The sequence below is a fragment of the Dipodomys spectabilis genome, unplaced genomic scaffold (genome assembly GCF_019054845.1).
Source record: "Dipodomys spectabilis isolate Male_0828 unplaced genomic scaffold, ASM1905484v1 ptg000039l, whole genome shotgun sequence".
NCBI classification, from domain to species: Eukaryota; Metazoa; Chordata; class Mammalia; order Rodentia; family Heteromyidae; genus Dipodomys; species Dipodomys spectabilis.
This window is the reverse complement of record NW_024870716.1, coordinates 2,889,945-2,962,033: the sequence shown is the minus strand read 5'-3', so window position 1 is coordinate 2,962,033 and position 72,089 is coordinate 2,889,945. Positions and strand designations below refer to the sequence as shown.

At 43.1% G+C, this 72,089-nt stretch overlaps 1 protein-coding gene across 1 annotated transcript; it reads right to left on the bottom strand.

Moving 5' to 3' along the window:
• Positions 1-53,582: 53,582 nt before the first annotated feature.
• On the bottom strand, positions 53,583-56,091 carry Amigo2 (adhesion molecule with Ig like domain 2). Its single transcript, XM_042677672.1, has 2 exons — positions 55,984-56,091; positions 53,583-55,326 (listed from the first exon to the last, which is right to left on the bottom strand). Exon 2 carries the CDS (start codon positions 55,268-55,270, stop codon positions 53,708-53,710), a length of 1,563 nt encoding a protein of 520 aa, XP_042533606.1. The 5' UTR covers positions 55,271-55,326; positions 55,984-56,091; the 3' UTR covers positions 53,583-53,707.
• Positions 56,092-72,089: the final 15,998 nt, after the last annotated feature.

Below are 72,089 nucleotides of genomic sequence, written 5' to 3'. Positions count from 1 at the left end.
TCTCTCACATGAGCCTTATCAGCAGCTGGCTGGAGCTGCTAAGAAAGAATGCCATTCCAGAGCCACAATTCAGATCAAGCAATACCATGTGGTAGAGAACTTGCACCAGTGGCTCACACCTGGTGACTCGGGAGGCTGAGGCCTGAAGATTTCAGCTTGAAGCCAGCCAGAGCAAGAAAGTCCATGAGACTCTTATCTCCAATTAGCCATCAAAAAGCTAGAAGTCGAGCTATGGATCAAGTGGTAGAGAACTAGCTTGGAGTAAAAAAGCTCAGAAACAGTGCCCAGGAAGACCCTGATTTTAAGTCCCAGGACTTGCAACAACAACAATAACAAAAGAGCAGTGGTAGAAGAAAGAAATGCTTAGAAGAAAGACATTGAAAGTTGGTGAGGGCTACGTAAGGATATTTGGCAATCAGGTCTCATGTGCTGTAACTGAATACGTCTATCACTGTTCTTTTCACTCACATCACCTGATACTTCCAAACTAGTGACTTCAAAGTTAAAAATGACCTTGTCAAAATTTGCATTTAGTTCTGTTTCCATATGCCATGAAGTGAAGATGGAGCAATACAAGTGGCGACAAATTCTCCATCAGTGCAATGAAAACACTGGAAACATGCTGACCTTCACAGGTCATGTGGGGTCAAAGATCCCAAACAGTCCCTGTGCATGTCCCTAAGATCTAGCCAGTGTGACTGCCTGGTGCCTTTGAGGGCTAGGTCCATTCCAAGTTCTAGAAATAGAATTTCAATGTGCTCTGCCAGATGCCTTGTGCTGGCAGATTTTCCTCTTCTTATTCCCCTCAACTAACAGGGAAGAAACTTCTCAACACTGAGCAGGTCAGTGGCTAGTCTATCCAGCACATCAATCACAGAGTCAACAATTGGCTTTTAGAAATTGGTTTCAGAGTGAAAGTGTTTTCAAGGGGATGTCATTCAGCCAAAACTACCAAGGGTACATGGAAAGGGATTTAGATCATTCCCAATTCCCATTTCTCCATGACACATTGCATGAGTTATGTTTGGACAAGCCAAAAGGAATTGGGGATATTCTTTAGAAATTCATGGTGAGCATTCCTCAGAGTGATTGTGTCTGCATAGCAAATTTTCTCTGCATTGTGAAAGTGCCCTCCACTGCTCCCAGGCCAGGATGTCCATACCCAGTGCCTCATGGACTCTTTTCCTATTTGTATCCATGACAACTACTAATCATCCAATGTGCATTTATAGCTAAACCCAACTACAGTGTGTTCTCAGCCCAACATTCCAAGAATTCTGCTGGTATTAGTAGTGAAATGAAATTCATTTGCTCACATCAAGGAGCTCCAGCTTGGAGATACTCTGAAATGGTTCCCATAAGAAAGCTATATTTAGGGCAGGATTCCTTTGTTGACCCCTGGCATGCCCTGAGGAAGAAATTATATCTCAGGAGTGACTTATAAACCAGCCCAGAAACCAGGTTAGTGCTGACAGCTCACACCTGTAATTCTAGCTACTCAGGAGGCTGAGATCTGATATCAGATTGTGGTTGGGAGCCAGCCCAGGCAAGAAAATCCATGAGAGTTTTATTTTCAATTAGCTACCAGAAAGCTGGAAGTGGAGCAGAGTGTCAGCCTTTAGTTCAAAAGCTCAGGGACAATACCCAGGCACTGAGTTCAAGCCCAAATACTGGCATACACACACACACACACACACACATGCGTGCACACACGCACATGCACATGCGCGTGCGCACGCACACACACATACACACACACACACACACACACACACACACACACACACACACACACACACACACTCGAAAGCAAACAAAGAAAGATCTAACCGGGCTGGGAAGTTGGTTCAGTGGTAGAGTGCTTGCCTCGCATGCATGAAGCCCTGGGTTCAATTCTTTAAGCACCACATAAGCAGAAAAAAGCCAGAAGCAGTGCTGTGGCTCAAGTGGTAGGGCACTAGCCTTGAGCTGAAGAGCTGAGGGACAGTGCCCAGGCGGAGTTCAGCCCCCACAACCAAAAAAAAAATATCTAACCTAGGTTTTCAGTAGATGACAGGATAAATAATGTGGAAGGTCCTGGTCTTTGTTTGCATCAAACACAGAGATAAATTTATTTTCCAGAAAAGAAAAATGCTAACCTAAGAGCCTGCATTCAGGTTTTACCATCTTGTTTGAGATTATTTTGGAACCAAGTTCATAATTTCTGTTTTAATGAAAAAGATGTTTTTTCTGTGACTAGCTATTGTTCAGTAATTAAGTGAAGAATGCATTAAAAGGTTTCCTCTTCTCTTGCAGTGATTGAGTTTGTGCAAGCAGGCGCGATGAGGAGAAATTTTATGCATAAAATATGGCTGTGAAGATAACAACATTAATTCAACATCTATTTAGTAAGTTCCAGGCACTGTTGTAACCTCTCAAAAGAGAAGAACTGGGCATAGGTCTTGCTTTTCTAGATATGGAAGGTAACAGACAACCAATGTGTAATTCCAAGTAGACAATAAACACCACATGTAAAGCAGTTATTCTGGGAACACAAAGGAAGAAGTACATATAGGTACACTTCACCAAGGAGATAAAGCTATTTAACACACATTACTGCCTTGTACTAGACATTCTCAGACAACTCAAAAAAACCCATCCTATCCCTCACAAAACCAATAGCTGTGTGTGTGTGTGTGTGTGTGTGTGTGTGTGTGTGTGTGTGTGTGTGAGTTGTGTGAGCTCTGAGGCATGAATTCAGATCCTGGACACTGTCCTTGAACATTTTTGCTCAAAGCTAGAGCTCTACAATTTAAGCCACAGCTCCACTTCCAGCTTTTTTGGAGATAAGAATCTCCAGGACTGGGCTGGGAAGGTGGCTCAGTGGTAGAGTGCTTGCCTTGCATGCATGAGGCCCTGGGTTCGATTCCTCAGCACCACATAAGCAAAAAGAAAAAAGCCAGAAGTGGTGCTGTGGCTCAAGTGGTAGAGCGCTAGACTTGAGCTGAAGAACTGAGGGACAGTGCCCAGGCCCAGAGTTCAGACCCCACGACCGGACCCCCCCCCCCAAAAAAAAAATAATCTCCAGGACTTTCCTGGCTAGGCTGGCTTCATACTGCAGTCCTCAGATCTCAGCATCTCGAGTAACTAGAATTGCAGGCAGGAGCCACTGGTGCCCAGCAACTGGTGGCATTTAGAATAAAGTCTGCCATTTGGTTCTATAAAAGCTTATAGCCAAAGACTAGGGGTTGGTTTATGAGCAATGTGACCCTGGTTGGATATTTCCAATGAACCTTGTTGACAGCTTTCGGGGTCAGTTTTATTTTCAGTTTTGTTGTATTCCCTTGCAATATCACATACTCAGGTCATGGAATAGCCTGGTCTAAAAAGGAAGGCGCCACTGGTTTTGGAAAGCACTGAAGGCCTCTTAGGAACCCGTGGGGAATAAATCAGCAAGCTGTCTCCATGGCCTTTGCTCTTGGCATCTCAGTATTGCAGGCTCGAAGAGCTATTCATGGTCAGCTCTGGCAATGGTATCTGGAAAGCCTCAGGAGTCACTGGGTGGGTCGCTCAGAACTTCCATGGGAACAGCCAGAGAGGATCCTGATTTAGTAGTTTCTACTTGGAGGGAAGACACCAGGCCCTGGCCAAGTATTCAGCGTGGCAATGTCGTAAAGCTGTTGTGGGCAGGTGCTCAGACAGGGAGACAGCTGCCAGGGGAGGGGAGCCTGCCCAGCAGTCCAGGGCCTCCAGGGCCAAAAGCAGCTGGCACCTTGTCATGGTAAAGGCTTTTCACAAAAGTAGGTTTTTCAATCTATTTATTTCCCTGTCAGCCCAACAAGTCAAGGGGCTTTGGTCATTGCACAGCCTTGAGGAGCTTCTGTGGCTCATTTTCTCTTGGCTCAAAATCATCTAGCCTCACTGCTCTTCAATCTGCGGTCACAAGATTTATGTGTGCTTTATCACTCAGTAGAGCCCACCTAACATAGGAATTCTTTCCTTGCTTTGTAGTTTGTGCAAGAAAAAAGTTGGTGGGTGGGTGTGTGTGTATATACACGCGTGCACATGCATGCATGCACACATGCACCACTTCTAGGACTTGATCTCTGAGTTTGGACATCCTCCAATAGCTATTATTGCTCAAGGCTGGTGCTCTACCACTTGAGCTGCAGCTCTACTTCTAGAACTTGGTGGCTAACTGGAGATAAGAGTCTCATGGGCTTTCCTGTCTGGGCTGGCTTTGGTCTGGAATCCTTAGATCTCAGCCTCCTGAGTAGCTAGGATTATAGGCATGAGCCACCAGTGCTCTGCTACTAAAGGTTTTGTAATGGGAATCTGAAGACTTAGAACTTAAGCCACGTATTACCTGTATATCTTTGGGCAAGTGATTTTACCTCTCTGAAACTAAGTTTCCTTGAATGTAGAAAGTAGAGAGATTAGGCTGGTAGTTAAGAGGATCTCTGTCTGAGGCTGACCCTGAACAAAATTGTGAGACCTTATCCAAAAAATAACTAAAGGAAAAAAGGGCTGTGGGCATGGCTCAGAATGGTAGAACCACCAGCCTTGAATGAAAAAGCCAAATGAGAGCTTGAAGCCCTGGGTTCAAGCACCAGTACTGGCACAAAAAAAGAAAACTCAGGTGCCAGTGGCTCATGCCTGTAATCCTAGCTACTCAGTAGGATGAAATATGAGGATTGTGGTTCTAACCCAGGCAATAAAATCTGTGAGACTCTTATCTCCACTTAACTGCCCCAAAGATGGGAGTGGAGATGTGGTTTAAGAAGTAGAACACCAGGTATGAGCAAAAAAGCTAAGGGATAGTGCCCAGGCCCTCAGTTTAAGCTCCAGCACACACACACACACACACACACACACACACATTGTTTCTCTCTCTCTCTCTTTCTCTCTCACACACATACCTACACACACAATCCCCAAAGAGCAAAAGCATCTGTACACAACATGGCTAAAATACCAACAACTTCCTGAGAGCAAGATTTTTTTTATTATAGGCAAAGCCCTGAGCATCAGCCCTGCTGGCATTTCCATGCACTCCAGGGAAACAGTGCCCTTCAGAGCCTGGAATGGGTACTGGCATAGGGGGCTGGCTATGCCAACTTCCAGGCAATGTTTGGGAGGAGGAAACAGGATTGTATTGTGTTTAGGATGAGAATTGGTGAAGCAGTAAAGACAATGATCAGCTGCGTTGTTTTAATAATTAAGCAGCACAGAGAGAGGATTAGAGTTACAAGACAACTTGGATCTTAAACAGATTTTTCTCCTAAGACAGAAACAGAGTCTGTAAAAATCATACAAAAAGAAGAGTCAGTAGAGAAACAAGTAATCCAGCAAGAGAAATGATAAGGGGTGAGTGACATCTAGGAAGAGAAGGCAGGAAGGAGTAGAAGAGTTGGGGGTCTTAAAATATTGGCAGGGAGCTGGGTGCTCAAGGCTCATATCTATAATCCTAGCTACTCAGCAGGCTGAGATCTAAAGATGGCAGTTCAAAGCCAGCCCGGGCAGGAAAGTCCACGAGCCTCTAATCTTCAATTAACCACAAGAAAACCAAAAGAGGCACTGTAGCTCAAGTGGTAGAATGCTAGCCTTGAGCAAAAGAGATCAGGGACAGTGCCCAGGCCCCGAGTTCAAGGCCCATGGATCAACAAAAAAATAAAAATAAAAATATTTGCAGGTAGTTAAAATAGCTACAATGGGCTTTACACCAGAATAAGTGAGAATTCTTCTTGGTGAATATCTATTTGATCATATCAGAAACTGACATAACAGTAGCGTTTGCAGGAAATCATTTATGTCAAAGCTCCAGGGCTATGTTGTGCAAATCTTCAGGAGAAGTGCATTGATTTCAGGACAGAGGTGAAGCCGGAAACCAACTGGGCCTGCTTCATCTTGATGAGGTTTCCACAGCATTTCTTTCTCTCTTTAGACTGGCAGGGAGTAAGGCCACTCCATAATTCCCCCAATATGTTAGCACAACACATGTCAAATGAAAGGTCCCCAAATTCCCAGAAGAAACAATTGAATTATATTTGAATTCTAACCAACTATAAGAAGTGAGCAGGAGCAAAAAGCAGGAACAAGTAATGGGAGCCTCACAAATCTAGGTGGAAAGTAAAACAATTATGAGAGAGATTAGAAGCAATTCCAGTAGTAGAGCTTGGCAAAGTGTGTGTGTGTGTGTGTGTGTGTGTGTGTGTGTGTGTGTGTGTGTGTGTATGTGTGTGTGTGTGCTGGTTCTAGGGCTCAAACTCAGTGCTGTCCCTGACCACTCAAGGCTGGTACTCTACCACTTAAGCCCTAGTTCCACTTCTGACTTCTTGGTGGTTAATTGTTGATAAGAGTCTCACCAACTTTCCTGCTCAGGCTGGCTTTGAACTTTGATCCTCTAATCTCAGCCTCCTGAGTAACTAGGATTTCAGGCATGAGTCACCACCACCAGCTAACACTAAGCATTGAAAGGTAAAAATAAATCATAATCACACCGCTCCAGGTGGCTAGAAAAGGAAGAATACTTTAACAACCTCCAAATAATTGTAATAATAACTTCAGTGATACTTTTATACGCATCCCCTAAAGCCAAGTCTTGCATTAAGGACTTCCTAAGCTGTTTTGTATACCACAGTTGATTGTGTTTCTTATTCCCAGGTGTCTATTTTGATTGATGATCAGCATCTTTGACCCAAGGGATCCTGTGATACTCATGACCCCTCTCCCCACCTACCACCTCATACACTGGGATCATTCTAACATTCCCCCATCCCCGGCTCATGTTCTAAAGTCCTTTGCTTCACCTGCATAGTCTTGAGATCACAGGATGTTTCCTGTGGTGATACCCAGGATAAAGAAGACTGGCCTGTTATTGCAAATAGCACGTGTGCTGTATGTCACAGACACAAGTGGTCCTCCTGCTCCATCCATATGCAGGGATTCCTCAGCATCCACAACTCCCAGAAACAGACAGGCAGCTCCAAATGCAAAATGTCTTATGTGCACCTTCCTCGGCTAATCATGGGATGCCTTTGTGGCAGTGGACAGGGGAGGTAGTGCCATCAGTCACAGTTCAAAGGCATTCCTTAACTGTAGGATGGTGATGATAGCTTTGTGTCTCTGTGTCTCTCTCTGTGTCTCTGTCTTTGATCTCTCTCACACATACATATACATCCATTTTCTGGAAGGTCATCTGATTACAGACTTAGAGACCGGTGATTACCCTTGAATGAACTCAGTCTCTGGGAGATATTTTGAGAATCCAGAAGAGGAGAGAGGTCTCTTGTTCTGTCTACTTCCATTCAGTTCCTGAAGAAGGAATGTGTCCACAAATCTTTGTTCATATCATTCATTGGTCTACTTAAACAGACATCCAAGGGCATTATTAATAAATATACAATGTAATCATGTGATTCAAAAGAGATTAGCAAAATAAATTTTACTCAAATAAGTGGCCTCATGTAATTGGTATCCACATCACCTTCAATAACTAAGCAGATGATATATATGATGCTATCATACTCTTCTTTAAAATAAGAGCAATAACTAGGGTTGGAGGCAGGACTAGGTGATAGAGCACTTCGCTGATGAGCAAAAAGCATCAGATATTAAGTTTTGAGTTCCAGTCTCGGGCAAAAAACATTTAATAAAAAATAAAATAAAATAAGAGCAACAAAGCAGCTTTATTTCTCATACCCTACTAAACAAGATTGCTAAACAAGAGCTGATAAAAAAATCATATGGCCACAGGATGTGCAATAACTCATTTCTTACTTTAGATAAATCTATTCTTGTTATAACATTTTCTTGAAACTAAAATGTAACCAACACACTAGGGCAGGAATAACTCAAGGTAGCATTGAAGCGTTCCTGGAAAGTTACTTGCATAAAACCCATGAAATTTCACTTGAGAATAGAATACATTCACAAAGAAGAGAATGCAAATGATAACATAATCATAACCACCATAGGTCCTTTTTTTAAAATGTCTTTAGAAATGTTTTATTTAAAAAAAATAGGCACTAATAGTTCACACATGTAATCTTAGCGACTCAGGAGACTGAGATCTGTAAATCATAGTTTGAAGCCAGCCTGAACAAGAAATTGGTGAGATTAAACACCAAAAAAGCTGGAAGTAGAGCTGTGGCTCAAGTGGTGGAGCACTAGCTTTAAGCAAAAGAAGCTCAGAGACAGCACCCAGGCCCTGAGTTCAAGCTCCAGGACCCCACATAAATAAATTACAAACAAATAAGGGCATGAACACATATAAAACCCTGAAGTGCTAGCAAATAAGATTTTTTATTTTGTGACATTTATATATTTATTGCTGGTGTGAGGCTCTATATTGGTTGAGTGATTAGCACTATCTATATTCTAGGGTGAAAAGTAAGATCTTTCTAGAGCCAATTTGATCCTAGATCTGTAACTTCCTGTTGTTTGGGGGAAGGGAGGAAGTCCCATGGAAAGCCCCTTCCTAGTATAATGCTAGTAAGGCAGATGTTTCCCTGGGAGGTGTTGAACCTGCTGTTGCTGCTGTGGTTTTCAGCCATGTCTCTTAAAGTGAGCTTGTGGTAGGACTAAGCCTTGGCCGACTCAGAATCACCATGGAGAGCATGCAGATCGGGTTCTGATCTAATATGCATGGCCAAAGCCAGAGAAGTCAGCCAGCATACGTCTCCCTAGTCTTTCTGGAGAAAGGATGCCTTGTTATAATCTCACCTGAGTGCCATACAGGGAAGAGGGCCCAAGAGATACTGTGTTTGCCACAAGCCTATGTCAAGAAGGAATTAGAAATCAGATCCAAGCTTCACCTTTTCCCAGATAAAGAAGAGGATATCTACTGAGGTTTATTCAGAAATCCCTGGGCTGATTTGTTACATAGGTATGTTCAGCTGAATGATCTGGACCTGAGGAAGTAGGCCATCACTGTTGAGAGTGTCTTATCTAAGCAACAGGAGAGAAGAAGGCCCATATAGGATAATCTGTGGGAAGACACAGACAATGGACTTCAAAATAGTCATCTTTCATTGGGTGCCGGTGGCTCACGCCTGCAATCCTAGTTACTCAGGAGGCTGAGATCTGAGGATCATGGTTCAAAGCCAGGCTGGGCAGGCAAGTCCATGAGACTCTTATCTCCAATAAACCACCAGAAAACCGGAAGTGGTACTGTGACTCAAAGCAGTAGAGTGCTAACTTTGAGCAAAAGAGCTCAGGTTCAGTGCCCAGGCCCTGAGTCGGCCCCATGACAGGCCAAAAACAACAACAACAACAACAAAACAACAACAACAACAACAAAGCCCTCACCATTGGAGAAAATTTTCTCAAATTATAATCCCTTCAGTATTTTTCAAGTCTCTAATGAGGTGTTTTGTTTGTTAATCTCAAACTCCTAGCCACGCGCTGGTGGCTCACGCCTGTATCCTAGCTCCTCAGGAGAATGAGATCTGAGGATTGTTTGAAGCCAGCTCAGATAGGAAACTCCATGATACTCTCATCTCCAGTGAACCACCAAAAGTCCAAACATGGAGCTGTGGCTCAAGTAACAGAGAACCTGTTCTGAGCAAAAAGACAGAAAGAAAGAAAGGAAGGAAGGAAGGAAGGAAGGAAGGAAGGAAGGAAGGAAGGAAGGAAGGAAGGAAGGAAGGAAGGAAGGAAGGAAAGAAGGAAGGAAGGAAGGAAGGAAGAAAGAAAGAAAGAAAGAAAGGAAGAAAGAAAGAAAGAAAGAAAGAAAGAAAGAAAGAAGGAAAGAAAGAAAGAAAGAAGGAAAGAAAGAGAAAAAAGCTAAGGGACAATGTTCAAGCCCCAGTACTGGCATGCTGTGTGCACATGTGTGTGCGTGCGCGCACACACACACACACACACACACACACACACACACACACACTCAAACTCCTATAGCTATAGTTTGAAGAAATAATGATCGGTAGAATGCAGTTGTAAGGGAGAATGAAGAAGAGAGGATGGAACAGTCTGGAACAAACTGGCTGAAGTGTTGTACAGAGAGGACATATACTTGTAGGGTATTGAAGCATTCCTTGAGGATGCTTGGAAATGTTTCGTGAAGGAAATCAGATAAACTGACCAAAAGCCATTATTCAAGTCAAGATCTTAATTAAAGTTAATTGGTGTTAAAGGAAAAATTGGCCCCAGAGGATCATGGGAGCACATGAGCTATCCAAGGGGGAATGGTTGGTTGGAAGGGAAAGGAATGCCATGTGGGGTAGTTGCACCGTGGTTCCACAGAAACTTTTCTCCTGGCCCTTAACAAGAAATGCTGACAGCTCCATTCTTAGAAAGGGAAAGGCCTGGGCTGGGAAGGTGGCTCAGTGGTAGAGCACTTGCTTTGCATGCATGAGGACCTGGGTTTAATTCCTCAACGCCACATAAGCAGAAAAAGCCAGACGTGGCACTGTGGCTCAAGTGGTAGAGTGCTAGTCTTGAGCTGAACAGCTGAGGGACAGCGCCCAGGTCCAGAGTTCAGGCCCCATGACTGACAAAAGAAAGAAAGAAAGGAAAGGAAAGAAAGGGAAAGGCATTGATTGTTCTGGTGTGACTGAAATAATAATTTTGAACATTTATGAGGAAGAATGTATATTCAGATATTGGACTTAAGAATTAAGTATTTTGCCAGGCACTGGTGGCTCACGCCTGTAATCCTATCTACTTAGGAGGCTGAGATCTGAGGATCTTGGTTCAAAGCCAGCCCAGGCAGGAAAGTCCATTAAATTCTTTTTTGTTTTTGTCAGTCATGGGGCTTGAACTCTGGGCTTGGGCGCTGTCCCTGTGCTCTTCAGCTCAAGGCTAGTGCTCTACCACTTGAGCCACAGCACCACTTCCGGTATTCTAGCTGTTTATTGGAGATAAGAGTCTCACAGACTTTCCTGGCTTTGAACCATGGTCCTCAGATCTCAGCCTCCTGAGTAGCTAGGATTACAGCCACTGGTGCCCAGCTTCCATTAAATTCTTATCTCCAATAAAACTACTCAAAAAAAAAAAAAAAAACTGGAAATGGTGCTGTGGCTCAAGTGGTAGCGTGCTAGCTTTGAGCATAGAGAGGCTCAGGGACAGAGTCCATGCCCTGAGTTCAATCCCCAGGACTGGAAAAAATATTTTAAGAATGTAAATGTAGTCCTCTCACATACATACAAATAAAGAAAACTTAGGTTTTCTGATTTTTTTCTCTATTACCCTTTTTGGAGGCATTGACTGGTTACCTACATGTTTTCCTGTCTTCCAAGGACTTTGTTTCAGTTGCTTACAGAAAAATAAAACACAGCAAAATGTCCTATGCTCTGTGTGTGCATGCACACACACGCGCACGTGCACGCATATGCTGGTACTGGAGCTTGAATTTGACATCTGGGTACTATCCCTTAGCTCTTTTGTTCACCACTTGAGCCATACCTCCATCTTTTTGCTGGCCAATTGGAGATAGGAGTCTCACAGACTTTGCTGCTTCAGCTGGCTTGAATGACAGGCTTTAAATCTGTCTCCTGAGTAGCTAGAATTACAGGTGTGAGCCATCAGTGAACAGCTAAAACTTCCTACACTTTTTGAAGTACATTTTAAAATTTCCCCTCAGAATGTTACACATCAGTTGATTTCAGATAAAAGTATGCACTACTTTCGATAGGATCAGGTCTAATCCAACTAGGAAAAAAAAATTACTAAAAGAATGGCCCAAGGGCTGAGAAAAAGACAAGATAGAAAGCCAAGAGGAATATTTATTCGAGAGAGGTACTGATGCTCAGTTTCCCTGGAATGCTAATAATCTAAAGTAATCTAAGAAGTATTTATTTTGATCTGTTAGCAACTTAATATTGATCTATGTTGATTTGAAGTGTTGAAACTGAGTTAATAAAAGAAACATCAGTAATGAGTTCATACATTTATTATTCCCACAGCAACTGGATAATGTGCAGAGAATGTCATTAAAAAAAAAAAAAAAAAAAGCACTCTCAATGCTAGATGCCGATGGCTCACACCTGTAATCCTAGCTACTCAAGAGGCTGAGATCTGAGGATCACAGATCAAAGCCAGCCAGGACAGGACAGTCTATGAGATTCTTATTCTTCCAGTTAACCACTAAAAAGCTGGAAGTTAAGTATGGCCACATACACATGAAAGAGTAGTAACAGCTAGTTTATATGGGAGGTGGTACCCTTAACTGCTGTGTCCTGGGACAAACCAAAAAGTCCTCAGTAAGGGTTTGGGCTAGCTTATGCCTGAATTCCTTTGACTTTAATAGTCAAAGAGACAATGTACTTGAGATTAGTCCTTGGAGCAGTATTTTGATTCTACTCCGACAAAGATCTAATTATTCTGCTTAATTGATCAATGCAACTTAATCAAATCAACTTGATATACTCTTAAACAGCTCAGATAAACTTTCAGCTTAACAAGGCAGCAAATTATCAATACCTTACAGATTTCCTTTTCATTTCCTCCTAAATATCCATGAAAATAGATTTGAAAGATGGAACTTAGGGGAGAATAAAGGAAGGGATGACATTATCTAAGAAGCATTGAACTCATAACCTGACTTATGGAACTGCCACCTCCTTATACAAACACTCAATAATAACAATTTAAAAAAGAGTCTTAGAAACCCTAAGGTGATCAATAATATAGCAAAAAAACAAACAAACAATAAAAACCCTGGCCACCCAATTGGCAAACTAATGAAAAGACAATGTGTCCAGCCCAGGTGGACATTCTACTGACTTCATCATTAAGAGAAGGACAGGGCACTGCCCTTTAAACAATGCCAGTAGGAACAACCCTGAAGTAGAAGGAAGACATGAATCTACACCACTGCCAGCCTGGAACTTCAGGACAAAGGGGTGGCACCAGTGAGGAAAAAAATGGTTCCATCCCCACTATTGAAACCGAATTATCATTTCTTCCTCAGCAGCACTTCTATTTCTACATTCATTCAGAGGCTCCAGTTACCAGTAAGCAGCAGCCAGGAGTAGACAGGCCTGGATAGCAGTGCAATGAGTTCCAAGCAGGGGTGGGGTCAAGGAAGGTACTACGGTGTCTGTGACAAGGGGTAGAGACAGGGTAAAGCAATGTTGTCCTTCATGCTCTACAATTCTATAAGAATTGCACCTCAATCATTGTCAAAAACACCAACTTCTAGCCAGCACCTGGTTCCGGTGGCGCATGCCTATAATCCTATCTACTCAGAAGGATGAGATCTAAGGATTGAAGTTTGAAGCCAGCCCTGAGCAGAAAAATCCATGAGACTCTTTCTCCCATAAACAGCAAAGAGCTGGAAGTGGAGGTGTGGCTCAAGTGGTAAAGCACCAGTCTTGAGTGAAAAAGTTAAACAAGAATGAAAGGCCCGGAGTTTAAGCCCGAGAACCAGCACAGGAATAAAAAACAAAAAAACTTTTGCCAGCAGACATATGCTGTGGTGTGTGTGTGTGTGTGTGTGTGTGTGTGTGTGTGTGTGTGTGTGTGTGTGTGTGTGTGTGTGTGTGTTCACTTCCTTTAACTTTCATTTTCTAGATCTTGGCAGCGCTCAAGTAGGCAATTAAGTAGTCTATGGCTACATCACTTGCCCAGTCTGTTGATAACTCAATACTGGACCTAGAAAATAATCCTGTAACATTACAGAACAGGATAATCATACTGAAAACTCAAGAAGAGCTTATTTTTAAAATTATCACTAGAAAGACCGTAGTTCAGTTATTTATTTAACAGAAATAATTTTAACATCGTGACTACTTTTAAAAAATTCATAGGGTCTATTAGTGCTCAGTAGACACTTCCTGCTTATTTCTGCTCACATTTTGTGGGGGAGGGATGTTTTGTTTTGTCTTTTGTTTTGTCAGTCATGGGGCTTGAACTCAGGGCCTTGGCACAATCCCTGAGCCATTTTCTCAAGGCCAGTGCTCTACCACTTTGGGCCATAGTGCCATTTCCAGTTTTCTGGTGGTTAATTGGAGATAAGAGTCTCATGGGCTTCCCTGCTGGGAAGTCCATCTGGCTTCAAATCAAAATCCTCGGATCTCAGCCGCTTTAGCTAGGATTTCAGGTGTGACCCACCGGTGCTTGGCTATATAGGTTATTTTACAATTTAATTTTATTGTCAAGGTGATTGTACGGAGGGGTTACAGTTATATACATAGGTAGTGAGTACATTTCTTGTCAAACTTGTTACCCCCTCCCTCATTTAGGTTCTTTTGATCAGAGTTTTTCACCAAAATTTTCCCAGAGGAAGTGGAGGTGTGGCCCACATGGTAGAATGTCAGCCATGAGCAACAAAAAGCTAAACCAGAGCATTTAAGCCCCACTACCGGCCTACTCTGTCTGTCTGTCTGTCTGTCTGTCTCCCTCTCCCCCAGATACTAGATTAACTGCCTTAACTATATTACCTTTAAGAGGTCTGTCAAGTGGAACACAGTAATTTGTCAATGTGTGACTGAATGAATCCTTAGTTTGAAAGTGAAACCAAATAGAATCCCAATCCATGTTCAGCAATGCATTGGGCACTGTGCACATTGTTGCCAGAAGGATTCCTTTTGCTTTCTCTTCCATGTCTGGTGTTGGAAGAATGACTATAATATTCTAATTGTCACACTATAGCAGTCAAAAGCTGGTGCTGCAGAGGCTTAGAGTCACGATGTTTCCTGGCAGAATGACAACCTGTGCCTCTTGCCATGGTTCATGCCTGTCATCCTAGTTAGTTAGGAGGCTGGGGTCTGAGGATTTCATTTGAAGCCGGCTAGGGCAGGAAAAGTCCCTGAGACTCTTATCTCCAATTAGTTGCAGGAAAAGCCAGAAATAGAGCTATGGCTCAAGTGGTAGAGTACTAGTCTTGAGTCAAAAAGCTCAGGGACAGTACCCAGGCCCTAAGTTCAAGTCCCAGCACTGGTGTATGCTCACACACACACATACACACAACCCTGCACATATGAAATGTAATGCAGAACTTGTGCAGTTTTCACTTTACCACTGTGGTAGCAGATAGCTGTATTGTAGATCTTCTAGAGCCTTCATTTCTCTCCTCAACTCTCACACAGAATTTAATACATAGACTGTTTGAGGTGTACAGTGGATGATTGAGAGCTATCCCTCCCACGACCTCTGCCTTTCGTATTTTTCATAATCTCTCTATGGGACATGAGCAGTAGTAGCCACCAGCAGCAGCCCACAGCTCACACCTGCTAGGCACACAGTGCCCTGTGGCACATCATCATCACAGCCCAGCTCAGTGATCTTTCCTGGAAACAGGTGCATGATTACCTTCCATCCTATCATAAAGGGTGCAGATTCCAGACATCCTGGAAATGTTCTTGCAGAGAAATCTGGAAGAGTAAAATGATGCTAATTCATAGAACACTATGCAAAACCAATGTTTTATGTATAGCCCCGAGAGTGTCCCTCAATGCAGTCAGCAAAACAGGTATTCACTGTGTGCCTCCTGTGACAGTTTTTTCTAAGCAACGAAGGCTTTATTTTATCTGAGTCATAAACACATGGTGGAGGCTCTCATCTGATAAGACATTGGCTTGGAAGAAGGAGGAAGAGGAAGAAAAAGAAGAAGCAGGAGGAGGAAGAGGAGGAAGAGGAGGAGGAGGAGGAAGGAGAAGGAAGAGAGGAAGGAGGAGAGGAAGGAGAAACGGAAGTGGAAACGGAAGAAGAAGAAGGAGGGGGGGGGAAGGAGGGAGAAGGAGGAAGGAGAAGGAAAAGGAGAAGGTGAAGGAGAGCAAGGAGGAGAGGAAGGAGAAGAAGAAAGAGAAGGAGGAGGAGGCGGAGGAGGAGGAGGAGGAGGAGGAAGAGGAAGAGGAGGAGGAAAAGAAGAAGAAGAAGAGGATGAGGAGGAGGAGGAGGAGAAATAACAACAACAAGAAGAGGAAGAGGAAGAGGAAGGAAGAGTTTCAACCTTTCTATGCCATCTGAAGGCACAGGTAGAAGGTAGCCACCTGTAATCAAGGGTAAAGGCTCTTACCAGAAATCATCTTGGCTGGCACTTTGATGTTGGACTTTCCAGCCTCCACAACCATGAGAAATAGGCTGAAAGTACTCAGTTATGACTGAGTACAAGCCAAGTGAAATGCCTTAGTTATGACTACCCAATAGACTAATACACCCCTCTACCTCACTGCACCCTCTTGTAGCATATCCTACCATGCATGGTCCTCATAGTTCTGCTCAACACCTCCTAGATCTACTACTGTTCCTTTTCTCCAACAGGTGGTTAGTAACGATGGGGTTAAACAATAGACAACAGGGTATGTTTCAAAGAAACAAGCTCTACCAAGCCCAGCTTGTCAAACATAAATTGAAATCATTATAGATTTCTGTAAGGAAACCATCTGCTTCATAAGATCTCAGACATCACAGTCAACATTTTTCCTTTTTGTTTTTCTGGGAATAAACAAATGCTTGTACTACTTGGGTAGATGGGTTGTCCACATGCAAAGCTTATCTCAGAAGAGTTGGCAAACCTTGTCAATTCCTCATAGCAAAGACTTTCCATGCCTTTGCTTCTTCCTTTCTCAGTGACCTTCCCACCACATCCCAAGGGCACATAGATGCTCTACTGACCCTGATGCTTCTTCCTCTTCTGCACGTTTGCCTCACATGACTGTAGCACAGCCACCGAGTCTCCTAACCACTCCTTACCCGCTCCCTACTTTGCCTCCTGCCCACTCTGGGAAGGTTGGATAGGCCACTCAAGGCAACGACTCAGTACATGATGGCTTTACCCTTGTGGTATCATGTTATCCCAGACTCCTAGACGCTTGGTCAACGTAAATGTTAAATTCCATACATTCCTCTACATAAAGAGCTCTTAAACAGTACTTCCTGTCTGCACGAGCCATTTGAAAGTGAGTCCTGAACCTTCTTGACTATCCAAAAGTGTGTGTGTGTTAGTGTGTGTGTGTTGATGTGTGTGTAGGTACTGGGGCTTGAACTCAGGGTCTAGGAAATAACCCTTAACTGTTTTGCACTCTACCACTTGAGCCATACCTCCACTTTGGGTTTTTTGGCCCAAAGTAAATTGGGGATAATACTCTCACAGACTCTCCTGCTCAGGCTGGCTTCAAATCACAATTTTTAGATTTCAGCTTCCTGTATAGCTAATATTACAGGCATGATCTACGACCACCTGGCTGTACATACTCCTAAGACATGCTGTTTATACTTTCCATGGTGTTTTTCTTTTCTTCTTTAGTGTGAACTAACTAAGAAGCTTCTAGAAGATCTTGTTCTGAAGGTGAGATATAAAACTAGGAAAAAAAGAAGACAGGTTTCAATGAGGATCTCTCCACTTATTCAAATGGTGCATTGAGCAAGTCAAGTTACTTTGCTCAGAATAAAGATCATCTGTTTGTTTGTTTGTTTGGTATTTGTGTGTGTGTGTGTGTGTGTGTGTGTGTGAGAGAGAGAGAGAGAGAGAGAGAGAGAGAGGCAGAAGGAGAAGGAAAGGGAGGAGAGGGAGAGAGTTGGTCCTGGGACTCGAACTCAGGATCTGGGCACTGTCCCTAAGCTTTTTTGCTTAGGTTAGTACTTTACTTCTTGAGCCACAGCTGCACTTCTGACTTTTAATTTTTTTGGTGGTTAATTGGAGATAAGCGTTTAACTGAGCCAGGTGCAGGTGGCTCACGCCTGTAATCCTAGCTACTCAGGAGGCTGAGATCTGAGGATCATGGTTCATAGCCAGCCTGGGCAGGAAAGTCTGTGAGACTCTTATCTCCAATCAACCACTAGAAAACTGGAAGTGGTGCTGTGGTTCAAGTGGTAGAGCACTCACCTTGAGCTGAAGAGCACAAGGACAGTGCCCAGGCCCAGAGTTCAGCCCCACGACTGACCAAAAAAAAAAAAAAAAAAAGAGTTTAACTGACTTTCCTGCCCAGGCTTGCTTCGGATTGTGATCCTCAGATCTCAGCCTCCTGAGCAGCTAAGATTACAGATGTGAGCCTCCAGCACCTGGCTGAGAATGAAGAAGTCCTTTCCTGGGCTGGTGTGAAGATCAGAGGATAAACTACCAATTGCACACATCTGCCTCCTGTTAGTCTTGTATCCTGTTCTTCCCAGCACCTTATGTGAATTAAACCTTTTCATTATTCATTTAAGTGGACCTGTGTATATAAAGAAGATTTAAGTGGCCCTGTAAGGCCTCTCCTAGCCCCAAATGACCCCAGTTATGAATTTCCTTTCCTAGTGCATCCAGATTCCCTGCACGGACAGAAGTGCTGGGTTGGACAATGATGCTCCTCAAAGCCACCGCTGCTGCATTGCTCGCATTTCTTTCATTGTTCAAACGAAATGGCTTGATAGGCCCACTGGATGATTTGGAATTCTCCCAGGTCTTATGAGCCTATTGTTTGCCTTTTTTTTCTGATTGGCATTCTGCAGTTACATGGAACTGAATGAGAAAGTCTGGAAAGTTCCTAGGAGGGATGGAATTTTCCAGTGGCACAGTAGAATCATAACAATTCAGAGAGAGACACCTCAATCCTGTAGATGTCACTGTGCAATCATGGTTACTATTGGGAAAAGATGTTACGGCCAATAATAATAACTGCTGAAATTATATACTTCTTCCCAGTTACCTTGGCTGGATGGGGCTGCATATAGACTCAAATTCATGTTTAATATAGGCGATCTGTACCAAAACAATGGACCCCAAGATTCTTCCCTCTTGATTTGAATTTGAATAGCATAACTGCTCTCTTCCTCTGTGGCCTGTGTTGATTCTACTGACACATGTGGTGGCCATGTTGGAGGCACAGAGGGAGGATAGAGAGATTTCAGGAACATCAAATTTCCTTTTCCTTTCAAATATAATCATTCCTGGCTTTCGTTCAGCCTAGTTTCTATGTTTAGAATCATTCTTACAGAAATATATTTTATACATTGTCTGCTAAAAATGGTGTCTATACACAATGCAAAATTCAAGATAAGCATAGAGGTCTAAAACATCGACAGTGTCCTGAAAAGAAGGAGGACGTGAACATTTAAAATCCTATTTGAAGCTGGGCCATGGTAGCTCGGGCCTGTAATCCTAGCTACTCAAGAAGCTGAGATCTCCGAAGTGGCGCTATGGTAGACCGCTCACCTTGAGCTGAAGACCACAGGGACAGAGCCCAAGCCCAGAGTTCAAGCCCCACGACTGACAAAAAACAAAAAAACAAGAAGCTGAGATCTGAGGATGGCAGTTCAAAGCCAGCCTTGGCAGGAAAGTCTGTGAGATTCTTATCTCCAATACGCTACTCAGAAAAAACCAGAGTGGTGCTGTGGCTCAAGCAGCAGAGGGCTAGCTTTGAGCAAGAAAGAATCTTGGGACATCACTCAAGCCCTGAGTTCAACCCCCAGGACTGGAGAAAAATAAAAAGTAAAACAAACCCTATTTGAAATTTTCATCTGGTGCACCCCTGTATTAAGCACAGAATCTTTTTTGTCAAACATCCTGAAAGCCAAAGTCATGTTTCTATGTTTCAGTTTTGCTCATGCTTTTATCAACAGCCATTGGGTTTTTGTTATTGTTATTGTTGTTTGGGTTTTGGTGGTACTCCTGTCTGAACTCAGGACCTTGCTCTTGCTAGGGAAGGGCAGTACCACTTGAGTCAGACCTCTTGTCCTTTTGGTTTAGTTGTTTTTCAGATAAGGTCTCCTAATGCTTGGGATGACCTGGACAATGATCCTCCTATTTACATTTTTCTACATAGCTAAGACTACAGGTATGCCCCCACTATGCTTAACTTTGTTATGTAATCTCAAAATCTCTTCACTCTAGCTGCTTTTGAACTGTGATCCTCCAAAAATCTGCCTTCTGAATAAATCTGTTCCACATTGTCATTTGGAGTCCTAAGAGGGGAGGCTCTATTACATTCCGCATGTGGCCTCTGAGATCGTGCAACTTGCACATGGAAGGGGGGAGGGAGAACAAAGAAAGAAATATATGTATCCTTATATAGAGACACACACACACACACACACACACGCATAGAGAGAGATTTAGAAAGAGAAAAACAAAAACAGAGAAGAGGACTGAGAAAGACAGAGTCTGAGAGATACGTTGAAAGAGACAACAGAGACAGGTACAGAGATAAGTGAGAAAGACAGAGAGGTAAAGACAAGGAGAGAAGAGAAAGGCAGACTCAGAAAGAGATTAAAGAAAGACAGAAAGAGAGGCTGAGATACAGAGGAAGAGCTTGAAAGAGAAAAAGCCAGAGAGAAGAGAGAGAGGTGTTTACCACTTGGTAATCATCTTGGCCAAGAAACAATACGTGGCTTTGGCTCTTCACCACCGATGCAAGGAAGGGCGGGGCCTGGAACTGTGGATGGAGAGAAGCCTCCAAGCTTCCAGCCACAAGCCTATGCTAAGGAAAGGCAGGCCGCCATCTTGGCTCCAGGAAAGCACAAGGGTAGAAATTAAACACACAGGCAGGACAGTGAGTAGGCTGGCCTGCAAAACCCATGAATTGGAGCTTTGTGATGGATGAGAACAGTTAAGCAAGGACAGATCCCCAGATAACTGGAGACTCGTGATCCCACTATTAGGAAATTCACTTTAAGAGACAGCTAGCTGTAAATCATACTTCTAAGAAGGATCCATGCACAGTGATTGCTGAAAGTAAATGCTGTCATTTCAAAAACTGTTTATTTCTATCTGAAATGACTCTGGGTTTCATTCAGTCATACTTTACTGATAGGGGAAAGCACCGCACACATTTTAAAAAGGAGGAAAAAACAACAACAACATATCCCTCACAAATCCATTTTGACCAGTATAGGTTCTGTTGCTTCCACTGTTCCCACAGGCTAGGTAATCTGCTACTGTGTTTATTCTCTACTCTGTTTTAATCGCTGCCTCTATGGTACTTGCTTCCTCTCCTTCCTTTGTGCCCAGAATCTCTATTGCTAAAAACCATCAACAGCCAGTGAGTTGTGAAGATTCTATTCAGAGAAACTCAAGGAATTACATCTCAATGATTTCTTCAGCTCATATATTTGGTGCAGTGAAAATGGCATAAATTTCTCTCAATTTGTATGGCATTGTAACAAGCTTGAAATGAATCTTACCCACCCAGCATTCAAGTTTTGACATTTTAGCAGCTTTTTCAAAATGTCAAAAAGAGGATTCTTCTTTTAATTATGTCAATACAAAAAAAATTGTTTCCGGGGCTGGAAAAGTGGCTCAGTGGTAGAGCGCTTGCCTTGCATGCCTGAGGCCCTGGGTTCGATTCCTCAGCACCACATAAGCAAAAAGAAAAAAAGCCAGAAGTGGCTCTGTGGCTCAAGTGGTAGAGCGCTAGCCTTGAGCTAAAGAGCTGAGGGACAGTGCCCAGGCCCAGAGTTCAGGCCCCACGACCGGACCCAAAAAAAAAAAAATTTGTTTCCCCCCATGTCATGATTTCTTCCATCTCCCACAACTTTCATTATTTTGGATAAGTAATTATAAACAAAACACATCTTTGACTTTATAGAAGACAATAGGAAAAGGAAACTTCAGCATGGAAATTTCCTGTATAGAAATTCTTATCTAGATGGCTCAGGCCTGTAATCCTGACTGTTCAGGAGGCTAAGATCTGAAGATTGAGGTTCAACCAGTTGGAACAGGAAAATCATGTGACTTGCATCTCCAATTAATCACCAAAAAAGCTGGAAGTGGAGCTGTGATTCAAGTGATAGAGTGCCAGCCTTAAGCACAAAATACTTGGGGACGATGCCCAGGCCCTAGGTTCAAGCACCCAAACAAGCACACACACACACACACACACACACACACACACACACACACACACACACACACGGAAGGAAGAGAAGGAAGGAAGGAAGAGAGGGAAGGAAGGAAGAGAGGGAAGGAAGGAAGGAAGGAAGGAAGGAAGGAAGGGAAGAAGGGAGGGAGGGAGGGAGGGAGGGAAGAGATATCTATAGCCAACTTTTTTTAAATTTTATTTTATTGTAAAGATGCTGTACAGAGGGGCTACAGTTACAATATAGTCAACTTTTTGATGCTTATATTTACTCAATAATAGAAATGTATGCTCCTAGAATGTTTTAACATTCCCAAGTGCTATTGTCTTCATCTAGAATATTGCTGCTTACAAGTTGTTATGTCGAAAACAAACTTTACAACTTTGGTGGGGGGGGGGGGGCGGAAAGAATTGGGGGTGGGGGAGAATGGGAAGGGATGGGAAGGGGAAACAAAGGAGGAGGCTACAATGCTTGATAAGAAATGTACTCATCATCTTGCCCATGTAATTGTAACCCCTCTGTACAGTATTTTCACAATAAAAAAAAAATTTTAAAAAAATAGAATATTGCTGCTGTGACAGTGCCATCTAGTGGCCCATGTGATAATATTTCCTATTCTATTGTGTCAGGGTTCAAAATACAGGCTGGTAGAAGGCAGGACAACAGGTACCACCTCAGAGGAAGTAACTATATGACAGAATGAAGATCCAAAGTCTCTATAGTATAATAAAATAATCTTCAAACAAAAATGACATATGAAAAGGCCATACATCAATTGTAGTGTGACACAGTGAGATTCACTCCTTGATACAATGCAGAGGTCAGATGATTTTGACTGGGCACCAATGGCTCACAGCTATAATCCTAGCTGTTCAGGAGTCTGGAAAGTCCATGAGACTCTTATCTCCAATTAAGCATCAAAAAGCCAGAAGCGGACAGAAGGGGCAGTGGTATAGGAGGGACAGTGCCAAGGCCTGAGTTCAAGCCCTAGGACAACACCCATGGACACCAGCATTCATTAAGTTCTTAATTCGTTCTAAGTGCTTTACTCCCAGAGTGTCGTTTGATCTTCTCCATGTGACAAAGTACACTCAAAGTTTGCTCATAAATGTAACCTCAAGTACCCTAGAACCATGGCCCCTAGCCAAGAGCAGGGCAGCCACGCAGACTCTCCTATTCTCCATAATCAAATCCATGGGAGAGAAATGTAAACAGTAGTTAACTCAGACTAGAATGCTACTCAGATTATAGAGTAGCTGGCCTGCCATTATTGCAGACAATCATTGATCCTTAAATGTCAAGATCGTACAGGTTTTGTCAGGGTTTCTTAGGAAAGTAATCATCACCACAGAAGAGTACATTTACTCCTTTGGGTTTTTTCTAAATGACCTACATTAAGGTCTTTATTCAGAATTTTTCATAGGCCCAGGACCAGCACCAGGAGTTTGTTAGTCCAAGACATCAGGTCAGTGGTTTGATGTAATTTAGGGTCCTCTTAATCCTCTTTAAAAAAATATATATATATGTGTGTGTGTGTATATATATATATATAAATGGACAGCTAGGTGCTGGTGGTTCATGCCTATAATCCTAGCTACTCAAGAGGCTGAGATCTTAGGATCGAAGTTTAAGGTCGGCCTTGGCAAGAAAGTCTGTGAGACTTTTTTCTCCATAAAACAACCAAAAGCCAGAAGTAGAGCTCAAGCGGCAAGGAGAAGACCACTGGCCTTGAGCACAAAAAGTCGGGGTCAGTTCCTAGGCCCAGAGTTCAAGTCCCAGAATTAGAATAGAAAAAAAAATCGAAATAGACCACAACCAATGAAGGCCAAGATTTCAAGGATAAATTTAAATTCAGTGATTATGTAAATCTTACAAAACTCTTATTCATATTTACTGCATGGTAATTGGACATAGTGCTAAGCAACCAGTGTGACAGATTATAAATAACTCATAGAACATCCACACCTTCCACCAAGCTTGTGAGGATTTGTTGAAAGCCTTGAAAGATCATTGTTCAAGGGCTTAGTGACAGGTGTCTTGTGTTATCTTTGATTTTGTACACGTGGTTGTTCAAGTCTCTTAGGGTAGCAGGTGCCAATCTGTAGGCTAGAAATAAATCAGAATTGTTCTAAACATCATGAGTAATTTGTGTGTGTGTGTGTGTGTGTGTGTGTGTGTGTGTGTGTGCATGTGTGTAAGTGTGTGTGTGCGCGCGCACGCGTGCGTGCACATGCCCGCACTAGTCTTGGGACTAGGTCCTGTCTCTGAGCTTTTTCACTCAAGGTTGACACTCTATCACTTGAACCACTTTTGGCTTTTTACTGGTCAACTGGAGTCTTGTGGACTTAGAGATTTGGGCTGGTTTCACACCTGGATCCTCAGATCTCAGCCTCCTGAATAGCTAGGATTACAGGTAGGAGCCACCAGTGCCGGCCTGAAACTTCATCTTTTAATCAGCTAGGTCTGTTTACCATGAACCCTGTCTTCCTGTATCCTCACTTCCATGCACATCCTGACACTACAGTCTCCCCCCCCCCCCGCCCCCAAACTCCTGGAAGTCTCCCAAAGGTTATTATGCACTTCATAGTCATACTTTGCCTTCGGGCCCACCTTGTTCTTTGTGTTTGTTAGTTTGTGGGAGTTTGTTGTGGTTGTTGAAGCAGTGTTTTGCTATGTCGGACAAGTTGGACTTAAACTCATGAGCACTCAGCCTCCCTTGTGCCCAGCACAATGCTTGTGGTGCCTCACTATTCTCAGTCTCTATTCCAACTCCATTTTTTTCCACGTGGATAATTTCTAGTAGTCCTCTAAAACCAAGAAGTTGGGAAGCCCAACATGAGCCACTTGCTCATTGAGCCTGCCCATGCCATGTCTTTAGTTATTTTATAGTCAAGAAACCGTCCATAAAAATGTAGCCACTAGATGGCCCTAAAGCTCACCTTTCTCTATACACACAGATGGGGGGAAGGAAGGGGAGGGCAGACTAGAAGCAGAAGAAGGAAAAATCTGGTTGTTTGGTCATGAGTAAAAAACAGAATGAAATAATCCATACAAAGACATAAGCTCTATCTTATGCTAAAGAGAAGCCAGCCCTATTCCTTTAGTGCAGTAGCATTTTTCTAGGTACCTATTATAATCATTTCAACCTCAATGATCTTTGCAGGGGATAATGTGAAAATGGTTTGTTTTCCAGGGTTCACTGAATTATTAGAGCTAAGCAGGAATCCCAAGGTAGAAGAATACAATTTATTATAAGAAATGATTGAGCAGGTGGGTGCTGGTAGCTCTTGCCTGTAATCCTAGCTACTTAGGAGGCTGAGATCTGAGGATCAAGATTTGAAGCTAGCCTAAGCGGAAAATTCCATGAGAGTCCTATCTCCAATTAACCAGGAAAAAGCCAAAATAGGAGCCGTCGCTCAAGTGTTGCACATGCATTTGATGCTGGAAACCACAATGGGGAATGGGCAGGCAAGATTCAGTGAGAGAAAGGCTCTGGGTAAATTGGCTCTGGGGCTTGGTTATGTTGAAGGAAATGAAAATTTCACTGCAGACAGAGGAGAAGGCAGCTAAGGAGAGACAGATTTGTAAGAATGACCTTTCTCCCAGCACGCCAGCAACCCAAGTCACCCATCCGTACATCCTTGAATAAAGCCAGTAAGGTCAGGATTGAGCATTTCTTCATCAGTCATTGTTCCAGATCCTTGAACCTACAAATGCCTAGATTTCACTGAGATACTAAAGCCCTGTTGTGTGACTGAGCTGCGAGGCTAATAAGGAGAGAACATTTCTTTCGCCCTTTTCTGTTCTGTGGTTGCTCCTACCTTCTCCTATTAAGATGAATTCTATGTCCCAAAGGAGCATCTAATCTCATTATCCAGGAAAAATGTCTATGTTCTATTGATTCAGGAAGTTCCGTTTTTTTCATAATACATTCGTGAATAGTTAAACTGAGGACTCATGTCTATACCCTCAAGCTGGCTGAAGATGGACTGGCTGAAGTACTGTCTTCCTGTTATACAGGGAGTCACTCATGGGAAACAGTGAAGCCACATTTTGAGAGGTCGAGTCGGGAGTCTTTATTGGAGAGCTGGGACTGCAAGTGGACTCCTGTCTCAAAGAGCTGCAGCTCAGAATGGAGCTCACACAAAGCTTTTAAAGACAAAAACTACAAGTTTGGGTGAGGGACTCAAACCCAACAAAAGCAATATAAGGGAATACTCAGAGGGTAGCAAAACCTTCCATATAGGGGAACAGTCAGAGGTGAGCATTCTCTGTAGCAAAGCTCTCCTGGGGCTAAACCCACAATTCAAAGAATGGCTTATCTCTCCTTTTCAAAACTAGGTGGAAAGTCCCCTCTATCCAACAAAGCACCAGGATGGCTGTGAGGACAGGGATTGTTACTTAGACCTCTCCCCCTCCCCCAGTCTTCTTATTTCAGTCCTATGGCTGCCTCTGTCTCATGCCTCCTTGATTGGCCCAGATGGTTGCTGCCTATAATCCAAGCCACACAGGAGGTCATACATAGGCAGATTATAGTCCCAGCCCAGCCCAGGGGGAAATGGAATATCCTAGTCAGAAAATAAAGAAAGCTGTAAGGTATATTAAATAGGTAGGTTTCATTAGGTAGCCAATGAAGAGAACACCACACACCATTCATGCAGGAAAAGAAGTTTATTTACCAAACTGCTGCCTCCATCGTGCATAATGGAGAGGCATGGCTGAAAAAGAAAAGAGGGCGACCCACCCCTGGGCCTGGACTTATCTAGGCCAGGGACAGGAAGAGGTGTGGCCAAGTGGGGAAAAGGTGTGGCCACACTGGATCCAGATATGACCTCAGGGTCTGGGACCCTTCTAAGGTCAGACAGGAGGCCTGTGACCAGAGGTGGCCCAGGATGTGACCTAGCAGGAGGGGAAGGTGACTGCTTCCAGGTCTGCCAGTTACCTAGGTAACAGATACTGGGCAAGATACTTAGCCAAGAGGGAGGGAGGTGTCCCTGTGCAGACTTTACATTCCAGCCTTTTGATAATTATGAAAAAGGATGAAGATTCTCTCTGGCTACTTCCTGCTGGCCAGGGGTGTCGACAGTAGGGATAAAAGGCTGAGATGTGGTCCCCTCTGGGAGAAGGCAGCAGGCAGCAGCTGTCACTTGGGCATTGAGTCCTTAGATGAAGTCTGGAGGAGGCAAGTCTCTTGGATGAGGTCTGGAGAAATCTCATGAGGCAGAGAGGGGTTGAGCAAAAACAAACAAAAAACTAGAGAACAAACAAATAGCAAGAGGAAGGGTTTGGGGCAGAAAATTATCTCCTGCATTCCAGGTTGTCCTGAAGTTGGTAGAAATGTCCCTAGCTACTTCTGACATCTGGCGACTAGGTGAAAATGTTGGTAGAAATGTCCCTTGCTATTTCTGACATCTGGCAACTAGGTAGAGAAGTCAGGTAACAAAGGCAAGAATATAAATTCCTGTCCAGTTAATAGGTAGACAGGTATGGACATTAGAGGGTCAAGGCTTCTCATTTCTATTGACCTCCCGGCTCTGGTTAATTTTGAAAGGGCAGGCACAAAGTGGCTGATGTGACATCATCTCCTCTTACTCCTCTCCATGTTCCCTTGTTCCCCATACTGGCTGAGTCTAGGTGCTCGGTGCTGGGATGGCTGGTCCCAGTTGGTATTCAAGGAGGATTGAACTCAAGGCCTGGGCACTGTCCCTGAGCACTTCTGCTCAAGGCTAGCACTGAACCACTTTGAGTTATAGTACCACTTCCAGTGTTTGCTGGTTAATTAGAGATAAGAGTCTTCAGCCATGCTTCCAGCCTGGCTCTTTGCAGGTTAGTTGGGAGATAGAGTCTTAGGGATTTTTCAGCCCAGGCTGGCTTTCAACTGCAATCTTTGCCACAAAAACCCTTTATTATTTCCAATGAAAGCAACAAGGAGACCAAGTAGAATAAGTAGCGCTTACCTGGTTCAAGAATTGACCAACAAATATTCTGAAATGACAAAACTCGTTAGATGTGATGAGAATTTTAGCACAGATATCGTATTGATTTCTTTCTGGTAACCCTAACAGTGCTTAAGTTAACCAAAGTCACAGAAAGAGCCTTAGCTTTTACAAATCCAAAGCAATCTTTCACCAGGAAATCAGCAGCTTGTGATAGAGCCAAGTGAGACTCCAGTCTACTTTTACCATGGTGGAGGTAGTCAGGATGGTCTAGGCAGGAGTGAGGCCTGTCTTCCAGGTTGGAAGAGATGGACTGGATCTGGACTACATGTAGACTGGCTGGCACTGAACTACGAATCCAAACTGAACAAACTTCAGGAATCTCAGACTATTTAAGCCAAATAACTTGATTACAATGCCAGATAACAAGTTTACACACACACACACTGTACACATTAAGTTTTATAGCACCCCAAAATGAATGGCCATAGACTCTTGAATTCCAGCATGACATATTGAATTCCAGATGATATATTTTGCCCAATATCTAGAACCATGTGGTCAGTAGTAGAATATACACCACCAAACACAAAAGGCAAAACTCAAAACCTAAAATTTTTGACAACAATGTTTAGACATCTTTGCTAACAAAGCACATCAGGTGGTTGGGCCTCAGTTACCAGGGTCTATGAAAAGGCAGCAAAAAAATGGCCAGAGAAGTAGTAAGCTCATGGAAGGTTAAGGGTCAGATGAGATCAAACCCTTAACCCACCATGTGGCCAAGATGGTGAATTTCTGAAAAAGTGCAAAGAAAACCTGAACAAATGGAAACTCTGACAATTTTCAAACCTAGAGTGGCTAGCCTTTGGGGGGAGGGTCCCTGGGACCCAGCCTGTATCGCACTCTTCAGGGCACAAGCCAAAATGTTGTACAAAAGAGAAAGGGAGAGATAGGGAAAGTTGGACATGAGTGGCAGAGAGAGAGCAAAGAGAGCCTGAAAGTAAACAGACTCCTGACCATTTACCATTGCAGTGGCAAAAACTGTCTGCATCTGAGAATGGCATAAAAATGAAGCGCTCTGGCTTTCGAAGGGGGCGCAGGAGGCATTTCAAAGGGGTTTCATGGCTCAGGCGTGACTCACAGCACCCCATTAAATGAGTAGGAGACTCAGTCTGGTGAGTGAAGGAGAGCTGACCAGGCAGAAGCCGGGTCCTGACTGCCCCCAGAGCCCTCTAGAGAGAAGTGGCCAAGCCCCCAAAACTAGAAGTGACCGGCCTTTTGGCTAAAGGCCATAAGAGCTCTCTGGCGCATGTCTGGAGCATGGACAGAGACGGAGCAACAGAGAAGTGTAGAGAGTAATTTCACTCACCAGAGTAGAGAAGTGGTGTGGACGTGGATGTGAAGTTTAGCAATGGTATTGGTGAAAAAAGTCTCGCGTGGTGTCTCAAGGCAGTTCAGTTCACAGTAAAGGGGTGGTTAAGAAATTCTATCATTTCCATTTCAAAAACCCCATCTGAGTCATGGCACCATATGTAAGGTATATTAAATAGGTAGGTTTCATTAGGTAGCTAATGAAGAGAACACCACGCACTATTCAGGCAGGAAAAGAAGTTTATTTACCAAACTACTGCCCCCACCGATCATGGTGGAGAGGCTTGGCTGAAAAAGAAAAGGGAGCAACCCACCCCTGGGCCAGGACTTATCTAGGCCAGGGATAGAAAGAGATGTGGCCAGGTGGGGGAAAGGTGTGGCCACACTGGATCAGGATGTGACCTCAGGATCTGGGACCCTCCTAAGGTCAGATGGGAGGCCCAGGATGTGACCTAGCAGGAGGGGAAGGTGACTGCTTCCAGGTCTGCCAGTTACCTAGGTAACAGATACTGGATGGAAACTTAGCCAAGAGGTAGGGAAGTGTCCCTGTGCAGACCTTACAAAAACAAAAAGAGTTGGACATGTGGCTCAAATAGATGAGCACTTGCTTAAAAAGTGTGAGGGCCCACGTTGAAGTCTCATTAGTCTCAACAAAGTAAAGAGTCCTCAAAAATCAGTAAATGGCTGAGCACCAGTGGCTCAGGTCTATAATCTTAGCTACTCAGGAGGCTGAGGCCTCAGGATAATGGTTCAAAGCCAGCCAAAGCAGGAAAGACTGTAAGACTCTTATTTCCAATTAACCAGCTAAATGCTGGAAATGGAGGCATGAAAACAGCTATGAATGAAAAGACTATGGCTCAAGTGATAGAGCAACAGCCTTGAACAGAAAAGCTAAGTTCAAGTCCCAGTACTGGCATACGAAGGAAGGAAGGAAGGAAGGGAGGAAGGGAGGGAGGGAGGGAGGGAGGGAGGGAGGGAGGGCCGTAAAAGTCTCTAAAAGCCGAGCTGTGAGATCCAGCTCAAGTGGTAGAGTGCTCACCTTGAGCTGATGAGCTGAGAGACAGTGCTTAGGCCCAGAGTTCAAGCCCCAAGACTGACAAAAAAAAAAAAAAAAGAGTTTCATGGGCCAAAAGGAATGGAGATTGGAAGCCATTCTTCAACAAGAACTCAGAATGCTGAAAGTTTCCCTGGAGGCATCAATCTGTTCTGGCAGAACAGAGTTTCAGATTTCTATCTGACCCCAAACTGTCTGGGACCATAAGACAAAGGATTATGCAGATTGCAAGTTGTTTACTGCTTACCTCCACTTCCTAAGATAAGGAAGTCATTTTATCACTTGTATACAAAATTGTATCCCATGTTGGTGTTTGTTACTTCAAAGATATTGATACCTTACTTTCTGCACTACTCAATAAAAAAAAAAAAAAACCTTGTTAATGGGACCTTGAGGATCTGAAGCTGGCAGATTGCTTCAGGTCTCCTAGTGCCCCCAAACCTCATTTCCATGGCTGGTTTCTGTGGCGCTTGGCCACAAGGAAGGCAGGCAGGAAGGCAGGCAGGCAGGAAGAAAAATAGGAAGGAAGGAAAGAAGGAAATAGGGAAGGAAGGGAGGGAGGGAAACAGACAAGAAACGAAAGTGGGCCTTTGGATTTTTATAAAAATTTCCCTATGCCCTACTCAATCTCTGCCCTTCAGTTAAGTCTGGCTAAGTCCTCTATTGATGGCTACATGTGTCAATCATCCTGACAAATCTTCTAGCAGTTTCTTTCCCCATTGCCAGTACCTGTGGGGCAGCACAGAGCTCTGCATCTGACTGGTTACCTGATGGAAAGTGTAAGGTCCATTCCTGGACGGAGAACCTGCCCAGTACCTGCCTTACCTAGGCAACTGGGACACCTGGAAGAGGTCACATCCGCATCCGTTGAGGTCACATCTTAACCTGATGTGGCCACACCTTTCTCCCACCTGATCCCACTTCCCTTTACCTGGACACACCCTTCCCTGCCCCCTACCCTATATAAGGCCTAAGGGGGGGGGGGGGCAGACAGCCTCTTTTGCCAGCCGCATGGTGGGCCAACCTTGCCTGGTCCCAGCAGGTCTACCAAATAAACCTACCCCTTACCTAAATACCACGTGCGTGGTGCAGTTCTTACTAGGCTACCTCTTTTTAAAAAACCTAACAGAAAGGAAGTGTGGAAAACATAGCTTGCAAATTGATTTTTCTTTAAAGGCTAGCTAATGGTTCTCCTCTGCTGATAATCAGATGTGATCATGTTGTCAATTTTTTTTTAAATCACTCACAATAGCTCACAATAGCATCCAACAAAAAAATAGCAAATGTAACCCAGTGCTGGTGACTCATACCTGTAAACCTAGATACTCAAGAGGCTGAGATCTGAGGTATTGAAGTTTGAGGCCAGCCTGGAGAGGAAAGTCCACGAGACTCTAATTTGCCAGCAAGAAGCTGGAAGTGGTGGGGGGCTCAAGTGATAGAGCACTAAGACTTGAGTGAAAAGCTAAGAGAGAGTGTCCAGGTCCTAAGTTAAAGCATCAGGAAGATTGAGGGGGAAGAGGGGGGGAGAGATAAAGAGAGAGAGAGAGAAAGGGAGGGAGGGCAGGGAAGAGAAAATATTGTGGAAAGGTGATGAAGGACAATGAAGGAAGGAGTAACATTGATCAAGATGCATTGTAGTCAAAACCTGACTTGTGGAATTGAAACCCCTTGGTCCAACTACTTAATTACAGATAGATTGATTGAAAGATTATTATGGCCATTTCTATTGATTGATATATTTCAAAGTAGCTTCCATAAAGTAGGTAAGCATTTTTTTTTTAATTACAAGGAGCTATTTTGGGTGTGCTTCAACTGGATTCCATTCTGGAAAATCAAGTTTTATTCATTACCAGATAATTCACATTCATATATCATAAAAGCTTTGGAGATTCATTTATTGATTTTGTTTGGCAATAAAAAGTAAAGTAACCTAAAACAAATCCAGTATTGCCTTGGTGAAATATTCTATTAATAATTCTGTTTTATTGGGAGTTGGTGGCTCATACCTCCTAGCTAACTACTTGGAGTCTGAGATTTGAGGATCACCATCCAATGCCAGCTCAGGCAGAAAGTCCCTTGGATGCTCATCTCCAACTAACCACCAGAAAGCCAGAAGTGGAAATGTGGCTCAAGCAATAGAGCACCAGCCTTAAGCAGAAAAGCCAAGCTTGAGGTTGTAAGTTTAAGCCTCAATAGTGGCACACACACACACACACACACACACACACACACACACACAAGTCAGTTTTGTAAATAAATGCCACGGGAACATACCAGGCAACAAAATATTTATTAGGGTAATGGGAGGGGGAAGTTAAATCAGTCCTCAAGGCCCTCCCAACCAGGCTTTGAAGGAAAACCTTAAGTTGGGTATTGTGTTACAACAGTACATTTCACCTAACAAAAATGGAGACAGTAGACAGCATGCTTGGTTATTCTACAGAACACTAAGCATAGTTGTGAATGAAAACTTCAACATAGTAGTACTTTTTTCTCATTAATAAATACAATTGCATCATTGATAGAAATATGTATGAGACTCACAATAGTTGATTTCCAAGATCTTGCACTTCAATGAGCTGCAGGGTGAGTGGCTGCCTCGTGCATTTACACTGAAACCCAAGCTTGCAAGAACTCTGTGCTTGCTCTCATGTTCTGTTTTCACTGTCTGAAGATCCTATTCCTTCCTTCCTTTCTTCCTTCCTTCTTTCCTTTCTTCCTTCCTTCTTCCCACCCTCCTCTTTCCTTCTCTTTTCCCTCTCTCCTTCCTTCCTGAGACAGTTCTCTGATACAAACTAACACTCTGAAACAATTTTCCTTGAATGCTAACACCACCACAGGACCATGCACTCTTCTACAAATTCTCCCTCTGCCAGGCCTCAGCTTCTTTACAATGATCTCTCAGAACATAACTTGTATGACTAATGTTGTTTCTGTCATGAGCCCTGGTGAAAGTGGCTCCTGATTTTAAATGCTGCTAAAATGCATTTTCATCGGGACACATTAGGCCTCTCAATGTATTAAGTCAAGTGTATTTTGGGTTATAATGACACCTCCAGATTGGCTTTTTTTTTTCTTTTTTCTTTTTTTAATGGCTGCTAAGGCATCTCCACAAAGTAGACCCACAGGTTTGCTTTCAACAACAACAAAAATATTCATTTATTCATTTTTCTTGGCAGGAGCAACACTCTGTACCTACTTTCCTTTGTGTTCACCATTTGTAGGCAGTCAAACCACTTAAGATAACTATCCAGCATGTCTGTCACCAGTGACACAATTATTTTATACCTAATATTTGTTAGTTATATCCTTCTCTTTGATCAAAATTGCCAGAATGTATGGTCTTTTCAAATAAGCTTTTTGGTGTTGGTCATCTCTATAGATTTTATTTTATTAACCTATCAATTTATCATTATTATTTCCTTTGTTTTACTATATTGGGTATTATTTGGAGATTTTTTTTCTGCTAGATACTTGAGTTTGAAACCTAAAGACCATTCATTCTCTATTATAGATTTTTTTTAATTTTATTTTTTATTGTTATTATAAAAGTAAGGTACAGAGGAGTTATAGTTATATAAGTCAGATAATGAGTATATTTCTTTTGGAATAATGTCATCCCTTCCTTCACTTAAGATACCTTACTATATACATACTAATGCCCACATACTGCTTTAGGTATAGTCCATACATTTTCACAGTTGTTTCTGAGCAGCAAGCAAGGACTCTTGATTCAGGGACATGTGTGTGTGTGTGTGTGTGTGTCCGTCTGTCTGTCAGCAAGGTGGGCAGTATGACTGGGACCCCACGCAGGGGATAAAGACACATATTAGTGAGATTAGGTAGGGCCAGGGAGACTATGGCAGAACATTTTTAACTATTATTTTGAGTAAAATGGGAACACAGAGGATTTTGAGCAATGAAAAGGCATCATCTGACTTGCTTTAATAATCACTAGATGAGTCAATCACATACACAAATGTTACAGTAAAAACTAATAAAGAGCTAGGCACTGGTGGCTCATGCCTGTAATCCTAGCTACTCAGGAAATGGAGATATGAAGATCACAGTTCAAAGCCAGCCTGGTCAGAAAAATCCATGGGACTTTTATTTCTAATTAACCAACCAAAAGCCAGAAGTGGATATATGACTCAAGTGGTAGAACTCCAGCCTTGAGCAAAAGAGCTTAGGGACAGTGGCCAGACTCTGAGTTCAAACTTAAAGCCCCAGTACTAGAATCAAAAAAGAAAAAGAAAAAAAGAGAAGGTAAAAGAAGATATAATCTCCGCCACTTTGTCAAACAGGCCCATCAACTCTAGTAGGTCCTTTTAAAAATGGATACCTTAAGGTCTATATGTCAGGTTTTTACATAACATATGTATCGATATTAAAACTTAATGTATAAATTAAGCACAATAAAAGATCAACAATTATGACATAGAAAAATATAATAATATACTATAATAAGCTTTAAGAGTGTCATCTATCATTCTCTTTCTCTCAAAATATCTTACTGTTCTGTGCTTGACTGTCCCCTTCTTGGGGATGTGATACCATGGCAGCCAAGTGGCTCACAAATAGCCCACACAGCACAGACAAGTTGTCCTGAGCAAGAAGGAGCTGGACATAGACTTCATCAAACATTTTAAGCTTGTGAACTGTTCTGGAATGTTCTGTGACAACCTTTCAGCCTGTTGCATGATTGCGGATAACTGAAGGTATGAAGAGCAAAATATTGAATCAAAGGAGAGCAACTGAATTTTCAACATCACCTACTTCACACATGGGCTGTCTCTCAATCTGAGGACCAGTAGTTAATCATTCAAATTGGGACACTTCTGGGAATGAAAGAAGACACTATGGCTAAGTGGGCCAGAAAAACAAGTGTGAGACTCTCATCTCCAAATAAGCATCAGAAAAGCTGGAAATGAAGTTGTGGCTCAAGTGGTAGAGTATTAGCCTTGCACAGAAAAGCTCAGGGAGAGATTGCCCTAGGATTACAGCCTTACCTTCTCAATTGAGCAACCACTGTGGTTGGCCATGCATCACTGGACTGGGCCACAGAGCTCCCACTGAGGAGAGGAAGGGACCCTTAGCTGGGTGCTGGTGGCTCACACCTATAATCCTAGCTAATAGAGGCTGAGATCTGAGGATCATGGTTGGAAGCCAGCTTGGGAAAGACCATGAGTCTCTTTATCTCCAATAAACCACCTCTAAAAAGCCAGAAGTAGAGCTATAGTTCAAGTGGCAGAGCACTAGTCTTGAGCTACAAAGGACAAGGATAGTACCCAGGTCCTGGGTTCATTGGTTTTGCTGCATGTAAAACAATCTGTTTTCTTGCTGTAAAATTTACTGAAACATTATGAAGTCCGTGTTTGATTTTTTTCCCAAGGAGTTCAGTTACCTTTGGCACTTCAGGAGCATAAAAATAGTTTTGCATTCAGTGACTTGCATAGTTGGTTTCCACGAGTTCACATGGATAACTTTCTATGAGCCTCTCAATACTCAGCACATCCAGCAGCCCTTCCTTTTGTGGTAGATTAGCTTTCCAAGGACGTTTGCACAGAGAAAAACCTTGACAAATAGAAGTGATGCTTCCCTCTGAAGCACAGGGCAGGCACGTGTGCAGCAGAGGACAATACACTGACATGATTATAATGTCTCTGTGGAGCCAGCAAGCCTACTGTGCCCATGTGAGGTAAGCATGCCTACCACCCATTTTGAAAGATTAACATCAAATTTTCGGTTTAGCTACCCATTGCATGTTCTAGTATCATCTGCTGGGGGCTTGAAGAACTGAATATTAAATATTAACATGAACTATTTGTTTCTGACCTCCTTTGTTTCTCCTATTAGTATCCATGAGGTCAGGTCAGGTTAAGTAGTTAGCTTAAAGGTAAGTGAAATGTCAGCCCTTCGCTCTGTGTGTGTGTGTGTGTGTGTGTGTGTGTGTGTGTGTGTGTGTGTGTGTGTGTACTGGGACTTGAATTTAGATCCTGGGCACTGTCCCTAAACTTTTTCCATTCAAAGATGATGCTCTCTCACTTGATCCACAGCTCCACTTCCATCTTTTAGTTGTTAATTGGAAATAATAGTCTCACAGACTTTCCTTTCCAGGCTGGCTTCAAACCTCGAACCTAAGATCTCAGCCTTCTGTGTAGCTAGGATTACAGGCACAAGCCACTGGTGCTGAGCAGTTCTTGACACATACATGCAACTTGTATTTGACCACTCCCAGTGGAGCTAAGGAAAGACGTATCACCCTAATAAAATTCATGGGAATCGTGGGATGCTCTTTAATTCATTTAGCTAAATTCACACTGGGAGAAATGTCTCCTATCTATTTCTTTAATGCACAAGACCTTGGTAGAAAGCCAGGAAGAAAGAAACATGTAGCAAAAAAGTCTCTGCACATGGAACTGGAAATTTGGGGACTTAGATTCCAATTCCAGCTCTGCAAGAGGAGCCTTGAATAAGTAATTTAGCCACACAGCAATGGAAAGAACTCGTGTGTGTGTGTGTGTGTGTGTGTGTGCGTGCATGTGTGTGTTGGTCCTGAGGATTGAACCCAGGGTCTGGGTATTGTTCCTGAGCATTTCTGCTCAAGGCTAATGCTCTACCATTGAGCCAAGCTCCATGACAAGCTTTTTGGTGGTTGATTGCATGTAAGAGCCTGATCAGCTTTCCTGCTCAGACTGGCTTTGGACCACAGTTCCCAGGGCCTCAGCCTCCTGAGTAGCTAGGATTACAGGTGTGAGCCATTCACTCCTCACTTGAGTGAGATAACTTTTAAGGTCCCTTACAAGTGCTGAAATCTGTGATGATAACTGTCCATCTCTATGCTCTTGGACCCCTGGCTCCCTCTCATCTCCCAACATGCATGTTCCTTGTCTGTACTGCGGTTGTGCTTGATGCTCTGTGCATCTTTGGTGGCTTATCTTTCCCCACCAGATGATAAGGTCCAAGAGCAAAGTCATGTGGTTGGTTAAACTTCTCCTAAGCAACCTCATACATGGGGCCCAGTGTACCCCCCAAACTCCTTCTTCCTACAGTATGCATTTCAATTTACAGAATGTTTTCACTGATTTATCTCATGGTTGGTTTTGAAACTAGAAGGCCAATATTTCTGACTTTATGATACACAAATGTTTGAATGAGCTGCTGAACACTGAGCAAAGCAAATATTTCCTTTTCTGTAAGTCTTGTCAGATCACAAAGGGAAAACTATTGTCTTTCCTTCCTAAAAAACCCTACAGGGTCCTTTTTTAAAAGCTATTTTTTTAATTTTTTCTAATTTTTAAAAAATTTTAAATTTTATTTCTGTGTTTGCATCACAAGCCTAAGTGCAATGGCATTTCCTTTCATGTGTGTTAGCACTGGGTCTTAAACTCAGAGTCTGGATGCTCTTCCTTAACCTTTTGCTCAAGGCTAGTTCTCTACCACTTAAGCCACACCTCCACTTCTGGCATTTGGGTAGTTAATTGGAGATAAGAGTCTCATAGATGTTCCAACCCAGGCTGGCTTTGACCATGGTCCTCAGATCTCAGCCTCTTGAGTAGCTGGGATTACAGGCGTGAGCCACCAGCACCCAGCTAATTAGCCTAAAGTCTTTTGTTCACTCATCCTTGTATCACAGTGCTTTGGGGAAACTCCAAGCCTGTATGTCTTACTGCTAATGGGTCTCTTTCTCTACTCCTATACCCATACTCCTGGGCACTCCTGGGGGCAGATAGGGGAGGCAGGAAAATTACACAAATGTGTGTGGTGTTGTCTCTACCAGGAAAACCCTTGACACTCATTGCCTTCAATATATCAAAACTTCAGGACCTCCTCCTGCCTCTCCCCATTTTCTTATTGTGTTGAAAAGCTGGGTGCTCAGGGAAAGGTCTTCAACATCCAACCCCATCCTCCAAATCCTGCCATGCCTGCGTGCATCTTCTTTCTCTTAGAAAGGAAAGCTGGTCCTTTTCTTTTCCCATTGGCTCCTGCCCTTCTTCCTTCTGATTGGATAAGGCCTTTGCTTCCTTCCTCAGGCCCTGTATTTGCCAGGCCTCCATATTCTTGTCTATTGGATTGTCAGGCTTAGTGTGAGCGACGCCCAGATCTCCCAAAATCCAACAGCCCTCTCTGTGTTCTGTTTCTCTCCTCATACTTCTGGCTCTAGCCTGTATTTCCTGGCTTCTTTCCTTCTCGTGCATTCCTCAGCCCACTGCCATCTGCCAAGGTCACCTGTTCCTAAATCTAGGGACCATGTTTCTAGGTTTGCTCTTCTTTAATCTCTCTCTGAAGTATTTGGCCCTGGTTGACATGTGATTCTCTTCTCCTGTACTTTTCCTCTTGTCTATTTTGGCTTCTCTGTGTCCAGATCCTGATCTTCCAATTGCTTAAACATTGCTGTCTCTCTCCTCGTCTCCTCCCTTTCCCTTTCCTCCTCTCCCCTCCCCTCCTCTGCTTTGCTCCTGTTCTATGGGCATATATTCTCTGATTTATTTGACCACTCCAAGGGAATTCATTCATACGTACTGATGATCAAAATCTCCATTTCTAGCTCAGCTGTTTCTTTGGAGCCTTGGAGAACTTCCTTTTCCTTGATGCTAGATGTTTCTTCCTTGATGACCTATGATTTGTTCAAACCCAACATGTCCAAAAAATGAAACTCACTTTTTCCTTTCTCTAATATACTCCCCATCTTGGAACATGGTTCCAACCATTGCTGAATTGCCCAAGCAATGAGTCACGTGAGCCCTTTTCTGTGTTCTACCTTAGCCTATCCTGACACACTGAGTGTGTGATTTCCATGTATGATCCACCCTCATCCATCTCCCACATCGCAGCTCCAGCCTTTGTTATTGCTTCTTTGATTACTTTCTCCAATTCCTTCACTTGCTGGCCTCTTTCTTCTCTTCACGGAAACTTTTTCAAGATTATTCATGTAACCCAGGCACCCGTGGCTCACACCTGTAATCTAGCTACTCAGGAGGCTGAGATCTGAGGATCACGATTCAAAGCCAGCCCGGGAAAGTCTATGAGACTCTGATCTCCAATTAGCCACCAAAAAAAAAAAAAAAAAAAAGTCAGAAGCGGTACTGTGGCTCAAATGAGAAAGCCCTAGACCTGAGTACAAAAGCTCAGGGACAGCGCCTAGGCCCTGAGTTCAAGTCCCAAGACCCGCACACATGCACATACACACACACACACACACACACACCTCAGATAATTTGCCCATCTGAAAATAGATCTATCCATGTCTCTCTTACAGGGATGGCACACTTCTTGACAATTATTTAAGCAAAGAGCGTGGCTCTGTGCCAGGCACACAAATGAAATCTCCAGGGCCAAAAGTAATCACTCTTAGTCATTCCACAATACTGCTGCTCAGATACTAAAAAACTGGTTGTGGGTGTCCATAGTGGGACTTGAACTCAGGGGCTTTTATGCTCACTTGGCTCGTAGCTGTGTTCTCCACTCGAGCCACAGCTCCACTTCTGGCTCTTTGGTGGTTCGATGGAGACAAGAGTCTCACAGACTTTTCTGGGCAGGCTAGGTTCAAGCCACAATGTTCAGATCTCAGCCTCCTGTCGCGAGGAGTAGCTTGGAGCCACCAACACTTGGTGGTTGTATTTCTTAATGAAGCTAAAAGCGACAGGATCTCTCCCCAACACAGAGTAGGATCGGGACGCCTGCATCTGGAAATAGTAAATGATAAATTCCCAATGTAGGATATTAATAATGAATCACAAGCCAGTAGGCTTTCCCCAAGAATCGCAGCGAAGCTCTTTGAAGCCAGACACACTGGGGCTCTGATCTTGATGTCCTAGTTCCTCAGCCACGGGGCCTTGAGTGACTAATTAATTTCTTTCCATTCTCTTGGATGCAAATTGGGCAATAGGTCTTACTTGGGTATGTCATTGTTGACAATCTTGAGATTAAAGGAAGCATCTCATGTGAATCCCAGCGCTGTTGTTTCCCAGCTGCGTAACTGTCGACCCATTGCTAAATCTCTCTGGGCTCAGTTTGCTCTAATGTCAGATATCTGCAGAAATTCTTACTCGGTGTTGTTCTGAGACATACAAAGGTTAGCTCGTGGAATACATTTGAAACAGTTGCTAGTATGTAGTAAGTGCTCAATAAATGTTAACCACTCATTGTCACTGTCATGTTATCTGTGGTTTAATTGTTAGTGGTCAGAAACTTAGAAGTCAAGAAGTGGTGGTTCACACCTGTAATCCTAGCTTCTCTAGAGGCTGAGATTTGAGGACCTAGTTCAAAGCCAACCCAGGAAGGAAAATCCATGTGATTCTTATCTCTATTTTCACCAGCAAAAAGCCAGAAATGGAGGTATGACTCAAGTGGTAGAGCACCAGCCTTGTGCAGAAATAACCAAGAGAAAATTGAGACCCTGAGTTAAAACCCAGATACCAGGCATAAAAAAATTAACAATCTGAAATTAATTTGATGAATACAATGATAATAAATGCAATATTGATGATAAATACAACAGTACTTGGATTTGAACTCAGGGCCTTGTTCTTGCCAGGCAAGTAGTCTACAGCATGAAGCACACCTCCAACCCCAAAAGTGCATTTTGTTTCTGTGCTGGTACTAGGACCTGAACTTGGGGCCTAATCACTGTCCCTTAGCTTTTCTGCTCAAAGATGATCCTATGCTACTTGAGCCATAGCTCCACTTCTGGTTTTTTTTTGCTGGTTAATTGAAGATTAAGAATCTCATGAACTTTCCTGCCCAGGCTGACTTTAAACCATGATCTTCAAATCTCATCTTCCTGAGTAGTAAGGATTAAAGGTATGAGCTATCAGGGCCTGAGAAAAATGCATGTTTTAACAATATGGAGCATAGTTTGCTTTAAATTAAAAAAAAAAAAAAAAAAAAGGCCTCTCCTCCCTCTGAACAATCTTCTACATGGACTGTTATGGAAAGCAAAGGGATGTGGAGGTGAGGGCTGGAACAGTAGCAGCTCGGTAGAACCACTTCATAGGGACAGCTACCGCCTGCCACCAAAGCTGACCCCAAACTTAAAGACTGCCTCTCAGTCCTTCTCTCCCATGTTGCCCCAAGGAGATAGCAGTTATGAGAGTCCCCACCCTCCTATCACACACCGCCCTCCACCTGGCTTCCTTCTTTCTCTAGGATAATGTAACTTTCTCCTCCGAGCTGAGAAAACACGTTGCCATGGAAGTTGCTAGAAGTTGCTGGAAGTTTCCACATATTGGCAGGGTGAAGGGTTAATTGGTCTGCCAGACCACACAGCCTCCTCCACAGCGGTGACCTCTGGGGGAGCCATCCCCATGGCGGAGTGAACAGCAAATCTCAGCTGTTGATTCAAAGAAGCAGACAGAATCCAGCTCCTGTCAGAGCTAGATGCCAACAGACCGGCTCCAAAGGATGCAGACGGCTTATTAAATCTGTGTCAGGCCTACTTACGGCCTGACAGCATTTCAAACCCTGTCTGGATCCTTCTCAGGCCCTTGACAGGCGCTAATTGGCATCATTCTGTGGGTAGAGGCTGGCAGGGCCCAGACCCGGGGCTCCCTGCGTCTCCTGCAGCCACGCTGACACTATTTCACAAACACCAAATGGGACGACTTAAACAAGCAGGGGACAGAGGTGCCAGCCAGATACTCAGGTGTGTTGAGAAGGTTTATTCACCCCTCAGAATGGAAGACCTATCCCTCAGCTCTTGGGGGGGGGGGGGGGGGGGGGGGGGGCAGGGGCTGGAGGAGCATGTCACTAATAGGAGAACAGAGCAGAAAACATGTCCCTTGGAAGTCAACCAAGCCTTGGGCCTCGGCGCCTGACCTCACCTCAGCGTTCACACCAGCAGGCAGGCTCACGGCTCCTCTCTAATAACACTCATTCATTCCCTGATAAATAGTTATTGTTCACTGGGCCCATGTTCTACTTTCAACACTGGAAATGAGAAGCAAATAAAATATAGAAAATCCTTGCCCTTGCTGGGCACTGGTGGCTCATGCCTGTAATCCTAGCTACTCAGGAGGCTGAGATTTGAGGATCACAGTTCGAAAGCAGCCCAGGCAGACAGTCTGTGAGACTCTTTATTTCTAATTAACCAGCAAAATGTCAGAAGTGGAGCTTTGACTCAAGTGGTAGCACTCTAGACTTGAATGACAAATGTTAATGGATAGCTCTAGGCCCTGAATTTAAGTTCCATTACCAACACACACACACACACACACACACACACAAAAGAAAGAAAGAGAAAGAAAGAAAGAAAGAGACTACTATTTGGCTGAGATGAGAAAGGTCATGGGAAAGATTGAGAAGGCATTGTGGGATCAACTATAATGAAACAGTTGGCAGGACTCTTGGTGAAGTGCTTAGTTGCTGGCATTTTGAAAAGGCTCACAATGCTTTGAAGAGAGAATGTGGGGTGGGCTGGAGGGCCAGGGTCTGTAGCTGAGCATCATTAAGGTAGTTTCATAACAAACAATAAGCATGAGGCAGGTGTTCCCATCATTTTTCAGAAATAAGCAGAGGAAATGAAGATAAAGCCTGGGAAAACTTCCCAGGAATATCTCTGCCTATATCTCCTCCAAAGCTTATGAACCTGTGGAAAGAGGCTTCATTGCCTGGCAGGAATTATATTCCTAAATTAAAAAAAAAAAATGTATGGAAACAGGAGCCAGTGGCTCACACCTGTAATCCTAGCTACTCAGAAGGCTGAGATCTGAGGATCAAAGCCAAAATGGGCAGGAAAATCTCTTATTTCCAATTAACCATCAATTAACCAGAAGTGGAGCTAAGGCTGAGCAAAAAAGCTGGAGTTCAGAGCCCAGACCCTGAGTTTGTAAACCTCAAGATTGGCACAAACACACACACACAAAAGTATGAGATTCTTGATCAAGTGGGCAGCACTCATACCTCCTCCAGTATGCAATATGTGTGTGTGGTTTTGTGTGTGTGTGTGTGTGTGTGTGTGTGTGTGTGTGTGTGTGTGAGAGAGAGAGGGGGGGGGGGGCGGGGCAGGGAAGAATCAGGGCTTGAACTCAGAGCCAGGACACTGTCCTTTAACGTTTTTGTTCAAGGCTGTCATTCATTCTACCACTTAAGCCACAGCTCTATTTCCAGTTTTGAGGAATGAGTAATTGGAGATGAGAGTCTCGTGGATTTGCCTTTCTGGACTGGCTTTGAATCTCAATCCTCAGATCTGAGTCTCTCAGTAACCAAGGTTACAGTCATGACTACCATTATCCTGCTCCATGTACGATACTTAAAACCAAATACTCTGAGGAACAAATAGCAGAGGTGTTGAGCATCAAGCTCATCATTAATAGTTGAGAATCCATGCTGGGCACTGGTGGCTCATACCTGTAATCCTAGCTACTCAGAAGGCTGAGATCTGAGGATCCCACTTCAAAGCCAATCTGGGCAGGAAAGTCTGTGAGACTAATCTCGTAACTAATCATAGAAAAAAGCCAGAAGTGGCACTGTGTCTCCAATGGTAGAGTACTAACCTTGAGCAAAAATAAGCTCAGGGACAGCACCTAGGCCCTGAGTTAAAGCCCCAGTACTGGGGTGGGTGGGGGTGGGGGGGGAGGGTCATTGAGAATCTCTAGAGAGCAAAGAGTGACTTGGGTCTTTGCATGAAGAATCTGAGACCCTGTACAGGGCTATAAATTATTTCATTTTCAAAAACCTGCCAAATTCTTAACATGCTTAATGTTGGCCAATTAAATAAGAAAAAAGTGACCTATTTGTCACTCAAATCACTGTATACTATAGCCAATTAAGGTCCTATTTACAGGTGATCTAAGATAATTAATGGTAGGCCTTTCCAACCGAATCCTAAAATGAGTAAGATTTATTAACACAAAGACCTCCTGACAAACTTGGCCAAGGACCCAGCTCTCTATTTCCTCTGGGTTTGGGGAAAAGTCAAAGTTATTATAAATGATTGCCAAGGGGAGAAACTTTCTATGTTCTCCACTGAGGATTGAAGTAGGTCAAAATGAAAGCTGAGGGCCTCCCTAAGGTTGTAATTAAATATGAATATTAAAAACTTAGAACAAGTTTTTAAAAAGCCACAAACAATTTCCTTTAGATTTTCACATCACAGATACTTCATTGTGTTTCTGCCCCTGGCAAGGTATTTTCTTTGGCAAAATGGAATTCAGTTTAAAAAATTGATTTTTTTTCAAGTGTGCAATAGCTCTACAAGATGAGACTGAAAAAGATTTGCTCAAGCACAAATTCTTTGGAGAATGTATGTGTGTGCGCATGTATGTGTGTGTGACATGAGTGTGTGTGCTGATACTGGGGTTTGAACTCCTGGCCTTGGCACTGTCCCTTGGCTTTTTTTTCACTCAAGGTTGGTGCTCTACCACTTGAGCCACAGTTCCACCTCTGGCTTTGTCATGGTAAATTGCAGGTGAGAGTCCCACAGACTTTCCTGCTTGGGCTGGCTTTGAACCATGATCCTCATCTCTCATCCTCCTGAGTTGCGAGGATTATAGATGTGAGCCACTGGTGCCCATCTACTTTGGAGACTATTTAGCAAGTTTGGAAAAAATGCATCCAAATCTTTAGTATAATGTCCCATATTGTGATTTAATTTTATCCATCAGTGTGATATTTTTCCCCTTTGGGGGAAAAGAAAATCACACATTTCTCTCTCTTCCCATCCAAATCATTCATTCTTACAAATTGGCCTAGGCAAGTCAATGTCTGGCCTAGTAATATAAATTTAATTATAGTGAGGCTTGAGTATACTTTCACTCTAAGACATTTCTTGGTCCATAGATAAATGAATTAAAGAAGGATTATTTCATCATTACTGGGCTAATAGGCACATTGCCACACAAGATGAGCTAATATTTCTAACTCTTTTTTTTTTAGCCTAACAAAAATATACTGCATTCATTTGTTTATTGAGGCCAATATTTCTTCCTTGAAGAGCCATGAAGTAGGAATAGAAGTCACATTGTCAGGGCCAGAGGAACGAGAAATGGGGGAGTTTTACATTGGAGCACATTCAAAGGGCCCAGTTAATACAAGCCACAGCTGTGGACACCTGCTCCCTGCTGCCAGCCATGGTAGCCTGGATCCTGCTACACAACGACTGACCCATAGCACACCTGCCTGTTGAGCTGTGCAAAGCAACAGAGCTGTTGTCAATGAACCGCACTCCTCTGAGCCTCTGCTGTAGCATTAATTTTTTTTTTTCCAGAGATTTGGGTTTGTTTTGTTTTGGTATGTGTGTCAGTACTTGGGCTTGAACTTAGGACCTGCGTGCTATCCCTTAGTTTTTCTTTTTTTCTACTCAAGCCTGGCACTCTACCACTGAATCCCAAATTCTACTTCTGGCTTTTTTGTTACTTAATTGGAGAAAAGAGTCTCACAGTCTTTCTTCCATAGGCTGGCTCTGAAACATGATCCTAAGATCTCGGCCTCCTGAGTAGCTAGGATTACAAGTGTGAGCCACTGGTACCAGATGCAAGGATATATTTCTTGATCCCCTTATCTGAGCATTTCTATGCTAGGGTATTTTCTTTGTGATGAAACTATATTTCTGTCTCTCTTCAAATCTTGGGATCAGATTAATCATGGAGGATCTTTGGGCCAAGCCACAAGGACTGGCACAATATACTAAGTATTCAATACTGCTGGCTGAAGGAATAAATGAATGAGCGAATGACTACTATGTTCTAGGATCTGGATAAAGAAATAGAAGGCAAGTATTCTCTAGAAGTGGAGGGGCTAGGGAGGGGGACTATAAGGAGAAGCCAAAGATTGGGAGTGTGGCTCAAGTGATAGAATTGCTGCTTAGCAAGTATACGACTCTGAGTTCAAATCCTGGTACTGAAAAACAAAGATAAAAACAAAAATAAAAGCCAGTACTGCTGGGCACTGGTGACTCATGCCTGTAATCCTAGCTACTCAGGAGGCTGAGCTGTGAGGACTGCAGTTCAAAGCCAGCCTGGGCAGGCAAGTCCATGAGGCTCCTATCTCTACTAGACTACCAAAAAACCAGAAGTGGAGTGGTGATTCAAATGGCAGAGCACCAGCTTGAGCAAAAGGAGCTTAGGTACAGTGCTCAGGCCCTGAGTTCAAGCCCCAAGCCTGGCACCAAGACAGACAGACAAGTAGATAGATAGATAGATAGATAGATAGATAGATAGATAGATAGATAGATAGATAGATAGATGATATATGGATGGATAGATAGATAGATATGCCAATGCTGATTGAAAGGGCCAAAGCAGTGAGCTGCCAGGTCTGGGAAACACTATGATGACAAAGCGTAGTGTAATGCTGAAAACAAAGCCAGACTTCTGAAAGAAAGGCAGCCTCAAGCCAGATAAACGGAGAGGAAAGAGTGGACACCTAAGCAGTGCCCTCTTGTGAAAATAAGAGAACTGGGTTCTAGATCCAGACAAAAATGGGGTTCAAATCTTACCTCCTTTGCCACAGGTTCCTTTGGGACACTCATTAACTTTTTTTGTGCGTCTATACTGGTACTGTGAAGTTGAGCTCAGGGCCTGGACACTATGCTTTAGCTTCTTTTGCTCAAGGCTGACACTCTTCCACTTGAGTTACAGCTCCACTTCCAGCTTTTTGGTGATTAATTGGAGATACACATCTCATGGACTTTGCTGCTCAGGCTAGCTTCAAACCACAATCCTCAGATCTTAGCCTCCTGAGTAGCTAGTAATTACAGACGTAAACTTCTAGTGCCCAGAAGCAAATCAACTCTTAATCACAGTTGAATTGTTTTAGGTTTGTTTGACTACTCTTTCAAGTGATCAAACTTAGGTCTATAAAAGATAGACATCATTTATGGTCTCCATAACTGTTCAATAAACTTCTTCTGACCACTTCCAGCCATTTATTACCAAACAGTGGTAGCTCTTCATCCCATCATTCTGTAAATATACTTGAAATTTTGCTAACATATTACTTTATAATTTGAATCAAATAAGCTAGTCAGGCTTCCTTGTAGAATAATTCTAAATTACTCTGAGAAATCAAGTTTTAAATTTATTTGGAAAAATCTCCCACGAGCTTTTAATTCGCAACCAGCCTTCTGGAAATTTAAAACTGTGCTTCTAATCACCCCTAGATAAAACATTTTGCCCTGTAAATTTAGCGAATTTCTTAACTTGAAAAATATAGTAGTTCTAGCTACTCAGGAGGCTAGATCTGAGAACTGAAGTTCAAAGTCTGACTAGACAGGAAAATCTGTAAGATTTTTATCTCCAATGAGCTAACAAAAAGCCAGATGTAGAGGTGTGGCTCAAGTGGTACAGCTATGAGCAAAAAGAGCCCAGGGACAGTGCCCAGGCCTTGGGTTCAGGATCAGCACACACACAAACACAAATAAATTTAATTTAAACTAATCCTCACTACTCAGGAGACTGAGATCTGAGGACCATAGTTTTAAGCCAGCCAGGCAGGAGAGACTGTGAAACTCAAGTGGTAGAGTATCAGTATTGATTTTTTTTAAAAAAAAGGTAAGAGCTCAAGGCCCTGAGTTCAAGCCCCAGCACAAATATCTCCTACCAAAAAAAAAAAAAAAAAATCAAGAAACAGTATTCAAATATATTGAGAAACAAAGAAATTTGGTTCTCTATAGATGGAATCTGCCCTCAAAATCTTTAGAATACTTCCTTATCATACTATGATCTAATCAAATTTGAATATTTCAAAGTTCATTGTCATAAACCTAGCTACCCAGGAGGATGCGATCTGAGGGTTGCCATTTGAAGCCAACCCAGGCAGAAAAGTCCACATGACACTCTTATCTCCAATTAATCACTCAAAAACTAGAAGTGGAGCTACGGCTCAAAGTGGCAGAACACTAGTGTTGAGCTGAGAGAGAGAGAGAGAGAGAACTTCAGGGACAGTACCCAGGCCCTAGGTTCAAGCCCACAATCACCGAAAAACAAAAAAAAATAAAAACTAAATAAACCTGATCTGTTGTAGCCACTTTCAAACTAAAAGACGAAAGAATGAGAGATGCAGTCATCTCAAAGTAACAGATTTCATAATTTAGAAAACTACGAGTCACACATTATAACCAATAATTTTCTCTGGGTTCCTTTTGTGTCAGTATACCATTCTGTTTAAATGAAATAGAAAAAAATGTAGAGAACTAAAATCCTCCTTTTCATTCATAAATCCATAAGCAAGTAAGAATGACGTACATTGACACTGCCTCAAACTATGAAATCCTCCACAGTCCTACTTTTAGCAGGTGCTTCACTGAAACAGAATCCGAAATACATGGTAAAACATCACATCTGAAGTGCATGGCGAATTTTAGGGCTCTGCCAAAACTTCCAGAATTCTAGTCTCTGGTTAGGAGCATATGGGCAGCTGGCTGGTGAAAACCTTGTTTTATCATGCCTTGGTTGTAGGCCTGCTTACTATCAGATCCCCAGGTAAATCAGATTATACTGGAAGGTAACAAATAATCTAGCAGTGGGAATGTACCGAGAAACACCTAGAATATTGGAGGATGTTGGGCTGCATTTTATTTTAGGTGTTTATGGTGGTAGTGTTGGCTTTGGGCCTTGAACTCAGGTCCTCAAGCTTCAGAGAAAGGCAGGCACTAATCACTAAGCCATACATGCCTCCAGCCCTGCATTGTGTTTCAACAGAACTTATCAAGATGATTCCAATGTCTTTTCAGAATTTGGAGTGACAGTGTATCTGACACTTCCTCTTAGGTCTCTACACACACTAAAAAAATTCACCTACATCCCTTTCTGATGAACATTTGGGGGGGGGAATGTTTATTTACAAAAACAGAAATAATTTTTCTGCATAAATAATTCGAACAATTACAGCTGAAACTAAATATATTGGAGTGCACTTTAGCCAGCAGTTAAAGGAGTCAGGGAGAAGTTGAGCAAAAATGTGAAAATCTTGCTGGGCACCATTGGCTCATACCTATAATCAGGCAGCTGAAATCTGAGAAGCATGGTTCAAAGCCAATTCAGACAGGAGCAGTTCATGAAATGCTTATGTCTAATTTATAACCAAAAAGCTGGAAGTGGAGGTGTAGCTCAAGTGCAAAACCTAAGGCACAGTGTCCAAGCCCTGAGTAAAAGCTCCAGTATTGTCCCAGGTAAGAAAGAAGGAAGGAAGGAAGGGAAGAAGGGAGGAAGGGAGGAAGGGAAGAAGGGAGGAAGGGAGGGAAGGAGGGAAGGAGGGAAGGAAGGAAGGAAGGAAGGAAGGAAGGAAGGAAGGAAGGAAGGAAGGGAAGGAGGGAGGAAGGAAGGAAAAAAGGGAGGGAGGGAGGGAAGTTTAGGTCATCCTTTCAGTGTAAATCTTAACTATGTAAGATTAATTCCGACTCAAAATTAATTGGAGAATATGTTATAAACATACAGAAAATAGCAGTCCTGGCTTCTTCCTGATGGTGGAAAAATTCTCTAAGCCTGGGGAAATTTTGTACATGTGATCATTTCTTGATTTCTCCAATGTGACTTCCTCCTCTCACTGCTAGGTAATAAAAAATACAGAGTGGCTTAGAACAACTCAGTTACATAAACCCAGGTTAGTGCATGGAAGGAAAATTATATAAAAGTTTCAAGTGAGAGAAATTTATAAAGCACAAACTAATTGTGGTTCCTCTATTTAAAATACATGCAATCAGGCTCATACTAAAAATCTGATAAGAACTTAAGAATTCCAAACCATAACATTCAGTTCTGGGGGGGACGGAGGGGGAGGGTTTCCACCATTTTTCCTTCCTGCATTTGCTCTACCAGCAAATAAAACAGAAAAGGAGCTGTGTCTTAAGGGGTCAAGCACTGGGCTTCAGCCAAAAAGCTCAAGAGACAGCACGCAGGTCGAGTTTAAGCCCCAGAATTGGCACCAAAAACAAAAGAAAACAAAACAAAAAACCCTCCTTTACTACAACCCTGAATCAACCAGTGCCTGAATTTCCCTAGCAAAGGCCATCATCATTTCCTCAGATCAAGGACTGGGAGGGCTTTTAAGATCCTATCCAGAGAGGAAGCAAACCAGGGACCCCACTTAACCGCTTTTCTAAGACATGGTCTCGGCTCCATCACACTTCCAAAGTCATGGTGAAGGCAGCCATTCTCATTGCCCAAAAGCTTTCCTGATACAAGCTTTTCTTTGAGTCCAGAGATCCTGGGAAAATCACAGCCTCTGAGTCTGTGTATGTGTGGAGAAGAGATAACACTGCCAGAGGAGATACGAACTGCTGAGCTCTACCTCATCATGTCAATGACAGAAGCTAGGATACCATGCTTGTAACACCTTTCTTTGGCTCTCAGGAGGATCCTGTCTAGGGATGAGGGTCCAGGTAGAGGTAGACAATTTTATTTATGTATTTTTGTGTCGATACTGGGGTTTGGACTTGGGGCTTCATTCTTTTTTTTTTTTGGGTCCGGTCGTGGGGCCTGAACTCTGGGCCTGGGCACTGTCCCTCAGCTCTTCAGCTCAAGGCTAGCACTCTAAGCCGGGCGCTGGTGGCTCATGCCTGTAATCCTAGCTACTCAGGAGGCTGAGATCTGAGGATCTTGGTTCAAAGCCAGCCCTGGCAGGAGAGACTGTGAGACTCGTATCTCCAATAAGCCACCAGAAAACCGCAAGTGGCGCTGTAGCTCAAGTGGTAGAGCGCTCGCTTTGAGCTGAAGAGCTGAGGGACAGCGCCCAGGCCCAGAGTTCAAGCCCCATGACCGACAAAAAAAAAAAAAAAAGGCTAGCACTCTACCACTTGAGCCACAATGCCACTTCCAGATTTTTTCTTATGTGGTACTGAGGAATCGAACCCAGGGACTCATGCATGCAAGGCAAGGGCTCTACCACTGAGCCACCTTCCCAGCCTGGGGCTTCATTCATATGTTTGCTTGGCTTTTTTTTCCATTCACAGCCAATGCTCTACTACTTGAGTCACAACTGCCACTTCTGGCGTTTTGCTGGTTAATCCGAAATAGTCTCATGGATTTTTCTGCCCCAGCTAGCTTTGAATTGGGATCTTCAGATCTCAGCCTTCTGAGGAGCTAGGATTGCAGACCTGAGCCACCAGCACCAGATGAGTCACTTTTAACACCATACAATAAGGAAATAATCTAGGACTAGGATAAAGCAATTCTGTAGCCCATTTCTTAAAAGACCATTTCTAATCATTTGGTCCAGAACCCCTTGCTGACCAGAGTCTCCCACAAAGCCCAGGGAACTCTCACCACAGAGCCACAATTTTTATTACTGACAGTGTTCCCAGCATTCAAACCAGCATTGCCAAAGTCAGTGATTTATCCTAACACTTATAATGTGTGTCACTCCTGCCATTCCCATCTTTTAAGCATCTTGCCTTCACCCCATGCAGTGCATCCTTGACTCTCCCTTGCCATTGTTTGATTACTCTTGTCTGATTACTCTTATCTGATTGCTCTGGTTCCTTCTCCATGCTCACCTAGGCTACTGCTAATTCTCCATAGGCCTCTTCTCCAAGGCAAATGTTAAACGTGGGCTTTCCTTCTATCTCTGCCACTGATTATTCTTCTTTAGCCTATCCACAACTCTCTCTGAGCCTCACTCATTGATGAGAAAGGGGAAGACATAGGGATAGGAAACATAGCAATGTCTCTTTGAGCTCTACAATACCTGGCTCTCCTGTCTATCCTTATCCCAACCCAGGGTTGCCTCAGCAAACAGCACCAATGAAGGAGTTGTAACGACTCTCAAAAGACCAGGAAAACATCCATTCCAGCATGGGAAAGAACTTTAAACATTCCTGGATCTGAAACCAAGAACGTCCAGCTATTGTGCAATGACAGAAAGTTCAGTCAGTCCACTGGACTTGATCAACTCCCATCAGAGACGGGAATATCTTAAGGGGTTGAAGGGCCTAATGATATCAGAGTAAAATGTGATGAAATATGAATTGTTCTAGAATAGAACAAAGCCTTTCCCTCCCTCTAAAACTCTACTGTAGCAACAAGAATTTTGGAGAGGATGTGGAGCTGTGGCTCCAGTGGTAAAACACCAGCCATAAGCAAAAAAAAAATCAAAGGCAGAGTGTGAGGACCTAAGTTCAAGTCCTCACACCAAAATGAAAGCAATAAAAAAGAATTTTGGAGATATAATTTGCTATAGTGGATGCTTGACACAAAATAGCACAATCTAATCACATAAAACATCTTAGATTTATGGATTTTTAAGTAGTCAAAACAGAACATTAAGTCACGGATAACTACAAATATTTGCATTGATTTAAATATCTAAAGCCACAATACACTTGGGTCTATTTCATAGTTCATGTAATTTAAGATTTACAAATGAACAAGTATCAGTCAGCTAGAACAAAGGTTTAGGAAGTTACTAGACATTCTGATGTTGACACTTACATATCTTGACCGCAAATAATGACGACTTTGTCTTCCATGAGATATTTTGTACAAGCATACAGAGTAAAAAATAAGACAAACCCATGTACATTTCAGCATTAACATCATGAAGAACACAAAAATTATCCAACAAGTTTCATCCGTGAAGTTTATTTAAACTGGTCTGAGGAATTCCCAAATCTAACTTTAGGCTCTATAAATCATCACTGCTCAACTCTTTCTCCCTAAATCTTACAAAAATAAAATCAGGCACTACTAATACTTTTTCTTTTAAAAATAACTCCCAACTTTTGTCCTTGTAAGTTAGCAAAATCTCTATTTTAAACAACATGAATAATACGTGGATTTTTTTTCTTTTATGAGTTCTGAATAAGAGGATAGTATCAGTCATATCCCCTTCCAGGCCAGCTCTGAAATCATCAGTGATATTAAATACTAACTACTGAACTAAAACATTCAATAAGGAAATAATAATAATAATAACCCTAAACATTCAATAATGAAATAATAATAATAATAACCCTGGTTGGGCACCAGTGCCTCACACCTGTAATTCTACTTACTCAGAAGGCTGAGATCTAAGGATACCAGTTCAAAGCCAGCCCAGGGACAAACATCTGTGAAATTCTTATCTCCAATTAACCAACAAAAAGTCAAAAATGAAAGTGTGGCTCAAGTGATAGAGTACCAGGCTTGAGGGAAAAAAAAAAAAAAAAGATAAGGGGAAATTACAAGGCCCTGAGTAAAAGACCCAGGCTGGGCACCAAAAATAAATAAAGAGAAAAATAACCTTACCTTTGTCCCACACCTAAAGAACCAAAGTAATTTACTTCATTTCATATCAACCATGTGAAGATAGCATTTGGTTTTCCTCTCAAAAACAACAACAACAACAAAAAAAAAATAGCCAAGTGCTGGTAGTTCAAACCTGTAATCCTAGCTACTCAGGAGGCTGATACCTCAGGATCATGGTCCAAGGCAGGAAAAACTATGAGACACTTATCTCCAATTATCCATCAAAAAAAAAAAAGTGGGAAGTGGAGCTGTGGCTCATGTTGGTAGAGTGCTAACCTTGAGTGGAAAAGCTCAGGGACAAGACCCTGAGTTCAAACCCCAGGACTGCCACACACATGCACAAACACACACACACCACACACACACACAAACACACACACACATTCTAGCCTGTGATTTATTTATTTTTTGTTTATTTCTACGCTGCAGGACAAGTGAAATACGGATAGATTAGACTACAATGACACACAAATACAGGCTCACAATTAATTGGCTGCCACAAAGGGTGTGTCTGAGAAAACAGAATTGACAGAATCGGAATCAGATTTCACTCTGGCTGACTTTAGGATGCCCTCGGCAGCGATCACTGTCTCACTGGGGAAGAGCCTGACTTTCCCATTCTGCCCTGCTGCAGTTTCTTTCAGCGGCTCCAAAAACACTACTCTTTTACCTGCCTTGCGATCCTCTGCTGAGTTATCACTAGCCGGACCAGGACTGAGAATAGAGGAATGAACATGGCTTTGGTTTAGCATAGCTTTCTGTCTCTTGTTTTTACAATTGCACGGACATGGTGTGAGATACAGGTACAATAGGACCAAAACAATACTGGCCACACAGGCGGCGAGAGTGGTGAATGCAGTGTTAAATGCCTCGTGAGCATGGGATCTGTTGACAGTGAAATTGCTCACGTGGATGGTGATATCCACTGTTTCGTTTAACAGGCGCTGCCTGTTCATCGCGATGCAAGAATAAACCCCGGCATCCTCCAATCGGGGGCTTTCGATCACCAGACTTCCATTGTACAACACGTGAAAGTTTTCCACCTCTTTCTGGGGCTCCAGCAATCTGTTATCCGGACTGACCCAGATGAAATCCATATTCCCATTACCAATCTTGCTGTCACAGTTGACAATCAGCCTTTCTCCAACATGAGCCTCATGAATAAAGCCAAGGACATGGAAGGAGCTATTGATGATGCTGTCAGAGCAATTCATAGTGCTCTCTTGGATCAGAAGCAGCTGTCGGGAGTGCCTGGAGTCAGACCCCAGGTGGCAGGTGTAATCGTTCTTAAAATCCATCACGGAGCTAAAGTGCCGGTGATACCAAAAGATCAGCAAAGAGTACAGGGAACAGTCACAGACAAATGGGTTCCCATGAAGGTAGAGGCCCCTCAGCTGTTTTCCTGGCACTCGACTTAGTTGGTGTATGGGTAGGGATGGGATCCGGTTATAAGAGACATCTAGAAACACCAGTTCTGCCAGCCTGTACCTTCCAACATACAAATCCACAGGAAACTGTGTGAGAAAGTTTCCACTTAGGTAGAGTTTTTGTAGTTGGGAGAGGCCACCAAAGGCTGAAGGATCGAGACAGGAAATGTGATTGTTGTAAAGCAGGAGCACTTCTAGAACCTTCAGTTCATGGAACACTGAGCTTTTCACCGATTCCAACTTATTGGATGATAAATCGAGACACTTCAAATTGGGAGTGGTGGCGAAACTGCCCGTGGACACGTTTGTGATGTTGTTATGGCGTATAATTAGTGTGTTCAGCTGGATAAATGACACTGGTAGCCACTCAGAATCCAGGAGCCCAATTCTGTTATAACTCAGATCCAGTCTCTTAATCAGTCTGAAAAGGTTCCCTGGCACCTTGGAGAGGTTTTTGTTGGTGCAGCTGACAATATCTGTGGCACAAATGCAAGCAGAGGGGCACACCCCTGAGGTACCCCGGCTCACGGCCAGTGTGATCACCAACAAACACAACAGCTCTCTGCACCCGGGTCTGACGGCTCCAAGAAGGGTGGGCGGTGTGTGTGACCTCACAGACATTATGGTCGCCTGGAGTCTCTTCCAGGAGCCTTCTCACAGCTCAGCCTCCCACCAACCTGGCAGACAATATATTTAAGGGTGGAAAAGACATAAATATTTAATCAGTTAACCCTTACAACTCATACCGTATTTCCCCCCTCTCCTCTCCCCAGGAACTTTTGAAATGGCTTTCATGACACCCTGTGAAGCTCCAGATTGTCGTTTTACAGCGAAAAGCATTTTGTGCGCCTAGATCACTCCTGCTCACGGACATTTAGGGTGCATTCTCTCTCTCTCATTGAAAAATACATCCATAAAAAGTGGGCATCCCGCCTGGCACCAATGGCTCACGCCTGTAATCCTAGCTACTCAGGAGGCTGAGATGGGAGGATTGCAGTTCGAAGCCAGCAAGCCCCAGCAAAAAAAAAAAAAAATGTCCAACAGACTCTTCTCACCAATTAACCACCAAAAGTCTGGACGTGGAGCTGTGACTCAAGTGGTAGAGCGCCAACCCTGAGTGGGAAGGAAAACAAAAAGCTCAGGGACAGCACCCAGGTCCTAAGTTCAAGACTCGGTCCTGGCACCAGGCAAAGCAAAGGAACAACAGAATCAAGCCAACCACAGGCGTGCGTCCGGTGCGAGCTCTCTCCAAGGAACACGAAAATAGACAAACGCATGCTATAAACAACTAAACGGAAATGCTGAAGAAGTCCTCAGTCTTAAGAACAACTCACGGAGCTGGGAGGCTCCGGGGGCTCCGGGAATGGGCGGTGGCGGCGGCGGCGCGTCCCGCGGGTCCGTCGGTCTGTCCGGGTCCGTCCCTCCAGCTCCGGCCGCGCTCCTGTCCCCCGGGTTCCCGGCGGGCGGCAGCCTCCCGCTGCCTCTCAACTTCGGGGAGTTTCAAGCCGCCGCGGCGACCGCAGCGAGCCGGGGCGCAGCCACCCCCTCGGCGGGCTCCCCGCGGCTCCTCGCATGGCACGGCTGAAGGTAAATCAGGGGCGCGCGGGGCGCCAGGAGCTCTCGGAGCCCAGCCCGAGGGGCGGCGAGGGTGTGTGTGTTGGGGGGGGGGGTGCGGGCTGGTGGGTCCGAATCGGCCCCGCCTCTCTGCGATCGGGAGGCTCCGGGGTGGGGTGGGACCCCGGGGTTCCCGCGCCCGCCGTCTGCCTGGGATCCCCGCGCGCCCCGGGGGTCGGGTGCGGGCCGGGGAGGCGGGTCCCGCCCCTGCGCGTCCCCGGTCCAGTGGGCACCGCCGCGGGGAAGCAGGAGGCGGGGAGGGGGCCGCGCGGCCCGGGAGGGGGCCGCTGGCGTAGCCAATCGGAGCGGCGGCCGGCACTCCCCCCCCCTCGCTCCCACCCGCCGCCTTCCTCCTTCTGCGGCAGCGGGGGTCCGCGCTCCGAGGCCCCCCCCCCCCCCCCGGCCTGGCGCACAGGGCCAGGACGCATCCACCCCCTCTCCTGCCAGTCACGTCCGTTTGCCCAGCCCCAAACAGGTTGGGGGTGGGGTGGGGTGGAGATTGAAGGCTCAGGGGGTGACGCCCAGCCTGGGAGGGAGGGAGCGAGGGAGGAAGGGAGCGCACCCCTGGAGGGACCCACTTTGCATCTCTGTCCAACCAGCCTACAAGCCCCCAGCCTCTCGGAGCTTGGCTTTGGAAGGGAGGGGGCAGTGGGCCGAGGGGCTTTCTGGATGCTAAGTGCAGCTGTCCTCCAACGTTTAGGAAACTAGCCCAGTGCTGCAGCCCTGTCGTCTCCGCCTACATTTGGGGAGGGGGTAGTCGGGGAGAGGGGGAAGGGAAGTTGGGCATGATTCCTCCAGGCCTGACCAGGATCTCTGCTGGACGGAAGGGAAGAGCAGACAAGGCCTAGTGGAGACAGCCCGTCTGGTCCCTGAAAAAGTTCTATGCCTCAAAAGGTAGAATTAGGATGGTGCACCAAGTCAAGAAGCAAAAAGTCCCAGTGCTGGTGACACATGGACACACACACACTGACACACTGAATGTTGTGATCTGAGGATCAAGGTTCAAAGCCAGACCAGAGAGGAGACACAGTGAGACTCTTATCTCCAGTTAACCAGCAAAAAGCCAGAAGTGGAGTTGTGGCTCAAGTGGTAGAGCACTAGCCTTGATCAGGAAAAAACTAAGGGGTAGCGTCCTGGGCCCTGAGTTCAAGCCCCAGTATGGGCACCAACAAAGAAGAAAGAGGGAGTAGAGGAGGAAGAGGAGGATAGGAAAGGCTAGTAGCTCATGGCTGGAATGCAAAGATAAAGTTATTCACCTTTTAGGGGTGGGAGGATGTTGGGGAGGGGGGGTCTACCCCTGGATTAAGACTAATCCCAGAAAGGGGATGTCCCCATAGGCCAGGTGGCTCCCATCCTTCAGTTGACTTTGGTCCATCAGGCACAGGAAGGTACAAGCTGGGTAAAGCCACACTAAAACGAGGGGAGCTGATGAGGTTTTCCATTAAAAATCCATTTTTTGTTTAATTCCAAGATTTAGCGATGGGGTCTGATTGCGCCAAATGACCCATTTGGCCATTATATCCGGATTAAAGAAATAAATTACTGTCCTAACAAAAGATGTGAGCCAGAGCAGAACAGATAGGGAGACGAATGAAAGCCAGACTAAATTGAGAAAAAAACAGTTGGACTCATCATTTGAAATATTACTTAATAAATAAAATGATGACAATGGCAACCAGTTCCTACCCCTCACTCTCTCTCTCTTACACACACACACACACACACACTCAAGCAACTCTGAATGTATTTAAAGTGGATTCTAATACCCATCTATTAGACCAGGGCCTACTTTAAATGCAGCTGTGTGCACTGACAATCTTCCAGTTGTGGAATCAATATTGCATTAAAAATGGTAAATCTGGATGATTTCAGATGAGGGCAATGGATCAGATAATTTGTGCATTCCTGCAAAGCTGAATTTGAAGCAGGGAGCTGGTGGCACATACCTGTGATCAAAGCTACTCAGGAGCCTGAGATCTGAGGACCCAAGCTCTGTTCAAAGCCAGGCCAGGCAGATAAATTGAAAAGACTCTTATTTCCAATTAACCAGCAGAAAAACTGAAAGTGGATGTGTGGATCAAGTGGTAGAGAGGGAGATCAAGTGGTAGAGAGCCAGCCTTGAAAGGGAAAAAAGTCAAGCAAGAGAAAGGCCCTGAGTTCAAGCCCCACTACTGGACACACACACACACACACACACACACACACACACACACACACACACACACTGTATATGATCATAAACATATAGTCTAAAATGATTCATGAAAACATTCCCTCCCTGGAGATTAAATTTTTCTCATATTGGGCCACATCTCCTGGGATTGCAAAAACGTTGGTCTCTAGGCTTTCACTCGCATGAAGGTAACACAGCAAAACAGAATTAAAGTTACTGAGAGGAGTAGTTTTTAAATGAGTCACAAATTACCAGGTTTTTGCAGGGTTTTACTAAGTAACTAGCATCCTCCTTGGAAGGAAGCCATAGAGGAAAGTGCTATTTTTTTAAATCTCAAAATACTCTTGAAAAAAGAAGAAGAAGAAGAAATTACTTAAAAAATAGAAGGCTAGACTATGACTCTAGTATTGGAGTATTGTCTAGAAAGGGAAAGGTCCTGCATCCTCCCCTAATCCTGCAAGAACAAAATGCCAGAAAGTTGTAACAGCAGACATATCACAGAAACGTATACAAAAATGATTATATAAATAGGTAAGCTCCATGCATTCCAAATCCACAGATTAAGATATTTATCCATGTGCAGACCTGAGGTTTGGGTTCCCTGTATTTATTCAAGGGAAGAAAGGTGAACTAGGTAAAACTACTTGCTTGGTGATGAGAAAGGTTTCTTGATTGAAATCATGGTATAAAATATGACCTAAGTTTGTAGAAGAGCATTCCCTCCCTCCTTCCCTCCCTCCCTCCCTTCCTTCCTTTTCCTCTTTCTTTTCTTCTGTGCTAGAGCATGAACTCAAAAGACTGGGCACTGTACCTTAAAGGCTGGTGCTCTACCACATAAGCCATAGCTCTCCTTCTGGCTTTTGCATGGTTAATTGGAGATACGAGTCTCACAGACTTTCCTGCCCATGCTGACTTTCAACCCTCAGATCTCAGCCTCCTGAAGTAGCTAGGATTATAGCCAGGAGCCTCCAGTACCTGGTCTTGAAGGAGAACATTTTTATCTTTCTGACGTCCATTTAACATTCTTCATCTTCTGAAAGATCCCTTCCATATTAGTGCCGTTTCTGTGGCTGTAATAAAATACTTGAGGCCTTTTATTTTTTTTTAAAGGCTGATTAAGCTTGAAACTTTGGAGACTGAAAGCCTTAAGACTGGGTGGTCCCATCAGTTCTGTCTCTGGTGAGGACCTCTCCTCCCTCTTGGCTGTTCAAAACATGGTGGGTGGCCCTAGGACATGAGTAAGAAAAGCTGAGGTCATGTGATAGTACAGTATACCAGAGAGCATCAGAGTCCAGGCCTATTCAAGCACATGGGTCCTTCCAGAACTGCATGAATCCCTTCTCAGAGTGATCCCATCAAAACTAATTACCATATACAAGGCCTCATCTTGTGGGTGGTATGACCTGGACATTACTACATCTAGAACCCAGCTTTCAGCTCCTCAAGACATACCCAAGCCACAATACTCAATTTCCACCTGAAGGTAAATTCCACAAGGGCAGCAGTTTTGTCTGTGTTGGTCACTGCTTTATTCATGGCTCTAGAACCTTGCTTGACACTCAATAAAATTTTGATGAATGAACTGACTAGCAGGGAACCTACTCCAGGTAGCAAAGGTTTGTTTTTTTCCCCCTCAAAGTCTGCTAATTATTATCTTGCCCATTATACTTTATGAAGCTTGTCTAAAAATAAAAAAAATAAAATAAAACAGAACATTAAAGGGGGGTAATGGAAGAGCAGTCCTTTAAAGATCACTTAAGTCCTGGATCCAGTCATTCTTGAAAGCCACTACACATTTTTGCTTCTTTTTTCATTTGTCTGGTGGCATGGCTCAAGTGGTAGAGTGCCAGTCTAGCAAGTACAGATCTTGAGTTCAAGTCCCAGTAATTTCACTAAAAAAAAATGTTTTAAGAAATAATATTATAATTAATGATATTCTCTTCCTGCTCCTCTCACTTTTTGCTTAAACTATTTTGAATCGTGTTTATGTCATTTGTGACTGACAGAGGCCTAATACCTACAGTGAGGGATGTTTGTGCGTACATTGTTATCTGCTAGATACTGATATTTGACGTGTTATTTTGTTTACTGTTTATCAAAGCCCTATGACTTGATCTAATGCTGTAATTCATATGGTAAATATCAGTGCACCACAATCTTTGAAAATGGAATGCTCTAAAATGATCCAAGGGTTCCATTGGAAAGATGTAACCTAGGCAACATAAAGAAGTTCCTTCCTTGGGGCTGGGAATGTGGCTTAGTGGTAGAGTGCTTGCCTAGCATGCATGAAGCTCTGGGTTTGATTCCTCAGTACCACATACACAGAAAAAGCCAGAAGTGGCACTGTGGTTCCAGTGATAGACTGCTAGCCTTGAGCAAAAGAAGCTCAGGGACAATGCCCAGGCCCCAAGTTCAAGCCCCAGGACTGGGGTGGGGGTGGGGGAGAGAAGAACTGTCTTCCAGAATGGCTCCAACTTGGCATGAATACCAAAACAGATGGCTGAGTCGCCTTCTCATATAAAGTAAGACAGCGAGACGTGCCTTCAGTCCCTTCTATGAAGTGTTATCTGCTGGTATTTTTGATCATTTGATAATGACCAAAATGGGTAGCAGGAGGTAGTTTGTTCCTGGACAGGATTTTGAAGCTGGTGTGCTGAGATTAGGGTGGTCATGGGAGCATTTCTGGGTGTGAAAGCAACTCCCACGTGAGGTGGTGATTTGAGTAGCAGAATCTCTGGACAATCATATGGCCTGTAAGTTCCAGAATCTCTTAGGCTGAATTCAAAGATGTACTATATTACCTGGGCACGAGTGGCTCATGCCTTTAATCCCATCTAATCAGGAGACTAACATCTGAAGATTATGGCTCAAAGCTATCCCACTCAGGAAAATTAATGAAACTCTGATCTCTAATTAACTACCCAAAAGCCCAAAGGCAAACTGTGGCTCAAGTGGTAGAGGACCAGCCTCATTGGGAAAACTCAGGGACAGCACCTAGGCCCTGAGTTCAAGCTCTAGTTTCAGCGCTTGCACACAGGCATGTACAGGTGCGCATGCACGCGCGCGCGCGCGCACACACACACACACACACACACACACACAGAATTCAAAGCAAGCCCAAGCAGGAACTAAGACTCTCTTATCTCCACTTAACCATCAAAAAGTTCAAGTGGCGGGCTGGGAAGGTGGCTCAGTGGTAGAGTGCTTGCCTTGCAAGCCTGAGGCCCTGGGTTCGATTCCTCAGCACCATATAAGCAAAAAAGAAAAAAGCCAGAAAGTGGCGCTGTGGCTCAAGTGGTAGAGTGCTAGCCTTGAGCTGAAGAGCTGAGGGACAGCGCCCAGGCCCAGAGTTCAGGCCCCACAACCGGACCCAAAAAAAAAAAAACAAACGTTCAAGTGGCTCAAGTGGTGGAGCACACGCCTTAGTGAGAAAACTCAGGGACAGCTCCTAGGCCCTGAGTTCCAGCTCTAGTTTCAGCGCTGTACGTAAGCGTGTGCAGGTGCATTCGTACATACACACACACACATACAGAGTTCAAAGCCAGCTAAGGCAGGAACTAAAACTCTCTTATCTCCACTTAACCATCAAAAAGCTCAAGTTTCTCAAGTGGTAGAGCACTAGCCTTGAGTAAAAAAGCTTAAAGATAGCACGTAGGCCCTGCATTCAAGCTCCAGTTTACACACACACATACATACACATACACTCTCTCTCTCTCTCTAAAAATTTAAGATATTAAAACTATGAGACAAGACATTGTTAAAACACCATGCTGATGGTTCTGAGTCTATTTTTATTAATATTTAACACTTCAGTGGCAGTTTCTACCCTAAAGAGGTTTTTCTTCAGTTTCTACATTTGACCTGAGCAAGTGTCTTGTAATCCAGTCTGATTTGAACACTGGCAGATATCTATTACTGCCTTTTATTTATTTTATTTTTTGAAACAGGACCCACTGGTGTGCTGTGGACATGGATGCATTACTGTCCTGAGTTCTGTACATAGAAGCTTCTTGTGGCTAGCTCCCTGCTGGGTGGACAAAACTTTGGGTAGGGTTTTTACATTGCAACTCTAAGCATGGGTCCACAGGAAACAGCTCTGGCCATGTCTCCAGCCTTGGAAGCCTGTCCTCCTCTTGGCCTGCTCCAGGAAGTCTTAGTATATTATCCTAGATTGGTGATGGAACCCTGGAACCACTTCTCTTAATAAGTAGGGACATGTTTTCAGGGAATCCTCAAACTTGGGGCCTTGATTCTCTGACATTCTGGAAGTATACATCACCTGGCTTGTTTCTCTGGAATCTCCCTGTCTAGCAATGGTGGGGGTCTACCATCCCTCTCAGAAAGGGGGACCCACAGTGGAACAGTTCCAAGCAATCCCTATACCCATTTGCCTGTTTATTCTCTCCACTGTTGCCTTGAGGGTGTTGGGGGTTTATTTCTATTTTTCATTTAACTGTGATAAGATACATCGAACACTAGGTGCTGGTGGTTCACGCCTGTAATCTTAGCTACTCGGGAGGCTGAGATCTGAGAATCATAGTTTGAAGCCAGCCCCGGCAAGAAAGTCTGTGAGACTCTTATCTCCAATTGACTGTCAAAAAGCTGGATGTGGCTAAAGTGGTAGAGTGCCAGCCTTGAGCAAAAAAACTCAAGGACAGTGCCCAGGCTCTGTGTTCAAGCCCTAGGACCAGCACCAAGAAAAATCATCTAACATGATTTTAAACTGCTTAAGTGACCACTTTAGTGTGTTGTAATTACCTATTAATATTTTGGGTTACTCATGTTTTGTGTAGCTGCCACCACAACCTAATCAAGTAGTCCAGTAAGTAGTTACTCCATTGTCATGCCAAATCCGTCCTCCTGACCCTGGCCACCTTTCCTGAGCTCTCTGTCTTTGGATTGGACTCCTTCTAACAGTAACAAATGAAATCACACGGTCTGTGATATTGAGGGTATGGCTTCCTTCACTTGACTTTGTCAAAATGTGGATGGACTTTTTAGTTAAGGTTTATTAAAGCAGTAGAGATCACCTGGTTGATATCCCTTCTCGTTTTCATAGCTGCACTTGAACTTACCATGTGCCAGTGGGGCCTCAAAGCCCTAGTGACTCAGAGGCTTCCATTGTAAAAGTATTAGACCATTGTGTGATTACAAAACCTACCAGGTATAATGAGGTAAGAAGATATAAGTACTAGTCTTGATCAAAAATGCTTTTATCCCCAAGAGCTCACGGAGGGTATGTCAACTGATCATTTCTAAAGTTGCTTCTAAGTTTGAAACATTCACTTCATTTTTGGATAACTAGATGTCCTCAGCTGTAAAGCCAGGGATACTGGCTGTTAGGCCTGGGTTGAGGTTTTTCATCTTGATCAGTGGTGGCAGCCCAGGCTGATTCCTCCCTTTTCTCTGCAGTGAGTGATGCCAGTCCCATTCCTTCTTTAGGAAAGGCAAATTCAGGCACATTCTCTACAGTGAAGAGATTGCCTTATCCTATTAAGTGTTCATGTGATTGGCTAACACACTCCCATTGCAAAATCATTTCTAGCAAAAGTGAAAGGGGAGAGGGCATATTCATCCAGTGCTGGCAACTTGTGCCTGTAATCCTAGCTACTCAGGAGGCTGAGATACAAGGATTACAGCTTGAACTCAGTCCAGGCAGGAGCTGTGATTCAAGTGGTAGAACACTAGCCTTAAGCAAAAAAAGCTAAGGGACAGCACCCAGTTCCTGACATCAAGTCCCAGGATCAGAAAAAATAAAAAAATAAAAAAGATGGAAAGCAATAGAGAATAAAGAAAATATTAAGAGCCAGAGAATTCCATTCATAGTCTTGCTGGTAAATTATAGTTTCTGCTCAAATAATAAACCCACTGAAGTAAGAAAATTGAGATGTTTGTAAAAGGATCTTTTTTCTTTGCTATAATTATATAATGTATATTTATGTATGTATGTATGTATTTATTTATTTATTTACTTGGTCAATCATGGGGTTTGAACTCTGGGCTTGAGTGTTGTCCCTGAGCTCTTCAGCTCAAGGCCAGCATTTTACCACTTGAGCCACAGCACCACTCCCCATTTTCTGGTAGTTAATTGGAGGTAAGTGTCTCACAGACTTTCCTGCCTGGGCTGGCTTTGAACCTCCATCCTCAGATCTCAGCCTCCTCAGTAGCTAGGATTACAGGTATGAGCCACTGGTGCCTGGCTTCTTCTTTCCTTTTTCATTTTATGTTGTCATTGATTTTGTTGAGACAGAATCTTACTGTATAGCCCCAGATAACCTTGAACTCATGACCCTCCTTGCTTTGCCTTCCAGAGGCAAACGTTACAGGTGTGAACCATCATGCATGGCCTAACCTTTTCTTTAATACTCCAAAATTCTCACCCTTCAGATTAAATGCCCAAATCAGAATTGGCTTTAAAGAAAAGAAGAAGAAGACTCAGAAGTCAGGAGGCTGAGATGTAAGGATCATGGTTCAAAGCAACCTGTGCAGAGAAAAGTCCTTGAGACTCTTCTCTCCAATTGACTACCAGAAAGTCAGAAGAGGAGCTGTGGATCAAAGTGGTAGAAGGTAACCTTGAGCAAAGAAGCACAAGGACAGTGCCCAGGCCCTGAGTTCAAGCTTCACTTATCAATACACACACACACACTCCCTCTCTCTCTCACACACACACACACACATCAGTAGGTTTAAAGCAGACCTTTAGCTATATGGTAAGATCTTGGTCATAAGTGGCAGGTGCTTTAATTTTCATTTTTCTCAGTATTAGCCTGAGGAGATCATCTAATTGAATTTCTAAATGCTATCATAACTCTCAAAACTGGGGTTAACTTTATCTCTCTGATAAATACAGAGAACATTTTAACAAACCTAGTTTAGAGAAACTACATTAAGCATTCAGACTCCTGTTTTATGTCCTTCGAAAATTTGATTTCCTGGAACAGTAATTAATTTATCATAGCTTTATAAAGGTAGATCTGATTATTCAAAGTAATATCTAATTTGAAACAATTCACCAATCAGCATTAACACAAAACTAAAAGAAGGCAGAATTGAGAAAGGAAAAAGCTTGCTCTACAACCAACTCGAGCACAAATCTTTCAGCAATTATTTTCAGCAAATGCAAAGCTTTGTGTGACAGATGATGTATGGGTAATTTGCACTGGAACTTTGACCTTTCCATCTATCATAGTGAAAAGAGCGCATTCATCTAAAAGGAGGCAAGGAGGAATTCTGGAACAATCGCTGGAAGTGGCCTTGATAATTGCAAGTGGTCTGGCTGACATTGCCTTCACATTTCCTATCAGGGCCCTAAGAAGTGATCGTTAAGGTCCATATTTGCTAATGAAAGCCATGGGGCTCAGTGAGTCTGTGCAACTTTCCCAAGATAAGCTGTTTACTGCAAGAGCTGGATCTCTCCGTAAGGCTTCTCATTCTCCAGTTTCATGCTTAACCATTAGCTCTAATGCTTCCCATTTAGGGAATAGTAAGGTCAGCCATAATTTAAATTCCATTCAGCAAATATTGTTAGCCTTGGCCCTACTCCCAGAGCCATAAGGTGACTGCTCTTCTCTAGGAATTTGTAGTATGATTAGAAAAAAGTATACTATAGAAAGACACTATAGAAATCAGTTCCAAAGTGGAAGAGCCAAAATATATGCAACAGAAGGCATGCATACTTTGGCTATTAAAAAATACATAAACAGTGTCAGGTGCTTATAGGCTTATGCTTGTAATCCAAGCTATTCAGGAGGCTGAGCTCTGAGCATTCAGAGTTTGAATCTGGCCCAGGTGGACAAGACAGACTTCAATCTCCACTTAACCAGCAAAAGTCTTAAGCGGAAGTGTGTCCTAAGTGGTAGCGTTCAAGCCCTAGTTCTGGCACACACACACACACACACACACACACACACACACCACTCAGAATGTCAAACAAGATCCTTTAGGATTATGGTAAAGTAGATCTTAGTCATAAATGGCAGGTGCTTTAATTTTCATTTTGCTCAGTATTAGTCTGAGGAGATGACCTAATTGAATTCCCAAACACCTTGGGCAAAAACGTTAATCAAGAGCACAAGACTCTGAGTTCAGTGTCTGCATACACCATGCAAAATTCCAAATGCATGCAAAATTTTAGTTCTTGCTTAATTTACTGATCAAATAACTGATTCAACAGGGTGAATTTTACACAAGAAAAGGCACAATTTTGTGGAAACTATTAAGTAATCAGAGATGATATTTTATCTCTTAGAATTAAGCAGCGCCAACATGAACTATAGATTCGTCTTTTCCATGGCATTCACAATGACAGATTATAAACAAGCAAAGTAGTATCCTCTTGATATACACCAATGGCCTGAAAACCCCTCTAATTAAATGCCAAATGGCAGTGTGGGGGAAAATATTGGTAATATGGTAAATAGAGTTTTAAATAATATATAATTAAATGAATAGATTTTGAGCCTTCTGTTTATTCTTTTATTTCCTTCCTCCCTTCCTTCCTTCCTTCCTTCCTTCCTTCCAACTTTCTGTACTAGGTCTTGGACTTAAGGCCTAGACATTGTTTCTTAGCTGTTTTGTTTAAGGCTGGCACTCTACTTCTTGAGCATAGCTTTACACGTGATTTTCTGGTGGTTAATTGGAGAGAAGAGCCTCAAGGACTTTCCTGTCCAGGCTTGGCTTCAAACCTCAATCCACAGATCTCAGCCTCTTGAACAGATAGGATTACTGGCATGAACCACTAGTGCCCAGCTTAATCTATCTTTTTATTTGCATATTCTCTCAAACTATATACAACCACATGTATTAATGCTGGGATTTGAACTCAGGGCCTCATGCTTGCTAGGCTTGTGCTTTAATACTTGAGCCACTCTTCCGCTTGACTTCTGTTTATTTTCTGTGTGATATTCAGAAGAGAACTCTACCTTCTGGTTCTCGGCTTCTCCATTTGTAAAATGGAAATGCAGTACCAGTGTGTGGACTGTTTTACAAGGTTTGCTGAGTCAGAGGATAAAAGGGGCTTTGGGGAACTATCAGGCTATAGAAGAGCATTTCCTTATTGTCTTGGCCTTGGCCATGGCCTGATACTGCGCAGATGTTTAATAAATGTTGGTTGAAACTAATGGCTAGGTTTGTGTACAAAATAAACAGAGCTAGAGAGGTGTCTTGCCACAGTATGTTTATATTAATTATGTGTCTCCCCAGAGGCCTGCTGGACCAGAGTACAGCAGGTCCTCATTTGCTGTCCTGTCTCACCCTGCCAGCCTGGTGCTATCTCAATTGCAACAGATGGAATGAATCTGCTGATCTGTGTGTCTTCTAAAGCCCCTTGGGACTTGAAGATGGCCTGATATGCAGATCTCAACCAGTATCTAGGTATAGTACCATGCACCTGTTATCCTAGCAAATGCAGAAGCACAGTGGCTGGGTGCTCTGGCACATGCCTGTCATCCTTGTGACATTGGAAGAATGAAGATGGGCATTTTCAATATGTGCTGGAGGAGTACCCGAATAAGTTCTGAACTACAAGGGGAAAAAAACAGAATAATAATACCACTGATTATAACAATCACACTCTGTAAAGAGCAAGGTGTTGGTTTTGTGTCTGTCCTGCGGCTTGAACTCAGGGCTTGGGTGTTGTCCTTGAGCTTCTTCTTTTTGGTCAAGACTATACTGCTTGAGTCCTATCTCCCCTTCTAGATTTTTTTGTAGTTAATTAGAGATAAGAGTGTCATGGACTTTTCTGCCTAGGCTAGCTTCAAATCATGATCCTCAGATTTCAGCCTCCTGAGAAGCTGGGATTACAGATGTAAGCCACCAGCACCTGGCTTTTAAATTTTATTTTTTAAATTATCTTTAAGTAGTTTAATGAAGGGGTTTCAATTCAACAAATCAGGTTATTAAATATAATGCTTCTTGATCAATGTAAACTCTTCCATCCTTCCCATTTATATCTAGGATCCTAGACCCTTACTTAAGATTTCCATCCCTTGTCAGGTAGTATTTATAGGAACCTTGTCTATATTAACTACCTTGATATAAAAGGATATTTGACAGTAACTGAGGATTCCTTATTTCAGAGCCATGCTTTATCTCAGCAAGACTCATATAGGGGGGACAGGAAACAGAGAAGTCAGTTCCAGGATACCTCAAAGCAATATGTTTGTGCCTTGACTCTCATGCCTCCGAGACCCCTGTTTCTGTACAACCATTCCCCATCACTGGTCCAATTTTAGGCCCATCTATTGTCATTGCCATTTAGAGATTCTATCGCACATTGAAGATTGGAGAAGCATAACTCAGTAGAATAAACATTGTATAGCTAATTAAGCTATCTTGTTTCAAAGACCTATTCATCTTTGAGATTGATGTCACTTTATCCTTAGAACTAGAGGATGGATTGTTTTCTTAGTCAATATGTGTGCATGGTAATAGATTATAACACAATGTGTACTGCTATTCACATCAATTAATTCATCTATATTTATTTAACCTCCCCTGTATCTTGTCCTGTTTTAAACTCATAGAGGATGAAGATAATTTTCTCATATCTTGTTATTCTTTTCATCTTCTAACACAATACCTTACATAGTTGAGGCTCAATATGGATTGGATTTAATTGCAACCTCTATCCCTTGATTTAAGAAAAGGTAATATTTTAAAAATTAGACTTTTCACCAGGCATAAGGGCTCAAACCTGTAATCCTAGCTACTTGGGAGGCCAAGATGTGAGGATCTTCATTTGAAGTCAGCCTAGGCTAAATAAATAAATAAATAAAAGTTTACAAGGCTCCATCTCAACCAGTATCTAGATATGATGCCATGCACCTGTCATCCTGGCAAATACAGAAGCACAGTGGCTGGGTCCTCTGGCACACGCCTGCCATCCTTGTGACAAGGGAAAGCACAATAGGAGGATCACGGTCCTGGCTGACTGGGACAGCATCCAGGCCCTGAGTTTAAGCCCCAGGACTGCCACACCAAAAATCAAAACAAAAACAAAAAAAAAAAGGAAGAAAGAAACAGAAAAAAGAACAAAACCATGAGCTGGGTGCCAATAGCTGACACTTGTAATCCTAGCTACTCAGGAGGCTGATATCTGTGGATCTCAGTTCAAAGCCAGCCTGGACAAAGAAAATCACAAGACTCTTATCTCCAGCTAACCAGCAAAAATCCAAAAGTGGTGCTGTGGTTCAAGCAGTAGAGTTCCATCCTTAAGCCAAAAAGCTCAGTGGAGGGCAGAGGTGGCATTGTCCAAAAAAGAAATGCACTCTTTATCTGACTTATGTAACTGTAACCCCTCTGTACATCATCTTTATAACAACAATTTTTAAAATTACCGAATAAAAGCTCAGGGACAGCATCCAAATCCTGAGTTCAAGCCCCAGCACTGACACAAAATTAATAATAATAATAATAACCAACACAAAAAGGACTGGTGGAGAATCTTGAATGAAAAGCACTGGTCTAAACCCAGATGCCCCTCAGTAGATGAATGGATTAAGAAAATGTGGTATATATACACAATGGAATTCTATGCCTCCATCAGAAAGAATGACATTGCTCCATTTGTTAGGAAATGGAAAGGCTTGGAAAAAATTATATTAAGTGAAGTAAGCCAGGCCCAAAGAAACATAGATCCCATGGTTTCCCTTATTTGCAATATCTAGTATAGGTATGAGTCAAGCGGAAAATGTTAGATAATGTGATGTCAGGAAAATGAACCCTTAGATATGTATTTTAATGTTTTTTTCTTTCATGCATGTGTTTCTAACGCATTTATAAGATTATCTCTTTGTTGCTTTGTATGTCCCTCCCCCACAGTATAACCCCTGCTTTCACTATATTTGATGTCAGTATAACTTGTGGAGGAGATGGGGAAAAACCAGTTGTTTAAGGATTCAGGTGGACCTGTTGCAACAATGAGAAGTACAAGTTGTCATAGCCAAAACGAGCTTTACAACGTCGGGGGGGGGGGGGGGGGGGGGGGGGGGGGAAGGGGGGGAAGGAGAAGGATTGGGATTGGGGGGGAGGGGGGAGGCTGGGAAGGGATGTGAAGGGTAAACCAAAGGAGGAGGCTGCAATGCTTGGTAAGAAATGTACACATTATCCTGCCCATGTAATTGTAACCCCTCTGTACAGTATGTTCACAAATAAAATAAAATTAAATTTAAAAAAAAAAAAAAAGACAAGCACTGGTCTAGTATGAGGCCCTAAAGTCAATCCCCAGTACCACAAGAAAGAAAACAAATCAGACTTTTTATTAAAAGGGCATTATATTTATATATTTCTTACTTTGTTTAATAATTACCTGCTTTAAAGATACATTTGCTTTTTAAAGAATGCTGTAATTGGTTTCTGTTACACATTTCAGAAAATAAACAGAGAACATAGCTACTTTATAAGTTAACTGTATTATTTTTAAATATATTTGAGATGAAATTTGGTTTTAAAGTTATCAAAAATGTAAGTTTGTTTAAGATAATTTTAGTACCAAGGCCAGGTCAGTAATAATGGTTTTTCAATACAGTACTGAATTTATTCAGTCAAATGCAAACACTTTCTGCATCGTATTGTCTTGTTTTTAAAGATAGCTAATATTCAGCCTCCTGCTTTCCTTAATAACTTGATGAAGGAGGCAAAAAAAAAAAAATACAGATAAGTAAAGGATCATCAGAGCCACTTTTTATTGTGGAAATCAGGACTTAAACTCAAGTCCCCTGACATTTCTGGTATAAATTCTCTATCTGTAGCAACTATAAAAGTATCTGAAATAACTCATACATTTATAAAGATGAATGTGCCTATAGAAAATACTTCCCTCAAAACATACAAGTTAATTACAACCTCTTTATCTGATCAGCCTCTTCCTTTTTCCTTGGGCTCCTTATCGCTAGATTTTAAAAAATCAAAACTCATATAAATATCTGCCTAGAGTAAACACAGAATTTCCTGGAAGCTTGCATTAACCCGTGGAGGAAGGGTAGGCCAGGCTGATAATGTTTTGTTTATTTTAGTCCTTCTGCTTAGGTTTTGTTTCCAAGGACTGGATTGAACTTAGCTCCCAGAGCCAGGAAAAAAAAAAAAAAAGATATTGTTGTCTAGAATTTTAATTTATTGATACTTAGCTTTTAGAAAAATTTCAGTACAGTAGATTCCAGAAGTAGTTTTTAGGAACTTCTTACTGGTGACATTCAAATTGAGGCTCACTGGAAAGCCAAGAAGCAAGAACACAAAAACACAATCGGTTAACAGACTTTGGGGATATATAAGAGTCTAAATGTATGATGGTATAGATCCTTGCTAAAGTTAATTCAATGACATCACCAACTGTGACTCCACAATGCACCCAAAAGTTCTCTTAACTCCATTCATAGTGGTGGCCTTGTTACCAGCAGCAGCAGCATGTGTGTGTGTGTGTGTGTGTGTGTGTTTGTGTGTGTGTGTGTGTGTGTGAAATCTATAATAGAAGGATGAAGAACCAGACACCAAATACAAGTCCGTATTCAAAACATCTCCCTCTTTGGTTCTATGGCTTAATAAACAGCGTCTAAGAATGCTTTGTCCCCTGTCACGCTGCATTTGGCTTGGGAAAGTAGCTGCTCCTCTTGGGGACATTTGTGCTACTTCAGCACCTCCCTTTTCTGAGCATTCCTG

Excerpts from the sequence above, each read along its gene's own strand:
- Amigo2 (XM_042677672.1), bottom strand. The coding sequence starts at position 55,270 with ATGTCTGTGAGGTCACACACACCGCCCACCCTTCTTGGAGCCGTCAGA.